The sequence below is a fragment of the Dendropsophus ebraccatus genome, chromosome 4 (assembly GCF_027789765.1).
Source record: "Dendropsophus ebraccatus isolate aDenEbr1 chromosome 4, aDenEbr1.pat, whole genome shotgun sequence".
Lineage (NCBI taxonomy): Eukaryota > Metazoa > Chordata > Amphibia > Anura > Hylidae > Dendropsophus > Dendropsophus ebraccatus.
Genome location: NC_091457.1, coordinates 167,201,415 through 167,273,503, shown reverse-complemented (window position 1 = coordinate 167,273,503; position 72,089 = coordinate 167,201,415). Strand labels below are relative to the sequence as shown.

At 48.0% G+C, this 72,089-nt stretch overlaps 1 protein-coding gene across 1 annotated transcript; it reads right to left on the bottom strand.

The window, feature by feature from the left end:
- Window positions 1-29,012: 29,012 nt before the first annotated feature.
- Window positions 29,013-66,446, bottom strand: ABCD3 (ATP binding cassette subfamily D member 3). The gene is made up of 23 exons (XM_069967714.1): window positions 66,303-66,446; window positions 48,748-48,784; window positions 47,531-47,629; window positions 47,362-47,450; window positions 45,636-45,705; window positions 43,482-43,579; window positions 43,213-43,336; window positions 42,488-42,544; window positions 42,265-42,407; window positions 41,981-42,050; window positions 40,773-40,842; window positions 39,289-39,386; window positions 39,117-39,208; window positions 38,090-38,181; window positions 34,945-35,017; window positions 33,271-33,334; window positions 32,066-32,143; window positions 31,531-31,596; window positions 31,352-31,441; window positions 31,156-31,275; window positions 30,827-30,931; window positions 29,641-29,697; window positions 29,013-29,191 (listed from the first exon to the last, which is right to left on the bottom strand). Exons 1-23 carry the CDS (start codon window positions 66,404-66,406, stop codon window positions 29,114-29,116), a joined length of 1,974 nt encoding a protein of 657 aa, XP_069823815.1. The 5' UTR covers window positions 66,407-66,446; the 3' UTR covers window positions 29,013-29,113.
- Window positions 66,447-72,089: the final 5,643 nt, after the last annotated feature.

Genomic DNA, 72,089 nt, shown 5'->3' with positions numbered 1-72,089 from the left:
TGTTGAAATAAAATCAGTTTCGTTGTTCAATAATTTAATTCTAACGAATCCATCATTGTGCAATTAAATATACTGTCAAAAAATAAATATATATATATAAATATACATTTATTTATATATATATTTATTTTAACAGTATATTTAATTGCAAAATGATGGATTCGTTAGAATTAAATTATTGACCAACGAAAGGGACTTTATTACAGCGAAAATATGTTTTATTAATTTAATATATTAACTATTAGAGGCATCGGCATTCGGCATCATTGCCGGATATTTTTGAAGTACTCCGTACGGACCGCCTGTCAATCCTCGGCCGCATTTCCAGCCGCAAACAATGGTCGTGTTCATTTTTTACTGGTCCGTTTACGATCGGGCCGTAGATTCATACATAGTGTGCACTGTGCAGCCGTATATCGTATACTTTCCAGCGTACGCATGAACCTGAAAAATCCGGCCGATGATTTACCGCCCGCAATACAGCCGCACAGATAGAGTGTGAACCTAGCCTTGTAATGTGTGTTATGTATGTGAATGGCCCCCTTCCCCATGTTTCCCCCACCCATGCTAGACCCGGAAGTGTTGGTGCATTATAAGTGTTAAGTGTTTGGGGGGAAAGACTCGGAAGGGGGCCATTCACATATATAACACACATTACAAAGTTGTATAACTTTGTAATGTGTGTTATTTTGTGAATAAATGTTTAGCGCAGCACTACCCCTTTAAAGGGGCAGCAGAAGCTTGTAGCATTGCTGACCTGCCTGCCCCAGGACTGAACTCCTGTAACCCTGTCCTACCCTGACTACCCCCAGCGATCAGCTGTAATCTGTGGGGAAACCTTCTGGCATTCTGTCCATGTTATACATCAGGAAAACGTGCAACCTATACACTGTCCAGACCTAGAAGGAAGTCCTGGGGAACCTTTAATGATAGTTACCTTACATGGACAGTTACCTTATATGGAGAGTTACCTTACATGCACATTTACCATATATGGACAGTTACCTTACGTGCACAATTATCATATATGGACAGTTACCTTACATGGACAATTACCATATATAGACAGTTACCTTACATGCACATTTACCATATATGGACAGTTATCTTACACGGACATTCACCATATATGGACAGTTACCGTACATGGACAATTACCATATATGGACAGTTACCTTCCCTGGTCAGTCAGTCTTCCTCTTCTCTTCTGGAGCTCCATTCAGGGTGGTGGTAGCGCTGACACAATACACACATTGCAATGCAAAACCACCGCTCTGTAGAGGAGCTTAGGAGGAGAAGAGGAAGGTCCCTACATCTCTGCTCCGGCACCGAGGGTGATAGGACATAATTGATGGATGTCACTAGTGTTTCATGTCTCATGTAAGGACCCTTCTCGGGTTCTTATTAACAATTGACCCACATAGGCCCATCTACGTATATGGGGAGATGATAGATGTAAGAGTAAGATGTAATGTCTACCAGTCTAAGGCCTCTTTTATATATATGTATATCCTGTCATGTGTCACAGAGTGCGCCCCCAGGTGATGGAGGGTGGATGAAGGTCCTACGCACATTCAGCTGGGAGGAGAAATGGCTGGAAGAAGCGGCTGGGAGGAGGAGAGGCTTCACCTTTGGACGCCACTAGCCAGGTGACACATTGTATCATTTCCTTCAGCAAATACTTTCTGATATCTTATCGGCACCTGATGTAACGACTAGAAGAGAACCCGACAAATGCCCAGAAGCCTTAACCCCTCGACGCCCGGCCGGATTCTCAGGCACAGCTTCCACTTTACCTTCCCACATTTCATAGGCCGTAACTATCAGATTTCTCCATCAGTCGTATGAGGCTCGTTTTTTGTCAGACAATTTGTTTGCAGGATATGATATCATACATAAGGTATAAAAGGGAAAACACGATTGTGCAATAGTTTAGAGAATTGTTTCAGGATTTTGTGTCTACCCTGCATCTGCCCATCACCTGACAGTGACCCACACACTTCTCTCCATGATCATAGAGATGGGTGCAGGGAGGGGATAGAGAGGGATGTTGTGAGAGTTGTTTTGCATATCCTGTGTTCCCAGAATTCCCGGTGGAGGCTGAATGACCTGTCTCCACTCATCTTTATGTAACCTCTTTGTTCCTGTGACCTCCTCTGTGACCTTGTTCCTGTGACCTCCCCCATGGTGTACAGGTATCCCCCTCCTGCCCCCTCCCCTCACAGCTGACTGATCTCTTCCCAGTGATGTGCGGTTGGAGCAGTATTAGCTTGTCCTGTCATGTATCCTGATCCCTGGGGGAAGCAATGTGGAGGAATGTCCCCATCTCCCGGGGGCCCCGACTCTCCACAAACAACGTTCCACCATATGGGGGGTTTATGAGCGGACATGGCGTTCTTGTATGTTTGTGGCGTCTCTCTTCTCTGCATTCTGATCATTTATGCATGTAAACAGTTTCCCATGAGATGTAGAATTGATAACTGGGAACATCTGCGTGGAGACCACCGGACCACCAAACCGCCAGACCGACAGACCACCAAACCACCAGACCACCGGACCACCAAACCACCAAACCACCAGACCACCAAACCAACAGACAGCCAGACCACCAGACCAACAGACCGCCAGCCATAAACCGGGAGATACAGGGAACTACAATAGGGCCGGCGATTCCATACAGTGCGGCTGCTCCGAGGTGTCAGAGATAGAGAATAAAACCTATAGAAATCTGTGCATTGTTTTCATTTATCATCATCGTTGTTATTATTATATTTATTATTGTTATTATTATTATTAGTATTATACTCAGTAGTATTATTATTATTGTTGTTATTATTATTGATGTTATTATTTTTAGTAGTATTGTTATTATCATTGTTATTATTACTGCTGTTATTGTTATTATTATTGTTGAAGGTATTAGTAGTAGTAGTATTGTTTTTGTTATTAGTATTATTCTTATTATTAGTAGTAGTATTCGTGTTGTTTTTATTATTGATGTTATTAGTAGTGTTGTTGTTATTATTAGTATTATTCTTATTACTATTAGTTATTTCTTTCCTGATTGCAGATGAGGAACTGATCCGGATAGAGCAAAGTTGCTAAACGCCTATGAACTTTATCTCGCATCCCGGGTGTAAGCAGGGAACCCTCAACATTCCGCTCATCACAGGTAACAAGGTCTGGGGCTTGTGTCACCCTCTAGGACAGGTCCCCCAACACTGGTGGGGCAATAGGTGGTGTCTGAATAAATCCTGTGTCATTTGGATCGTGGCTATCCGTGATGTGATGTTATCCAGGCATGCCTGCTCTTCTTGCGGAATGTCATAGTTGTGACAGATGACCAGTTCTGCTGTCTTGGCTTAATGGTCATGTGGGGGTTATAATAAGCACCCACAGTCACCGTGTGAGTGAGATCACTATTTTATTGTTTAACTGGATGAGTTTATTGTTTAACTTGGATGAGTTCTACCCACATTTATTCTCGAAGAATACTTGAGAAGAGAGAGAATACTTGTGCCTGTGTTTTGACTCTTTGGTCTTTGCAACACCTATTGCCCTACCACTGTTGGGGGACCCTTCCTAGAGGTTGACACAAGGCCCCGACCTAGTTACCTGGGGTGAGCGGAATGCTGAGGGTTCCCTGCTTACACTCGTGCTGCGAGATAGAGTTCATAGGATTCTAGCAACTTTGCTCTATCTGGATCCGTTCCTTATTTTCTTTATAGATAATGTCCTGCACTGTGTCTCTCCTTGTCGATGGGGTGGGTTGAGATCATCCCTCTTGTCCTCTCTAGTGAAGGTTTACCTCTGCATAGTGTTGAGTGGAGTTACTTGAGAAGAAACTGTAGGGAGCATCCTAACTCTACAGAGTCTAAAGGCAAAAGACCCTAAACTTCCTCTACCCATGTGACTTCCTTCCTAAAGCCCTTGTAAGGTGTGCTGTGAGTCGGTGAGGAGTGCCTATGTGAGAAGTAAAGAGAGAGATGAGAAGAACTCTCATTGGCGTACAGATCCATTTCACACACAAACAAACAATAACCCCTTATGTACTACAGCTGTGCAATCACTGAATATACACACTTGCAATAACGACACCATGTGGCGAAACTCTGGTACTACTACATTACTACTTAGGCTCAAAAAGTACAGGTTTTTACGAAGAGTGTAACCAATAGCAACATCCGTAGTGGGACACCACATATATACAGTATACACCAGGTGCAACTTATACACAGTATATATCAGGTGTGGGTTGTACACAGTATATACCAGGTGTGGCTTATATACAGTATATACCAGGTGCGGCTTATATACCGTATATACCAGGTGCAGCTTATATACCGTATATACCAGGTGCAGCTTATACAGTATACAGTATACACCAGGTACGGCTTATATACAGTATATACCAGGAGCAGGTTATATACAGTATATACTAGGTGCAGCCTATATACAGTATATACCAGGTGCAGCTTATATACAGTATATACCAGGTGCAGCCTATATACAGTATATACCAGGTGCAGCTTATATATACAGTATATACCAGGTGCAGCTTATATACAGTATACACCAGGTGCAGCTTATATACAGTATATACCAGGAGCAGCTTATATACAGTATATACCAGGAGCAGCTTATATACAGTATACACCAGGTGCAGCTTATATATACAATATATACCAGGTGCAGTTTCTCTCAGTTTGTTTTTCTCCCAGTTCCATAATAAGCAGATATATGGCGGAGTCACGGCGTGTTTTGCCTCCTCTCGTTTTTTATCTGCTCTTATTCACCGATTAGTATTTATTGCGCAGCATTTGACCGCTGACAGACATAGTACACGTGCCCCCCGAGGAAGGAACGTAGCCAAGAATACAGACATGGCCTCCACTTATACTGAGGACCTCATATTAGGCAGAAACAAATGTACTGGAGCAGATCGGGGTCCCTGGATGGATGCTTGGGGTCCTTGGATGTTATGTGTGGGGGGTCCCTGGATGGATGTGTGGCGGTCCCTGAATGTATGATCGGGGGTCCCTGGATGAATGTGTGGGGGTCCCTGGATGTATGATTGGGGTCCCTGGATGTATGGTTGGGGTCCCTGGATGGATGATCGGGGTCCCTGGATGGATGTGTGGGGGTCCCTGGATGGATGGTTGGGGTCCTTGGATGTTATGTGTGGGGGGTCCCTGGATAGATGATTGGGGTCCCTGGATGGATGTGTGGGGGTCCCTGGATGGATGGTTGGGGTCCTTGGATGTTATGTGTGGGGGGTCCCTGGATAGATGATTGGGGTCCCTGGATGGATGTGTGGGGGTCCCTGAATGAATGTGTGGGGGTCCCTGGATGTATGATCGGGGTCCCTGGATGGATGGTTGGGGTCCCTGGATGGATGGTTGGGGTCCCTGGATGGATGTGTGGGGGGGTCCCTGGATGGATGGTTGGGGTCCTTGGATGTTATGTGTGGGGGGTCCCTGGACAGATGATTGGGGTCCCTGGAAGTATGATCGGGGGTCCCTGGATGGATGTGTAGGGGGTCCCTGCATGGATGTGTGTGGGGTCCCTGGATAGATGATCGGGGGTCCCTGGATAGATGTGTGTGGGGTCCCTGGATAGATGTGTGTGGGGTCCCTGGATAGATGATCGGGGGTCCCTGGATAGATGTGTGTGGGGTCCCTGGATAGATGTGTGTGGGGTCCCTGGATAGATGTGTGTGGGGTCCCTGGATAGATGATCGGGGGTCCCTGGATAGATGTGTGTGGGGTCCCTGGATAGATGTGTGTGGGGTCCCTGGATAGATGATCGGGGGTCCCTGGATAGATGATCGGGGGTCTCTGGATAGATGATCGAGGGTCCCTGGATAGATGATCGGGGGTCCCTGGAAAGATGTGTGTGGGGTCCCTGGATAGATGATCGGGGGTCCCTGGATAGATGTGTGTGGGGTCCCTGGATAGATGATCGGGGGTCCCTGGATAGATGTGTGTGGGGTCCCTGGATAGATGTGTGTGGGGTCCCTGGATGGATGTGTGTGGGGTCCCTGGATAGATGGTCGGGGGTCCCTGGATAGATGATCGGGGGTCCCTGGATAGATATGTGTGTGTGGTCCCTGGATAGATGATCGGGGGTCCCTGGATAGATGTGTGTGGGGTCCCTGGATAGATGATCGGGGGTCCCTGGATAGATGTGTGTGGGGTCCATGGATAGATGATCGGGGGTCCCTGGATAGATGCGTGGGGGGTCCCTGGATGGATGTGTGGGGGGTCCCTGGATAGATGGTCGGGGGTCCCTGGATGTGCCACTGGGGTGAATCTCATGATATAGTATTATCATATACAGGGGCGGTCTTGGCATTTCTGGGGCCCCAAGCGAAGTTATGTCTAGCGCCCCCCCCCCTCGACACACGTTCCAAAACAATTGACCGCTGTGTGTTGCCCCCAGTAGTATATACCCCTTGTGCGCTACCGCCAGTAATATATACTCCTTGTGTCCTGCCCCCAGTAGTATATACCCCTTGTTTGCTTCCCCCAGTAGTATATAGACCCCTGTGTGTTCCCCCAGTTATATATAGCCCCCCGTGTGCTCCCCCAGATGTGTATAGACCTCCTGTGTGCTGCCCTAGTTGTATATAGACCCCCTGTGTGCTGCCCCCAGTTGTATATACCCCCTGTGTGCTCCCCCACCAGTATATAGGCCCCCTGTGTGCTCCCTCTGGGGTATTTAGCCCCCCTGTGTGCTCCTCCAGTAGTATATAAACCCCCTGTGTGGTTCCCCCAGTAGTATATAGACCCCCTGTGTGCCCCCACCAGTATTATATAGACCCCTTGTGTGCTGCCCCAGTATTATACAGACCCCTGTGTGCTCCCCCAGTTATCTATAGACCACCTGTGTGCCTCACAAGTAGTATATAGACCCCCTGTATGTTCCCCCAGTAGTATATAAACCCCCTGTGTGCCCCACCAGTAGTATATAGAACGCTGTGTGCTCCCCCAGTAGTATATAGCCCCCCTGTGTGCTCCCCCACTTGGATATAGACCTCCTGTGTGCTCTCCAAGTTGTATATAGACCCCATTCTGCTGCCCCAAGTAGTATATAGACCCCCTGTGTGCTGCCCCCTGTAGTATATAGACCCCTCTATGAAGCCCCAGTAGTCTATAGCCCCTTTGTGTGCTCCCCTTGTTATATAGCCCCCCTGTGTGCTCCCCCCATTTATATAGCCCCCCCCCCCCGATGTGCGCTCCCCCAGTTAAACAGACTCCTGTGTTCTCCCCCTCCCATATAGTATATAACACAATAAAACAAACACTTATACTCACCTGGGTCCGGGCGTCTCCTCTTCTCTTCACTCTTGTGGCCGCAGGAAGGGTTTTCCCTGCGATCACAAGAGGCCGCACTCCCCTTGTCCTGGCGCCAATGCTCCAGTGATGTCACTGCAGCGCCGGCACCACAAGGACAAAGCTGCCACTTGTGACCGCAGGGAAAACCCTTCCTGCAGCCACAAGAGTGACTGACAGGAGGGGAGCCAATGTCTCCCGCCCTGTCAGTGCTGCTGCATGTAACTATAAGCGCTCATTACGAGTGCTCATAGTTACAGTTCAGATGGCAGCAGCGAGTGGGGCAGCGGCCCTGTCCAGCGGTCTTGAGCAAAAGAGCGGGGCGTGGGGGCCCCCCTGGATGTTGGAGGCCCCAAGCGATTGCTTGGGGTGCTTATTGCCAAAGACCGCCACTGATCATATAACCTTCTGAATTCATAGTGAAGAATAATAGTAAATCCGGAAGGTTCCGTGTATCTGGAGGAGCCACATGTACGCTGATTGCTCTTACATCCCGCTTCACCTCTAGAGCCACAGATAATAAAGCTATACGTATGGCATAGGCCATTAGTGCCTCATCAGTGGAGGTCCGGGGTTATGTCCCCCTCAGCGTTCACAGTCCTTGTCTATTATTCCAGCTCCAGACCTGCAGCGATGACGTCCCACCCATCAGACTGCGGGGGTCCATCCGACTGATACTGCACAGCTGGTTGTAGTATATGGAGGTACAATCCTTATAATATACAGGAGATTATCACTGAGGGATTCCTTATAATATACCAGAGATTATCACCGAGGGATTCCTTAAAATATACAGGAGATTATCACTGAGGGATTCCTTATAATATACAGGAGATTATCACCGCGGGATTCCTTTATAATATACCAGAGATTATCACCGCGGGATTCCTTTATAATACACCAGAGATTATCACTGAGGGATTCCTTATAATATACCAGAGATTATCACCGAGGGATCCCTTATAATACACCAGAGATTATCACTGAGGGATTCCTTATAATATACCAGAGATTATCACTGAGGGATTCCTTATAATATACCAGAGATTATCATCGAGGGATCCCTTATAATACACCAGAGATTATCACTGAGGGATCCCTTATAATATACAGAAAATTATCACCGCAGGATTCCTTATAATATACAGGAGATTATCACTGAGGGATTCCTTATAATATATAGGAGATTATCACTGAGGGATTCCTTATAATATACAGGAGATTATCACTGAGGGATTCCTTATAATATACAGGAGATTATCACTGAGGGATCCCTTATAATATACAGGAAATTATCACCGCGGGATCCCTTATAATATACCAGAGATTATCACAGCAGGATTCCTTATAATATACAGGAGATTATCACCGAATGATTCCTTATAATATACAGGAGATTATCACTGAGGGATCCCTTATAATATACAGGAAATTATCACCGCGGGATCCCTTATAATATACCAGAGATTATCACAGCAGGATTCCTTATAATATACCACAGATTATCACCGAGGGATCCCTTATAATACACCAGAGATTATCACCAAATGATTCCTTATAATATACAGGAGATTATAACCGAGGGATTCCTTATAATACACCAGAGATTATCACTGAGGGATCCCTTATAATATACCAGAGATTATCACCACGGGATTCCTTATAATATACAGGAGATTATCACCGAGGGATTCCTTATAATATACAGGAGATTATCACTGAGGGATCCCTTATAATATACCAGAGATTATCACTGAGGGATCCCTTATAATATACCAGAGATTATCACTGAGGGATCCCTTATAATATACAGGAGATTATCACTGAGGGATCCCTTATAATATACCAGAGATTATCACCGCGGGATTCCTTATAATATACAGGAGATTATCACCGAGGCATTCCTTATAATATACCAGAGATTATCACCGCGGGATTCCTTATAATATTCAGGAAATTATCACTGAGGCATTCCTTATAATATACTGGAGAATATTGTGGTGTCCCACTATTAGTGCCTTTTACACCTGTTACAAAGTTATCACTCCAGGTTAAAGTGGTGATGAGGTATTTTACCGTTTCGCCACTAGGTGTCAGTATTTTATATGTCTATGTATTGCACAGCTGAAGTCAGCAATGGGTTAAGATTTTATGGAAACCATGTATTTCTTTTTTACCAATAAGAGGCGTTCTTTATATATAACCTCTCTTTTCTCCTTTTACTGCACACACTCATCCCCACCACTCACAGGCAGGCATACAGAGGCCCCTGTAGGAGGAGTTGCATGGTGGAGGAAGTGCAGTGCAGTCTCATCAAGATTCTCAGAGAGGGAAGATGCAAAAAAAGCTGTTCCTGCTGTAGTTAAGCCAGGGCCTGGCTGATACCAGGACACCAGAGTGTATAGATGCAGCAAGAGACAACCAGATCTGTCACAACTACTACTAAATCTACTATGCAGCGCTAAGCACTTTAAAGGGAGAGGTCATCAAGGAACACCCTAACCTACGCCAAGAACATGTCTACACAGAGCAGGGCAGTATCCTGAACACAAGAGGAACTAACCTGGATAGGACAAAGCAGCCAGTACTGAAGGCCTACGTATCCTATCACACAGAGCAGTTAACTGGGACACCCAGACAATTAGCTACACCCAGATAACCATGGCTGGGGCTTGTAGTACCCACACAGGACAGGTAGCTCAACACTGTAGGGCAAAAGGTGGTCAGACCAATGTCTAAACACAATTACAAGTAAACTATTCACTACAAAGTAAATCTTCAAGTACACAGCTACAATGAGTTGGGGCTCCTCTGACACACTCCTCTCCTCTATTCCTCTCTCTAAGCATCACTACAACTACCTCTCCTCTACTCTCAAGCATCTCCTTAAGCACAAGTTCAAGCACTAAAAGTCTGTGTGAAAGATTTATCTATTCTGTGAAAGTGTATTGTTATATTGAAGACCTTGACAGTAAGGCTGTTTTATTTTTACATCACTGGGACAGATTCTGTATGCACCAGCACCCATACACACAAACTGCACAGCTTGGGTTATTCTTCCCTGGACTGTGGGTGGCGGTCCCGATAGTCCAGGTGGGTCAGATGCCACTCAGGACTACCGTGTCACACATTACCTCCCGCTATACAATGGGGTCACACATTACCTCCCGCTATACAATGGGGTCACACATTACCTCCCGCAATACAATGGGGTCACACATTACCTCCCGCTATACAATGGGGTCACACATTACCTCCCGCAATACAATGGGGTCACACATTACCTCCCGCTATACAATGGGGTCACACATTACCTCCCCGCTATACAATGGGGTCACACATTACCTCCCCCGCTATACAATGGGGTCACACATTACCTCCCGCTATACAATGGGGTCACACATTACCCCCCGCCATACAATGGGGTCACACATTACCTCCCGCTATACAATGGGGTCACACATTACCTCCCGCTATACAATGGGGTCACACATTACCTCCCGCTATACAATGGGGTCACACATTACCTCCTGCTATACAATGGGGTCACACATTACTCCCCGCTATACAATGGGGTCACACATTACTCCCCGCTATACAATGGGGGTCACACATTACCTCCCGCTATACAATGGGGTCACACATTACCTCCCCCGCTATACAATGGGGTCACACATTACTCCCCGCTATACAATGGGGTCACACATTACTCCCCGCTATACTATGGGGTCACACATTACCTCCCCGCTATACAATGGGGTCACACATTACCTCCCTGCTATACAATGGGGTCACACATTACCCCCCGCCATACAATGGGGTCACACATTACCCCCCGCCATACAATGGGGTCACACATTACCCCCCGCCATACAATGGGGTCACACATTACCTCCTGCTATACAATGGGGTCACACATTACCCCCCGCCATACAATGGGGTCACACATTACCTCCTGCTATACAATGGGGTCACACATTACCTCCTGCTATACAATGGGGTCACACATTACCTCCTGCTATACAATGGGGTCACACATTACCTCCCCCACTATACAATGGGGTCACACATTACCTCCCCTGCTATACAATGGGGTCACACATTACCTCCCGCTATACAATGGGGTCACACATTACCTCCCGCTATACAATGGGGTCACACATTACCTCCCCGCTATACAATGGGGTCACACATTACCTCCCCCGCTATACAATGGGGTCACACATTACCTCCCCGCTATACTATGGGGTCACACATTACCTCCCCCGCTATACAATGGGGTCACACATTACCTGCCGCTATACAATGGGGTCACACATTACCTCCCCGCTATACAATGGGGTCACACATTACCTCCCCCGCTATACAATGGGGTCACACATTACCTCCCGCTATACAATGGGGTCACACATTACCTCCCGCTATACAATGGGGTCACACATTACCTCCCCGCTATACAATGGGGTCACACATTACTCCCCGCCATACAATGGGGTCACACATTACTCCCCCCGCTATACAATGGGGTCACACATTACTCCCCCCGCTATACAATGGGGTCACACATTACTCCCCCCGCTATACAATGGGGTCACACATTACCTCCCCGCTATACAATGGGGTCACACATTACCTCCCCGCTATACTATGGGGTCACACATTACCTCCCCGCTATACTATGGGGTCACACATTTCTCCTCGCTATACAATGGGGTCACACATTACCTCCCCGCTATACAATGGGGTCACACATTACCTCCCCGCTATACAATGGGGTCACACATTACCTCCCCGCTATACAATGGGGTCACACATTACCTCCCCGCTATACAATGGGGTCACACATTACCTGCCGCTATACAATGGGGTCACACATTACCTCCCGCTATACAATGGGGTCACACATTACCTCCCCGCTATACAATGGGGTCACACATTACTCCCCGCTATACTATGGGGTCACACATTACCTCCCCCACTATACAATGGGGTCACACATTACCTCCCCCGCTATACAATGGGGTCACACATTACCTCCCCCGCCATACAATGGGGTCACACATTACCTCCCCCACTATACAATGGGGTCACACATTACCTCCCCCACTATACAATGGGGTCACACATTACCTCCCCGCCATACAATGGGGTCACATATTCCCTGCCCCCGCTGCTGTACACATGGTAATGGGGGTTACTATTAGGGTTGTATTCACACTGGGGGGGGGGGGGGGGGTATTAGTGCTGATCCTCTGATCACATGCCGGGAATTTCTATAGTCCTGGAATTCCAGGAATCCCAAACAATCGGAGCCGTCATCATCTTTTGTTATCCAGAAGATTAGCGGGAACTTTCTGCCCATCATCCGGCATTTCTCTCAGCTGCTTCACATGACTAAAAGCCGAGATAACGTTAGAAATCCGCTGGGATCCCTATATATAGAAGGGCTATCATCTGCTGTATACTGCTATATACTGCTATATACTGCCATACACTGCTATATACTGCACAATACTGCCATACACTGCTATATACTGCACAATACTGCTATATACTGCCATACACTGCTGGGATCCCTATATATAGAAGGAGCAGAGCCATGCGGGCTATCATCTGCTGTATACTGCTATATACTGCACAATACTGCCATACACTGCTGGAATCCCTATATATAGAAGGAGCAGAGCCATGCGGGCTATCATCTGCTGTATTATCAGTGACCCGGGGGCTGGACGGCTCATCTGGGAATGCAGAGGCCTACATACTGCTATACACTGCTGTATACTGCACAATACTGCCATACACTGCTGTATACTGCACAATGCTGCTATACACTGCTGTATACTGCACAATGCTGCTATACACTGCTGTATACTGCACAATACTGCTATACACTGCTGTATACTGCACAATACTGCTATACACTGCTGTATACTGCACAATACTGCCATACACTGCTGTATACTGCACAATGCTGCTATACACTGCTGTATACTGCACAATACTGCTATACGCTGCTGTATACTGCACAATACTGCTATACACTGCTGTATACTGCACAATACTGCTATACACTGCTGTATACTGCACAATACTGCTATACACTGCTGTATACTGCACAATACTGCCATACACTGCACAATACTGATATACACTGCACAATACTGCCAGCCCTTCCCCCATAGTCTCTTATATAGTAGCCAGCCCTCCCCATAGTCTCTCATACAGTAGCCAACCCTTCCCCCATAGTCTCTCATACAGTAGCCAACCCTTCCCCCAGTCTCTTATATAGTAGCCACTTCTTCCCCATAGTCTCTTATATAGTAGTCAGCCCTCCCCCATAGTCTCTTATATAGTAGCCAACCCTTCCCCCATAGTCTCTTATATAGTAGCCAGCCCTCCCCCATAGTCTCTTATATAGTAGCCAGCCCTCCCCCATAGTCTCTAATATAGTAGCCAGCCCTACCCATAGTCTCTTATATAGTAGCCAGCCCTCCTCCATAGTCTCTTATATAGTAGCCAGCCCTCCCCCATAGTCTCTTATATAGTAGCCAGCCCTCCCCTAGTCTCTTATAAAGTAGCCAGCCCTCCCCAATAGTCTTATATAGTAGCCAGCCCTCCCCCATAGTCTCTTATATAGTAGCCAGCCCTCCCCCATAGTCTCTTATATAGTAGCCAGCCCTCCCCATAGTCTCTTATATAGTAGCCAACCCTCCCCCATAGTCTCTTATATAGTAGCCAACCCTCCCCCATAGTCTCATATATAGTAGCCAGCCCTCCCCAATAGTCTCATATAGTAGCCAGCCCTCCCCAATAGTCTCATATAGTAGCCAGCCCTCCCCATAGTCTTATATAGTAGCCAGCCCTCCCCATAGTCTTATATAGTAGCCAGCCCTCCCCATAGTCTCTTATATAGTAGCCAGCCCTCCCCCATAGTCTCTCATATAGTAGCCAGCCCTCCCCCATAGTCTTTTATATAGTAGCCAGCCCTCCTCATAGACTCTTATATAGTAGCCAGCCCTCCCCTAGTCTCTTATATAGTAGCCAGCCCTCCCCAATAGTCTCTTATATAGTAGCCAGCCCTCCCCCATAGTCTTTTATATAGTAGCCAGCCCTCCCCAATAGTCTCTTATATAGTAGCCAGCCCTCCCCCAGTCTTATATAGTAGCCAGCCCTCCCCCATAGTCTCTTATATAGTAGCCAGCCCTCCTCATAGACTCTTATATAGTAGCCAGCCCTCCCCTAGTCTCTTATATAGTAGCCAGCCCTCCCCAATAGTCTCTTATATAGTAGCCAGCCCTCCCCCATAGTCTTTTATATAGTAGCCAGCCCTCCCCAATAGTCTCTTATATAGTAGCCAGCCCTCCCCCAGTCTTATATAGTAGCCAGCCCTCCCCCATAGTCTCTTATATAGTAGCCAGCCCTCCCCCAGTCTTAAATAGTAGCCAGCCCTCCCCCATAGTCTCTTATATAGCAGCCAGCCCTCCCCATAGTCTCTTATCTAGTAGTCAGCCCTCCCATAGTCTCTTATATAGTAGCCAGCCCTCCCCCATAGTCTCTTATATAGCAGCCAGCCCTCCACCATAGTCTCTTATCTAGTAGTCAGCCCTCCCATAGTCTCTTATATAGTAGCCAGCCCTTCCCAATAGTCTCTAATATAGTAGACAGCCCTCCCCATAGTCTCTTATATAGTAGCCACCCCTTCCCCATAGTCTCTTATATAGTAGCCACTTCTTCCCCATAGTCTCTTATATAGTAGCCAGCCCTCCCCATAGTCTCTTATATAGTAGCCATCTCTCCCCTCAGTCTTATATAGCAGCCAGCCCTCCCCCATAGTCTCCTATTGTAGCCAGGCCCTCCCCCATAGTCTCTTATATAGTAGCCAGTCCTCCCCCATAGTCTTATATAGTAGCCAGCCCTCCCCCATAGTCTTTTATATAGTAGCCAGCCCTCCCCAATAGTCTCTTATATAGTAGCCAGCCCTCCCCCATAGTCTCTTATATAGTAGCCAGCCCTCCCCATAGTCTCCTATATAGTAGCCAGCCCTCCCCATAGTCTCTTATATAGTAGCCAGCCCTACCCAATAGTCTCATATAGTAGCCAGCCCTTCCCCATAGTCTCTTATATAGTAGTTATCTCTCCCCCATAGTCTCTAATATAGTAGCCAGCCCTCCCCATAGTCTCCTATATAGTAGCCAGCCCTCCCCCATAGTCTCTTATATAGTAGCCAGCCCTCCCCCATAGTCTCCTATATAGTAGCCAGCCCTCCCCCATAGTCTCTTATATAGTAGCCAGCCCTCCCCCATAGTCTTTTATATAGTAGACAGCCCTCCCCATAGTCTCATATAGTAACCAGCCCTCCCCCATAGTCTCAAATAGTAGCCAGCCCTCCCCCATAGTCTCTTATATAGTAGCCAGCCCTCCCCTATAGTCTCTTTTATAGTAGCCAGCCCTCCCCATAGTCTCTTATATAGTAGCCAGCCCTCTCCAATAGTCTCATATATAGTAGCCAGCCTTCCCCCATAGTCTCTTTTATAGTAGCCATGGTGGGCTAGATGTAATTCAAACTCTGAATTGCCTCGCGGGCCAATAATAATGGCACTATAGGGCACATTTGGCCTGCGGACCAGAGTTTGACATGACTGGTCTATAATACCCCCATGTGTTATATTATTGTCATGCGTTATAATAGCTCTGTATGTTATATCCCCATATGTTATAATATCGCCATGTTTTATATCATCTTATGTAAAAGGGCCAGTGTCCTATTACTGATATATTCCCCGACCACCCTTATATAATAGGACCAGTGTCCTATTACTGATATATCCCCCGACCACCCTTATGTAATAGGGCCAGTGTCCTATTACTGATATATTCCCCGACCACCCTTATGTAATAGGGCCAGTGTCCTATTACTGATATATCCCCCGACCACCCTTATGTAATAGGGCCAGTGTCCTATTACTGATATATCCCCCGACCACCCTTATGTAATAGGGCCAGTGTCCTATTACTGATATATCTCCCCGACCACCCTTATGTAATAGGGCCAGTGTCCTATTACTGATATATCCCCAGACCACCCTTATGTAATAGGGACAGTGTCCTATTAGAATGTTGCTCATAATATATATTGATGAGCAAAACTTATAAAATTCATGTCAAAACTCAATTCTAAATTGTTCTAAGATTTTTTTTAAAGCTGGAGTCTGTACATTTTTTTGACTCCAATACTCTGACTCCACACCATCAAGGAAGTGTGTGTGTAGCTAGACCTAGTATCATCTGCAGCTGTGCTGTGTGAGAGTGACATCTAGTGGTTGGAGTAAGGAACAGTGGCCGCCTGTCCTAACCTGTGACACTAGAGTGATGCACAGTGGGGTCACATAAGGGACTGTGACCTATTGTCTTTTATTGGAGGTGTCCCCCCGCGGCGTCCCCTACGCAGTCCGCAAAGAGAAGCAGAGAGGTAGTAAGGAATAAGATGGCTCAGGAGACACAACCTCAGCCACCTGCTGCAGTGTGGAGATGTTCACCTACAGTAGCCGCCTCTTCCAGTTCATGAGACCCATATATATATTTTTATATATATATATATATATATATATATATATATATATATATATATAATATCTCAGTGTCATGAACCTCTGTGAGAGCTACCATCAAGACAAGAAATATAGCTTTGGCTTTGTGCCATAGGTCTAGTGGCGCCCAATGCAGCTGGCTCTCCGCCTCTCCCTGCCTGTGTAACACGGAGTCTGGGAGGCAGCTATTTCCCAGGGACAGCAGGCATTTCTGTTTCCATGAGCAAAAACAAATAATGTTAGAACACGAGCGCTCACCTTGTGTATCTATCCCAGCCGAGAAGCTGCATATAGTATTGTGTGATCAGAACAGTAAAGCCAGGCGTGCTCCAGGACATTGGCCGGGATTACTGGATTAATATGAAGTTATTTCCCGCACAGATCTCTGATATTATATTGTGTTATGGATGCCCCAGTCAGAGAGATGATACCGGTGCTATTAACCAGCCGGGGGTCTCATGCATCCATAGACATACAGAGCAGGATAGCCATGATATATGCCGGTGCTCCTATTAACCAGGCGGAGGTCTCATGCATCCATAGACATACAGAGCAGGATAGCCATGATATATGCCGGTGCTATTAACCAGGCGGAGGTCTCATGCATTCATAGATATACAGAGCAGGATAGCCATGATATATGCCGGTGCTCCTATTAACCAGCCGGGGGTCTCATGCATCCATAGATATACAGAGCAGGATAGCCATGATATATGCCGGTGCTCCTATTAACCAGCCGGGGGTCTCAGGCATCCATAGACATACAGAGCAGGATAGCCATGATATATGCCGGTGCTATTAACCAGCCGGGGGTCTCATGCATCCATAGATATACAGAGCAGGATAGCCATGATATATGCCGGTGCTCCTATTAACCAGGCGGAGGTCTCATGCATCCATAGACATACAGAGCAGGATAGCCATGATATATGCCGGTGCTCCTATTAACCAGCTGGGGGTCTCATGCATCCATAGACATACAGAGCAGGATAGCCATGATATATGCCGGTGCTCCTATTAACCAGCTGGGGGTCTCATGCATCCATAGATATACAGAGCAGGATAGCCATGATATATGCCAGTGCTCCTATTAACCAGCCAGGGGTCTCATGCATCCATAGACATACAGAGCAGGATAGCCATGATATATGCCGGTGCTCCTATTAACCAGCCGGGGGTCTCATGCATCCATAGACATACAGAGCAGGATAGCCATGATATATGCCGGTGCTCCTATTAACCAGCCGGGGGTCTCAGGCATCCATAGACATACAGAGCAGGATAGCCATGATATATGCCGGTGCTCCTATTAACCAGCCGGGGGTCTCAGGCATCCATAGACATACAGAGCAGGATAGCCATGATATATGCCGGTGCTCCTATTAACCAGCCGGGGTCTCATGCATCCATAGATATACAGAGCAGGATAGCCATGATATATGCCGGTGCTCCTATTAACCAGCCGGGGGTCTCATGCATCCATAGATATACAGAGCAGGATAGCCATGATATATGCCGGTGCTCCTATTAACCAGCCGGGGGTCTCATGCATCCATAGATATACAGAGCAGGATAGCCATGATATATGCCGGTGCTCCTATTAACCAGCCGGGGGTCTCATGCATCCATAGACATACAGAGCAGGATAGCCATGATATATGCCGGTGCTCCTATTAACCAGCCGGGGGTCTCAGGCATCCATAGACATACAGAGCAGGATAGCCATGATATATGCCGGTGCTCCTATTAACCAGCCGGGGGTCTCATGCATCCATAGATATACAGAGCAGGATAGCCATGATATATGCCGGTGCTCCTATTAACCAGCCGGGGGTCTCATGCATCCATAGATATACAGAGCCGTGATATATGACAGACGATCAATATCAGATCAGGGGGATTCCGGCTCCTCCGCCAATCAGACTATTACATCACAGTGATGCTGCGGCACAGGAGCCAGGACCCGTCTGTTATTATACACCAAAGGCCGGAATCTCAGATAGTTGGGATCCTCACCATTTAACCCCCTCGGCTGCCCCAGGTTATTATAGGTAACAGATTGATGCACAAAGGAGAAATGAGGGCAGATTTGTATTTCTTTCTCCTATTCCTTAAATAGCGGCGCTCATGGTTAATCAATACATTTTATGGTGCGAATAAAAACGACAAATCTTCCTGCAAATTTTACAACCCCATTCAGCGGACAGATAAAAGTTATATGATGTTGGGGAGCACAGAGCACCACATGGGCTCCTGCCACAGTGAGCCAGAAGTGGGATCGGCTAGCCACCCCTGAGCTTGGCAGCACCGCGCACAGTGCAGAGTTGTAGTGTCTGTAGCTCAGTGTAGAGAAGAGAACCGTACACGGGTGCAGACATGCATGAGTTCAAAGGACGACTGGAACCCAGATAAAGTAAACCAAGAATAGCGTTAAAAGGCAGCTATATAACAGCTATACTTACTGTATCCAGGTCCAGTCTCCTGAAGGCTGCTATATAACAGCTATACTTACTGTATCCAGGTCCAGTCTCCTGAAGGCAGCTATATAACAGCTATACTTGCTGTATCCAGGTACAGTCTCCTGAAAGCAGCTATATAACAGCTATACTTACTGTATCATCCAGGTCCAGTCTCCTGAAGGCTGCTATATAACAGCTATACTTACTGTATCCAGGTCCAGTCTCCTGAAGGCTGCTATATAACAGCTATACTTACTGTATCCAGGTCCAGTCTCCTGCAGGCTGCTATATACCAGCTATATACTTACTGTATCCAGGTCCAGTCTCCTGAAGGCAGCTATATAACAGCTATACTTACTGTATCCAGGTCCAGTCTCCTGAAGGCAGCTATATAACAGCTGTACTTACTGTATCCAGGTCCAGTCTCTGGAAGGCAGCTATATAACAGCTATACTTACTGTATCCAGGTCCAGTCTCCTGAAGGCAGCTATATAACAGCTATACTTACTGTATCCAGGTCCAGTGTCCTGAAGGCAGCTATATAACAGCTATACTTACTGTATCCAGGTCCAGTATCCTGCCAGCTGCTATATAACAGCTATACTTACTGTATCCAGGTCCAGTCTCCTGAAGGCTGCTATATAACAGCTATAATTACTGTATCCAGGTCCAGTCTCCTGCTATATAACAGCTATACTTACTGTATCCAGGTACAGTCTCCTGCTATATAACAGCTATACTTACTGTATCATCCAGGTCCAGTCTCCTGAAAGCAGCTATACTTACTGTATCCAGGTCCAGTCTCCTGAAGGCAGCTATACTTACTGTATCCAGGTCCAGTCTCCAGAAGGCAGATTTTCTGACTTGTGCTGGTTGGAAAAAAAAAAAAAAAAAAAAAAGAGACTAAACACAGGAATTCTGATCGTCCGGGCAGCCCATAGAAGATATTGGCACTCTGCTGCCGCTGCTCCTATTCCTTGGAGCGCTGACAGATTATTGCTGCTATCCTCAACATTTTTTTTAAATTTTTTTTTAATGTGTTGAAAGACGACGATCAGCCAACATTGTGCATGTCGGCTAATAAAATAAAAATATATATTTTTTTTTAACACTTACTGGGATCTTAAGTTTGGTTAACTTGCATGGATTTAACCTGTAATATCTGCAGCTTTTCCATCCGTTTCCGCCAGTTCTCTCTTCTGAAGACAATAACAAGGCAGCCATTCCGTCATTAATAACCGTGTCCTAGCTACCGGACGAGAAAATAAACCCAGAACAGACCCCACGTCCTCCCGCCCGGCACAATCTGCTGCACTAAGGGGAAACCACATCAGAACAGTTTACTCCGCTTTTAATTAAACTTTGTGTATCTCTTGGAATTCGAAGCCTTTGACCCAGTGGCAGCAACGGCCGCATAGCTCAGAGCCCATCCATCTCCGAAATACTCCCAGATAGAGGGCGACAGGGAGGAGTGCAGCCATAAGTCACTGTCCAATGACTCCGGCAGCAAAGGATCTGGAAAGGATCCAATGTTACATAAAATGAGATATTAAAGGACAAGAATGATGGAAATGAATAAGTGACGAGAGATCAGTTAAGAGAAATAGCACAATAACAGAGCGTCCTCCAACCAGGATCACACTGATCAATCTTACAGAACACTAACCCTCTCCTAGCTGAGCCCACCCCATAGACAAAACATTACTTCTGATCTGTTGCTGCCCATGTTGAGACTAACAATTCCTTCCATACTTGTTATTATCTCTTCAGTCTCCTTCCCACAGTTCTGAGCTGCTACTTTCTGCTGAAGACACAAAAATCTGTGTGTGAGCTTTTCTCTCTGTCTCCTCCTCCTCCCTTGTGAGACAGATGGTGTAAATAAGTCCCTGGCAGGCTGTATCTGCAACATTGTAGCTTCTTTAAAATGCTGGGAGCGATAATCACAGTGAGTTTATCAGGAACTTGACTTTTAGAATAACCCTCCCAGCATTACAACTACAATGCAAGTTACAATGTTACAGATACAGCCAGCCAGGGACTTATTTACATCAGACATCTGAGAAGGGATGGGAGAGGAGGGGGAGACAGAGAGAAAAGTTTAAGCACAGATTTTTGTGTCTTCTGCAGAAAGCAGAAGCTGAGAAGTGGGGGCAGGAGACTGAATAGACGAAAACAAATATGGAAGGATTTGTTAGTTTCTCCATGGGCAGCAACAAAAGTTATGTTCGCATGATCACATGACTCTGATCCCAGCTAAACCAGTCCACATGTGTTGCTTGAAAAAGGTTTCATCGAGAAACTGAAACGTTGTATTGCACATGATGGGTGAATAAATTCACTGTCTTATTCACTATATTTTGGAGTGCCGCCTTATCTTCATTATTCTCTCTCTCTCTCTCTATATATAGATAGAGAGACACACACACACAACGGCATTACCATGTAATCTGATGCTGACCATTTAACCAGTCAGCCTGGCCCTCCAGCTGTTGCAAAACTACAACTCCCATCATGCCTGGATAGTTGAGGCTTTGGCTGTCTGGGCCACAAGGTTTGACACCACTGCCCTAGATGGATTTAAAAAAAATAAAATGTCTGCACATAAAAAACTTCTATTAAGAAGGTAACATCTCTGGTATAACACTGAAACTGCATTCTGAATGCTGCAAGAAAAAAAAATATCAGAATAACTACGGAGGCCGATAAGATGATATTGAAATGGCACCTCTGGTCGGACTCCTCCGCACCCAGCATCATGTACAGTCACATGACATGCACGGAGAGAGAGCGCCATCTGCTGTCTGTATGCAAAAAAGATCCTGAGGAGCTTCGTTTAAAGAGGACCTGTCACCCTCCGTGCCGGGGTGACAGGCTCCCGACCCCCTGTTAGACCCCCCTATACTTACGTGATCCCGCCGGCCCCCGCTTCCTGAGCCGGCCGGGTCCTGGAGATATCAGCTCCCGAAGCCCGGAGCGCGCGCTGAGAGAGGAGTCCGATGCCCATAGAGAATGACAGAGCATCGGACTCCCCATTCATTCTCTATGGGCGTCTGAGTCTGCTGTCAGCGCGCGCCGGGCTTCGGGAGCTGATATCTCCAGGACCCGGCCGGCTCAGGAAGCGGGGGCCGGCGGGATCACGTAAGTATAGGGGGGTCGGGATCCTGTCACCCCGGCACGGGGGGTGACAGGTGTCCTTTAAGAGTCTTAAAACACCAAACTACCCTGATTTTCCTCTGGAAAGGGCACAGCCGAGGTATCCCTGCAGCCAAGGGCCCTTCTACCCAGATATTCCTCCGGGAAGGGCCCAGCTGAGGTATCCCTCCAGCCAAGGGCCCTTCTACTACCCAGATATCCCTCTGGTAAGGGCCCAGCTGAGGTATCCTTTCAGCCAAGGGCCCTTCCTGGAGGGATATCTGGCTAGTAGAAGGGCCCTTGGCTGGAGGGATACCTTGGCTGGGCCCTTGGCTGGAGGGATACCTTGGCTGGGCCCTTCCCGGAGGGATACCTTGGCTGGGCCCTTCCCGGAGGGATATCCGGCTAGTAGAAGGGCCCTTGGCTGGAGGAATACCTTGGCTGGGCCCTTGGCTGGAGGGATACCTTGGCTGGGCCCTTCCCGGAGGGATATCTGGCTAGTAGAAGGGCCCTTGGCTGGAGGAATACCTTGGCTGGGCCCTTCCCGGAGGGATACCTTGGCTGGGCCCTTCCCGGAGGGATATCCGGCTAGTAGAAGGGCCCTTGGCTGGAGGGATACCATGGCTGGGCCCTTCCCGGAGGGATACCTTGGCTGGGCCCTTCCCGGAGGGATATCCGGCTAGTAGAAGGGCCCTTGGCTGGAGGGATACCATGGCTGGGCCCTTCCCGGAGGGATATCTGGCTAGTAGAAGGGCCCTTGGCTGGAGGGATACCTTGGCTGGGCCCTTCCCGGAGGGATATCTGGCTAGTAGAAGGGCCCTTGGCTGGAGGGATACCTTGGCTGGGCCCTTCCCGGAGGGATATCTGGCTAGTTTTGTGTTTTGAGACTCTTAAAATAGGCTCCACAGGCTCTATTTTTTTTTTTTGCATATTTATATTTCCCAGGGAGCAATGCACCTAGGCTGTCACTGCATCGAGTGCTTCAGCCGGTCTCCCTGAGATCAGTGATGTTTTCTGGATCCACTCTCTGTACACGTTCTTAGCAGATCAATCACTAGTTTTTTTTTCCCGCCTTCATAAATTCCCCCTTTTTCTTACTGTTTAGCATTTTGCTGGTGTCATATTACATCTCATCTTGTGTTTGCAATTAATATATCAGGTGAAGGGTTGTACGAGATCAGAGAAACGAGGCTACAGAGTTCCTGATCAGCAGTAAATCTTGTCGGGATGTTGCGTCCAATGATTCAGGATATACAGCTGTCACCCAGTGTAGACATATTGTCGGTGCACTGATGCCATAGGGGGGGCCATGTCCCTTCATGGTATCACTGTGTATGTGGACACAGACGCTCCATATGCAGCAGTGCACGAGCAGAAGTAGATGACCCTTCCTGTCAGGTGTGAACAGGTGCTGCTGGTGGAGGTGGTGTACTGATGAGGGGGAAGGTTTTCTTGGTGCACCCTGGCTCCTCTGATAGCTGTGGATGGATGTATCTAAGAATTATGGAGGCCGGGTTCATCTCTCTATGGCAGGAGGAGACAGTCAGCAGGACAATACACCATCCACAAGGGTTATGGATTGGCAACCAGAACATGGCAGGAAGGTTTCTCAGCTTTCTCTGCCTCCACAGTCCAGACGAGGCAGAACAAGATGAGAAGATCAGAACTTGTGCTGAGCAGATTGGTCAAACTGTTTGAATTCAGAAACGTCAAAGCTCAGCATTTGATTCCTACGGCTGGAGAAGTTGGATGCCGCCCTAGGGAGTCCTGGTAATCATGGATACAGCATACGGCCACAGGAATCAAATATCTGAGCAGCTGCTCCTACCTATTCCATACACAGGGACTCCCTGCAGCTGGGGCCGCCCTGGAGTGACCCCTGTGCCGGCTATTTAACCAGGTCGATGCTACTATTAAAACTGAAAGCAAAATTTACACGGCTTTACAGCAGGGAACTGGTAATACAGTGGTTAAGGTCAGCTGATCTGTTGTCATGACAACCCCATGGCGGCCTGACTGGCTATTGATACAGCTGGACGCCAGTGCCGCGGCTGACCTCCATGTGTCACCCAGTCCGCCCTCTGCACCACTATGTGTCACCCAGTCCGCCCTCTGCACCACTATGTGTCACCCAGTCCGCCCTCTGCACCACTATGTGTCACCCAGCCCGCCCTCTGCACCACTATGTGTCACCCAGTCCCCCCTCTGTACCTCCATGTGTCACCCAGTCCGCCCTCTTTACGTCCATGTGTCACCCAGTCCGCCCTCTGTACCACTATGTGTCACCCAGTCCGCCCTCTGTACCACTATGTGTCACCCTGTCCCCCCTCTGTACCACTATGTGTCACCCAGTCCGCCCTCTGTACCACTATGTGTCACCCAGTCCCCCCTCTGTACCTCCATGTGTCACCCAGTCCGCCCTCTGTACCACTATGCAGTGGCGGTCTTTGGCACCAAGCACCCCAAGCGATCGCTTGGGGCCCCCAACATCCAGGGGGCCCCCACGCCCCGCTCTTGTGCTAAAGACCGCTGGACAGGGCCGCTGCCCCGCTCACTGCTGCCATCTGAACTGTAACTATGAGCACTCGTAATGAGCGCCCATAGTTACATGCAGCAGCACTGACAGGGCGGGAGACATTGGCTCCCTTTCTGTCAGTCACTCTTGTGGCCGCAGGAAGGGTTTTCCCTGCAGTCACAAATGGCAGCTTTGTCCTTGTGATGCCGGCGCTCCAGTGACATCACTGGAGCATCGGCGTCAGGACAAGGGGAGCGCGGCCTCGTGACCACAGGAAAAACCCTTGTGGCTACAAGAGTAAAGAGAAGAGGAGACGCCCGGACCCAGGGAGTATAAGTGTTTGTTTTATTGTGTTATAAACTATATGGGAGGGGGAGCATACAGGGGTCTGTTTAACTGGGGGAGCGCACATCAGGGGTCTATATAAATGGGGGGAGCACACAGGGGGGCTATAGACTACTGGGGCTTCACAGAGGGGTCTATATACTACTGGGGGCAGCACACAGGGGGTCTATATACTACTTGTGGCAGCAGAATGGGGTCTATATACAACTTGGAGAGCACACAGGAGGTCTATATCCAAGTGGGGGAGCACACAGGGGGGCTATATCCAAGTGGGGGAGCACACAGGGGGGCTATATACTACTGGGGGAGCACACATGGGTCTGTATACTACTGGTGGGGCACACAGGGGGTCTTATATACTACTGGGGGAACATACAGAGGGTCTATATACTACTTGTGAGTCACACAGGTGGTCTATATATAACTGGGGGAGCACACAGGGGTCTGTATACTATTGGGGCAGCACACAAGGAGTCTATATAATACTGGTGGGGCACACAGGGGGTCTATATACTACTGGGGGAACCACACAGGGGGTTTATATACTACTGGAGGAGCACACAGGGGTCTATATCCAAGTGGGGGAGCACACAGGAGGTCTATATCCAAGTGGGGGAGCACACAGGAGGTCTATATCCAAGTGGGGGAGGACACAGGGGGGCTAAATACCCCTGAGGGAGCACACAGGGGGCCTATATACTAGTGGGGAGCACACAGGGGGTATATACAACTGGGGGCAGCACACAGGGGGTCTATATAAAACTGGGGCAGCACACAGGAGGTCTTTATACTTCTGGGGGAGCACACGGGGGGCTATATATAACTGGGGGAACACACAGGGGTCTATATACTACTGGGGGCAGGACACAAGGGGTATATACTATTGGGGGCAGCACACAAGGAGTATATATTACTGGCGATAGCGCACAAGGGGTATATACTACTGTGGGCAACACACAGCGGTCTATTGTTTTGGAACGCGTGTCGAGGGGGGGGGGCCCCAGACATAACTTCGCTTGGGGCCCCAGAAATGCCAAGACCGCCCCTGCCACTATGTGTCACCCAGTCCGCCCTCTGTACCTCCATGTGTCACCCAGTCCCCCCTCTGTACCACTATGTCGCCCAGTCCGCCCTCTGTACCACTATGTGTCACCCAGTCCGCCCTCTGTACCACTATGTGTCGCCCAGTCCGCCCTCTGTACCTCCATGTGTCACCCAGTCCCCCCTCTGTACCACTATGTGTCGCCCAGTCTGCCCTCTGTACCACTACGTGTCGCCCCGTCCCCCCTCTGTACCACTATGTGTCGCCCCGTCCCCCCCTCTGTACCACTATGTGTCGCCCAGTCCACCCTCTGTACCACTATGTGTTGCCCCGTCCCCCCTCTGTACCACTATGTGTCGCCCAGTCCGCCCTCTGTACCACTATGTGTCGCCTTGCCCCATTTCTGTACCTCTTTGTGTCACCCTGTCCCCCCTGTGCATCTGTATGTCCCGTCCCCCCTCTGTACCTCTATGGGTCGACCCGTCCACCCTCTGTGTGTCACCCAGTGACCCCCCTGTATGTCCCTGTCCACCCTCTGTGTGTCACCCAGTGACCCCCCTGTATGTCCCTGTCCACCCTCTGTGTGTCACCCAGTGACCCCCCTGTATGTCCCTGTCTCTGTACCTCTGGCTGTCGCCCCATTATGTTTCACTTTAGGTTTTCCACAATCAATGTGATAGAGGGGCTGGAATTCTGGACCGCACTAACACACCCAAGATGACTCCCATCATCCCTCTTACAGGGTACCGTCCCATTTCAAGAGATTTTGCAGACAGCAATAGTACAAGCAATGTAAGATATCTTTTTAGAGAAACCTTCTAAACTAATCACTCAGTCTGAAATTCTGCCACAATACTTCTCCAGATCGGTCAGATTTTCGTGAGGTGATAGAAAAGCGAGAATCAGCCCTGACAGCGGAGGAAAGAAAGAAATGGATCAGCTGAACTCCGCTGACCATGACCATTCTGATATTTATCAATTGAGTAACGGGAACCCATGACCTTGTAATAAGGAGAATATCCTGTATGGGGGATGGGGGGGTCACACTTTAGCTTCTCCAGGCATGATGGGAGTTGTAGTTTTGCAGCCGCTGGGGGGCGGCAGAGTTTGACACCTTTGTCCTATACAGAATGTAAATGTTACAGAAGCTTCAGAAGAGACAGTATGAGGATTTACACAGATCCCGTTTATTGCATTACTCAGTGCATGCCTCTGTGCATTATAACGTTACATGGGGTCCGGTTAATGTCCTTACCCTCCAGTATTAGGTCTATCCCCCCCAGGCACCTCCTCACTAATCCGCATGACATTCAGCCACTTATCTATAGTCTTAAGTTAATAGGTTACAGTAAATCACATGGAAAGTATCGGATATTACACTGAAATCTGCACGTGGGACGTGTAAACCTGTTACATATAAAATTAGAGACAGAAAGCAGCAGTCTAGACAATGGAATCCGCCGCCCGCCTGTCCTGGATACTGGCCGCGTCCTCTGGGATCGGCGTAGCCGACGTTACAACCTGGCAGAGCGGTGGCCGCTTAGTGTTGTGTCCCCCGGTGGTATCCTCCCCCCGTCCTGCTTTTGGCATCGTCATTACAAGAAACATAGGAAATCCTAGAGTTAAGTGCATCTTGTTCATTTTTTCTGCATTACCTCAAAATATAACCTGAGATTAATTTAAAACAATAAAAAAGGATGCTAAATGTTTTTTACTGCGGTCACAAGAGACCCCTATAGTCCCAGGCTACAGTGCAGTCAATGCTTAAAGGGGAACTCCGACAAAAAGCATTTTCTTTCAAATCAACTGGTTTCAGAAAGTTAAATAGTTTTGTAATTTACTTCTATTAAAAAGTACTTATCAGCTGCTGTATTCTCTCCAGTCTGACACAGCGCTCTCTGCTGCCACCTCTGTCCATGTCAGGAACTGTCCAGAGCAGGAGAGGTTTTCTATGGTTTTAAGGTTTGCTATTTGCTGCTGCTCTGGACAGTTCCTGACATGGACAGAGGTGGCAGCAGAGAGCACTGTGTCAGACTGGAGAGAATACACCACTTCCTGCAGGACATCCAGCAGCTGATAAGTACTGGAAGACTGGAGATTTTTACATAGAAGTAAATTACAAATCTATATAACTTTCTGAAACCAGTTGATTTGAAAGAAAAAGATTTTCCCCGGAGTACCCCTTAAAGGTGGCGCTACACCATAGACAGCGGTCAGCCAACTCCTTACCACTTTTTATATAAGTGCATGATCGGCTGAGCTAAGCGTGCATGTGTCCTCCGTAGTGATTGGACACAGACAATATGACCGATCCTTCAAACGTTGTCGGAGAAGAGATGGGACACCCCAATACACAAACGGTCGGCCGACCCCACAATCATCAGCGGGTCCAGCCAACAGTCATCTAATGTGTAGGGCCACCTATAAAGAGGAAGAAAAGGAACAGGCCAACGATACCTTCCCTTAGTCCCTAAGGATGGGAAGCTGGGCGACTTGTGAGTAATGGATTGGTGTGGAGTCATCGGAGCGGCTGATTTGACCTCATTGAGGACCTCATTGTACCTCAGTACAGTAGTGTTAATCATTACATTAACATTATTAGACTTCAATTGTTTAAAATTAGGCAAAAAATCTGCTAAGAAAAAGAAAACTAGCCAATAGTTGTTTCCCTTGAGTTGGTTCTGAATCACGAAGCTCTAAGATCCAAACTCAATCGTCTCGTCTGTGATTGGCTTGAACTCGTAGTTGCCTCGTCCGTCCATGTGGAGGTAGTACTGCAAGGAGGAGAGGGACAGCAGTCAGGGATAATAACCAAAGTACTGGAAGACTGGAGATCATATTTAAATAGAAGTAAATTATAAATCTATATCATTTTCTATAACAAGTTAATCTAAAAGAAACATCACCGCAGTTCCCCTTTAAGCAGGGACGGACATGTCAGACATGATGTCAAAGGTTTTGTACAGTCGGGGTCTAAATATTCAGGTCCAGACCAATTGCTAAACGCACAACTGTAATAATCAATGCTGGAGCGATAACCATATAACACTGCTGTCCTTATGCTGCCGCAGATCTATCACAGAGATGGCGAACCTCCAGCCCTCCGGCTAAAGCTGCCGCTCTCCAGGCATGATGGGAATTGTAGTTTTGTAACAGCTGTAGGGCCGCAGGTTTCCCATCCCTGACCTGTGAGAAATTCACATGACTATATACTGCTATATACCTCATGATGCTTCCACAGGGACTTTCTGTGGGACACAGTGAAGAGGGAGATTCCAACCTGGGGAGACAAGCCACAGTTATTACACACTATACGGTCATAGGACGCTTCACCTATATACTCAATGATATATACTAAATGATGAAACAAAGCCAATAAACTGCAGGTGATGTCACAACGATGACATCATCCCTCCGGAGCTCACCACATCCTCTATCTGAGGATACAATTGTGGCAATTACAAGAATACAAGAACAGTTCCATATAATAATGTATCTAATTCCAATCCTGATATTGTGCAAGATGGGAATGGACAGTGTGAGGTAACAGCTGGGAACCAGAGTCGGGCCTGACTAATAGTTATGCAAGTTAAATGCCGGCCACTGGGGTATGAACAACGGCCATTCACAGCAGGAGAGGGTTATCACACAGCCCATAGCTCTGACCAATGACTACACAGCTTGGCCTTGTCTGGGGAGCGGTGCGGTCGGGACACCAGTCTGTTATTAGTCGGGACACCAGTCTGTCATTAGTCGGGACACCAGCCTGTCATTGGTCAGGAGCTGCGTGATAACCTACCTGCAGTGAAACACTGGAGTTTGCCCCCTATTGGCCAGCCAGCAATTTGCATATTAAGGGGGGGGGGGGGGGGGGGGGGTTGCTAGAACCAGAATATGGATATGGATGGCGACCACAGGCAGCAGTGTGTAGGTGAGCCTCCTGGTTTCTGTACATTCATGTAATGACGGGTCTTTTTCAGTAGATAACATTGCTATTCTATCATGAGTGTCAGGAATTATACAGTTTAGACACATGGCGGCCTCCTTTACCATCTCACTGCCACCCACAATCCTCCTGGTCTACCTGGGAAGAATCTCAGACTACTGAGCCACACAGTGCAAAACGCAGCAAGAACATAGCGCCATTCTACTATACATTCTGCACAGATGGGGTTCAATGTAAAAAAAAGCAACAATATACACAGAATAACAGGAAGGACAAGTCAGTGGGCTCAGGTCTCTGGGACCCTCAACAAGCACAGGACTGGTGGCTCATGTACTAAGTCCATTGGTGGGGGAGCAAGGAAACATGTTGTACATCCTCTGATAGTCAGCCCACCCCCATGTAATGCGGATACACCCGGGGGACAGGGGATAGATGGATACCATCTCACTCTATGGTCACTCACCTTCCTACAGTGGCTGTAAATGTAACCTTCAACATCCACACTGACCGCGCTCGTGCACTCATCCAAGATGGCAAACTGAGGCTTGTGGTAAAATAACCGCGCCATCTAAAAAGACAACATGAACATCCTGGTTTCACATTACATCATCACATCTTTCGTTTAGGTCTGTACAAGTATTGCACATGGGATGTGGAGCGACACCTTCAGGTCAGGAAATATATATATATATTTATATATGTGTGTGTGTGTATATATATATATTATATATTTATTATATATACACACACACACTGTATATATATATATATATCCCATGCTGCCTTACATACCGCCATCCTCTGCTTCTCTCCTCCGCTGAGCACATCCATCCAGTCCTGGACACTATCCCAGCCGCCCTCGCGCTCCAGGATGGGCCCCAGCTGCACATTGTCCAGGTAATCCTTCAGCACCTGAGCACAGACACACAAAGCTATGAGATACAGTCTCATCGGGGCTCACAAACCGCAGCCTTCCCCCCATCCTTACCTTATCGGAGATACCTTTACGCTTCTGATCTTCTTGGGTGTCTGGGTAGATGACTTGGTCTCGTAATGTCCCGAGAGTCATGTACGGTCTCTGTAAGGAACAATAGTGACATCCCCTTCAGCCTCTCCATCATCATCATCATACAAAAACTATGAAGAATCAATGTGAATAAACTTTACCTGAGGAACATAAAATAGTTTTCCTCGTTCAGGTTTAGTCAGAGATCCACCGAACAGCGGCCATAACTATAAGGGGAAAGAGAAGAAACAGGTCTGAGTGGGAGATGAGAAGAAGAAAGACAAATCCAGCAAATCCGTCATCTGGTTTATGGCTCATCACACAGCTGATCGGCAGCAGTCAGAGCCCCTACAATGTAATATCAGTGGTCTATTGGCACTACACGACCTCCATGATGAGGGTGATGAGCAGCAGCACCGTCACGGACATGATCGTGGTCTTTCAACATGTGGAAACAGCGCGATTATCGCCCGATAATCAGACAATAAGGGCCTTTAGTCATACAACAAGTGTGAGGGTATATAAAGATAATCTGGTATTCTGAGATCACACCTGACCTCACAGAGCAGGGATAGGGAACCTGTCGCCCTCCATCTGAAGACTGGAGGGCCGCACATTCCCCCTTTCTGTGATTGACCAATAACATCTCTGAATATGTGAGGAATATAAATGAGACCTGTATAAAATGTAACTTACCTCTCCTAATACACGGAACAGAGAACTCTTCCCGCATCCATTCGGCCCGCAGACAAGAACATTGGTACCAGATCTCACCTGCACAGACACAGACCACTCCATTATAAACCATGTGACTGATATTACCCTCCTGACCCCATCACATAGCCTAATACTAATGTAACTGCGGCATCTGCTGAGGGGAGACGCTATAGGAACACATCAGCAGGTGAGACGCTATAGGACATATCAGCAGGTGTAATGCTATAGGGACATATCAGCAGGCGAGACGCTATAGGGACATATCAGCAGGCGAGACGCTATAGGACATATCAGCAGGTGAGACGCTATAGGGACATATCAGCAGGTGAGACGCTATAGGGACATATCAGCAGGTGAGACGCTATAGGGACATATCAGCAGGTGAGACGCTATAGGGACATATCAGCAGGTGAGACGCTATAGGGACATATCAGCAGGTGAGACGCTATAGGGACATATCAGCAGGTGAGACGCTATAGGACATATCAGCAGGTGAGACGCTATAGGGACATATCAGCAGGTGAGACGCTATAGGGACATATCAGCAGGTGAGACGCTATAGGAACACATCAGCAGGTGAGACGCTATAGGACATATCAGCAGGTGTAATGCTATAGGGACATATCAGCAGGCGAGACGCTATAGGGACATATCAGCAGGTGAGACGCTATAGGGACATATCAGCAGGTGAGACGCTATAGGGACATATCAGCAGGTGAGACGCTATAGGGACATATCAGCAGGTGAGACGCTATAGGGACATAACAGGCGAGACGCTATAGGGACATAACAGGCGAGACGCTATAGGGACATATCAGCAGGTGAAACGCTATAGGGACATATCAGCAGGTGAGACGCTATAGGGACATATCAGCAGGTGAGACGCTATAGGGACATATCAGCAGGCGAGACGCTATAGGGACATATAAGCAGGTGAGACGCTATAGGGACATATCAGCAGGTGAGACGCTATAGGGACATATCAGCAGGTGAGACGCTATAGGGACATACAACAGGTGAGACGCTATAGGGACATATCAGCAGGTGAGACGCTATAGGGACATATCAGCAGGTGAGACGCTATAGGGACATACAACAGGTGAGACGCTATAGGGACATACAACAGGTGAGACGCTATAGGGACATATCAGACTGTTGATTCATTGCAGTGCAGAATCCTTTACCTCAAAGTTAAGGTCTCGGATAAGAATATCTCCATTAGGTGTAGCAAGAGGAACATGTTCAAACCTTGGAAAAAAAAAAAGAAGAAGATGCAAATACATTAGCAGATGACACTGATGAAACATCATACCCTACAGTAGAAGTATACAGCAGGTATATAGAATAGAACAAAAGGGTGACTGCTGGTGTACGTCCGGGCTCACACGTATAGTTTTTCAACTACAGCTTCCTCTGTATCTGTACTCATAGTCACACATATATCCTCTGTATCTGTCCGTATAGTCACACATATATCCTCTGTATCTGTCCGTATAGTCACACATATATCCTCTGTATCTGTCCGTATAGTCACACATATATCCTCTGTATCTGTATGTATGGTTACACATATATCCTCTGTATCTGTATGTATAGTCACACATATATCCTCTGTATCTGTATGTATGGTCACACATATATCCTCTGTATCTGTCCGTATAGTCACACATATATCCTCTGTATCTGTCCATATAGTCACACATATATCCTCTGTATCTGTCCGTATAGTCACACATATATCCTCTGTATCTGTATGTATGGTTACACATATATCCTCTGTATCTGTATGTATAGTCACACATATATCCTCTGTATCTGTATGTATGGTCACACATATATCCTCTGTATCTGTCCATATAGTCACACATATATCCTCTGTATCTGTATGTATGGTCACACATATATCCTCTGTATCTGTCCATATAGTCACACATATATCCTCTGTATCTGTATGTATGGTCACAGATATATCCTCTGTATCTGTCCGTATAGTCACACATATATCCTCTGTATCTGTCCGTATAGTCACACATATATCCTCTGTATCTGTATGTATGGTCACACATATATCCTCTGTATCTGTCCATATAGTCACACATATGTCCTCTGTGTATGTATGGTCACACATATATCCTCTGTATCTGTCCGTATAGTCACACATATATCCTCTGTATCTGTATGTATGGTCACACATATATCCTCTGTATCTGTATGTATGGTCACACATATATCCTCTGTATCTGTATGTATGGTAACACACATATATCCTCTGTATCTGTATGTATGGTGTTACACATATATCCTCTGTATCTGTCCATATAGTCACACATATATCCTCTGTATCTGTATGTATGGTTACACATATATCCTCTGTATCTGTATGTATGGTTACACAATATCCCCTGTATCTGTCCATATAGTCACACATATATCCTCTGTATCTGTATGTATGGTGTTGCACATATATCCTCTGTATCTGTCCATATAGTCACACATATGTCCTCTGTGTTAAAAATAGGGCGCCTCCGTTGAAAGAACGGACATGTTTGCAATAGTTTATAGTTTTAGTTTAAACGTTTTGTCTAACAGGACCCTAAACCGTCTTTACTGAGAAGGGGACAAATATACTAAGATTGATCCCCCACCACTGTATACTGGTTCAGGCCTGGATCCATAGTCAGCTCAGTTATATCCTCCTATAAACGTGCCGAGTGATTCTGGTGACATAATCTGCCCTTTCCTGTACAGGGGATGAATTGTCGGCTTTCCCCTCCCTGGGATTACCATGTGGCCAGTCCTCAGGCCGCACCATGGCCACTATGAGGCTAAATTCACATATACAGACGCCTCACACACACCTGATGATGTTGTCAGCATTGATAACTCTTCCACTTCCAGGTATCAGGGGAATGCTGGGAAGACTCTCCGACTCTGTAATATCACAGGAATTACACATATTATACTGCAGCCTCCATACATTACACATATTATACTGCAGCCTCCATACATTACACATATTATACTGCAGCCTCCATACATTACACATATTATACTGCAGCCTCCATACATTACACACATACTGCAGCCTCCATACATTACATACATACTGCAGCCTCCATACATTACATACATACTGCAGCCTCCATACATTACATACATACTGCAGCCTCCATACATTACACACATACTGCAGCCTCCATACATTACACATATTATACTGCAGCCTCCATACATTACACATATTATACTGCAGCCTCCATACATTACACATATTATACTGCAGCCTCCATACATTACACACATACTGCAGCCTCCATACATTACATACATACTGCAGCCTCCATACATTACATACATACTGCAGCCTCCATACATTACACATATTATACTGCAGCCTCCATACATTACACATATTATACTGCAGCCTCCATACATTACATACATACTGCAGCCTCCATACATTACATACATACTGCAGCCTCCATACGTTACACATACTGCAGCCTCCATACATTACATACATACTGCAGCCTCCATACATTACACACATACTGCAGCCTCCGTACATTACACACATACTGCAGCCTCCATACATTACACATACACTGCAGCCTCCATACATTACACATATTATACTGCAGCCTCCATACATTACACATATTATACTGCAGCCTCCATACATTACACACATACTGCAGCCTCCATACATTACACACATACTGCAGCCTCCATACATTACACATACACTGCAGCCTCCATACATTACACATATTATACTGCAGCCTCCATACATTACACATATTATACTGCAGCCTCCATACATTACACATATTATACTGCAGCCTCCATACATTACACACATACTGCAGCCTCCATACATTACACACATACTGCAGCCTCCATACATTACACACATACTGCAGCCTCCATACATTACACATACACTGCAGCCTCCATACATTACACATATTATACTGCAGCCTCCATACATTACACATATTATACTGCAGCCTCCATACATTACACATATTATACTGCAGCCTCCATACATTACACACATACTGCAGCCTCCATACGTTACACACATACTGCAGCCTCCATACGTTACACACATACTGCAGCCTCCATACATTACACACATACTGCAGTCTCCATACGTTACACATATATGTCAGCCTCCATACATTACATATATACTGCAGCCTCCATACATTACACATATACTGCAGCCTCCATACATTACACTTATACCGCAGCCTCCGTACATTACACATACACTGCAGCCTCCGTACATTACACATACACTGCAGCCTCCGTACATTACACATATACTGCAGCCTCCGTACATTACACATATACTGCAGCCTCCATACATTACACATATATCGCAGCCTCCATACATTACACATATATGCGTAATGTATGGAGGCTGCAGTATATGTGTAATGTATGGAGGCTGCGATATATGTGTAATGTATGGAGGCTGCGATATATGTGTAATGTACGGAGGCTGCAGTGTATGTGTAATGTACAGAGGCTGCAGTATATGTGTAATGTACAGAGGCTGCAGTGTATGTGTAATGTACAGAGGCTGCAGTATATGTGTAATGTATGGAGGCTGCAGTGTATGTGTAATGTACGGAGGCTGCAGTATGTGTGTAACGTATGGAGACTGCAGTATATATGTAATGTACGGAGGCTGCGGTATAAGTGTAATGTATGGAGGCTGCAGTATATGTGTAATGTATGGAGGCTGCAGTATATATGTAATGTATGGAGGCTGACATATATGTGTAACGTATGGAGACTGCAGTATGTGTGTAATGTATGGAGGCTGCAGTATGTGTGTAATGTATGGAGGCTGCAGTATGTGTGTAATGTATGGAGGCTGCAGTATATGTGTAATGTATGGAGGCTGCAGTATATATGTAATGTATGGAGGCTGACATATGTGTAACGTATGGAGGCTGCAGTATGTGTGTAACGTATGGAGGCTGCAGTATGTGTGTAACGTATGGAGGCTGCAGTATGTGTGTAATGTATGGAGGCTGCAGTATGTGTGTAATGTATGGAGGCTGCGATATATGTGTAATGTATGGAGGCTGCAGTATATCGCAGCCTCCATACATTACACATATTATACTGCAGCCTCCATACATTACACATATTATACTGCAGCCTCCATACATTACACATACACTGCAGCCTTCATACATTACACACATACTGCAGCCTCCATACATTCCACACATACTGCAGCCTCCATACATTACACACATACTGCAGCCTCCATACGTTACACACATACTGCAGCCTCCATACATTACACATATATCGCAGCCTCCATACATTACACATACACTGCAGCCTCCATACATTACACATATTATACTGCAGCCTCCATACATTACACATATTATACTGCAGCCTCCATACATTACACATATTATACTGCAGCCTCCATACATTACACATACACTGCAGCCTTCATACATTACACACATACTGCAGCCTCCATACATTACACACATACTGCAGCCTCCATACATTACACACATACTGCAGCCTCCATACATTACACATATTATACTGCAGCCTCCATACATTACACACATACTGCAGCCTCCATACATTACACATATACTGCAGCCTCCATACATTACACATATACTGCAGCCTCCATACATTACACACATACTGCAGCCTCCATACATTACACACATACTGCAGCCTCCATACATTACACATATTATACTGCAGCCTCCATACATTCCACACATACTGCAGCCTCCATACATTACACATATACTGCAGCCTCCGTACATTACACATATACTGCAGCCTCCATACATTACACATATATCGCAGCCTCCGTACATTACACATACTGCAGCCTCCATACATTACACATACACTGCAGCCTCCGTACATTACACATATACTGCAGCCTCCGTACATTACACTTATACCGCAGCCTCCGTACAGGTCATGTGATGCAGTTACCTTTATCCTGCTGAGACACCATGGTTCTCTCATATTTCCCTTGGTTTAGATCCTTCAGCACCTGCATCAGTTCTGTGATCCTGGCCGTGAATCTACAGATGAGGAAACACAAGTCATTGGGTGCTGAACATTAGAGACGGCGGAGCTGGATACAAGTCACACGGCGATGCAGATACACAGCCATCGTACAGGGTGGTGTCAGGAAGACGAGCAGGTCTGATACATTACAGTAAATAAAGCATATTCCAATGTACAAGCATGTCTTACAATGTATAAGAGATACAGACTCACTAATCCCCATCTGCTGCTTAGTTTCATAACCTGTCCTGTTGCCCTTGGTTACGACCCGCCAGGCATCCACTAGCTTAGGTTGCACATGCTCAGTTCAATCCCAGTCACATGACCTGCCCCATCAGTACTGGCAGTTGGTTTTCACTTCACATGCAGCAATGGGGATTGTGGGAAAGTGTCTGCACTGTTGCCTGGCAACCGCAGGGTCACAGAGAGGAAACAGGAAGTGATTAGATCCATGGGGAGGAAAATGGCAGAGAGACCTAAGCTACTTCACTAAAAAACACATGTGCATGGTACACATGATTGTACCTGCTTTGTTTTGTGACACCTCCCCTTTAAGGGCCCTATTACACAGAGCGATCTACCTGATCAGGCCGATTCAGCAGATTGGGGAAAGATTAACCCCTCCAGTGCTGCAGGTCAATCTATTAGCGATAAATCAATGGGCTACAGAGTAAGTGATTCTCACTGGATGCACATTATACCATAGGTTCCATCCCTACAGCTTCAGATCACTGTAATACGAGGGCAAGTCCAGGGCTCCCCAGGGGTCTGCGGTCCCCCCCCCTTTGTCGTCACACACATTGCTGGAAGGAAAAGGTTTTACACCATGAACTCCACAGATCCCCTACAAGAAGATGATCCCCTACGGTTCTGTGAACTCTCCCTGTCCATTACTATAGCTGCATCCAGAACAGATAGTCCTTAACAGGATTTATCAATGAGACCTTACCCAGACAGCCGGGTCATCTCACGTCCTGCCAGAACAATCCTCCCTAGTGCCTGAGACATCCGTAGTAACATCCGTCCACTCTGGTAGTAATCCTATGAGAGAAAGACGAGAGATCAGACAGGGGATACATCCACATGTGACGGGATATCTATACAGGTGAAGGCGCTCTCACCTCCAGGAGCTCGGCGTGGGTGCTGGTCAGATGGCGGGGATGGTTTGGTGTAAGGAATGGACGGCTGACAACCAGATAACCAACCACTGTCGCAAGATCTGCAATAAAAAAGGCCATAAACAGCTAGAAGTATAGACACTGTACAGGGGAGGAAGCAGGTGCGACACATCAGGCGTTTTATCAGTCTGGGGCGGCTTTTGGTTCTGGGTGTGGACGTTCATACATTTATTATAGTGATGGGCTACAGCGCTCTATGCACACTGCCCTCTGTGACCATTTATAGTATATTTATTATCTGTAATCACAATATCGGGGCACGCATTATAGGGAGTGACTTACAATCAGCCCATTGCTGTGTATGTGTATATATTATTTTTTTGGACCCCATTTATACTTGTGTATACGTATATTTTTGTTGCACAGCTGGCCTAATACATTGTTATGTACTTCTATTGTTTGGCCAGTAGGTGGTGCTGGTGCACGATGGTTCACAGTATTGTACACTATGGGCCACATGTATCATCCGGCGAACGGATGATTTTCGGCGGAAAGTGCCGATTTGCGTATTTTTTTTATTCGCAAATGGCCGATTTGCGAATAAAATATTCGCAAATCGTCACTTTCCGCCGAGTACGCCAGGGGGGGGGCGGAAAGGGGGCGTGTAGTGGGCGCGGACTCAGAGTCCGCGCGATTTACCATCCGTTCCGCCCAAATGTACGCCGAAAACCTACTCCAGTCCTCAGCTAGCGTAGGTTTTCAGCGGTGCGCACCGGCGCGCATGGGATTTATGTAGAGGCAGTCCGCCTCTACATAAATCTCCGTAGCGCCGAAGCTGCGGGGGCATTTATAAGTCCGGCGTAAAAAACGCCGGACTTAATAAATGCCCCCCTATATGTGCAGGCCTTTTGTTCCCCTCTATGGCCTTACTCCTCCATTTTCCCACCTGTGTAGATACCCCAGGACTTATAATATGTATTTTTATAATGTTTTTCATTGTATACTAATAAAGGAATGTTGATTATTAAATGCACAGGGGGAGTCACAACCTTTCATTCCCATGAGCTGTTTATTAATTAAAAAAATAAATGCACACACTCCCAGCTTGCCCTCCCTCCCAGGCATCAGCTCCCGGCGTGCCCTCCCTCCCAGGCCACAGCTCCCAGCTTGCCCTCCCTCCCAGGCCACAGCTCCCAGCTTGCCCTCCCTCCCAGGCCACAGCTCCCAGCTTGCCCTCCCTCCCAGGCCACAGCTCCCGGCGTGCCCTCCCCCTCCCAGGCTACAACTTGAGTAATCTTGCTTGTTAGTAGTGTTACCTGCCATGTGGCTCTTTGGCTGTTATAAACACCCCCCTCCCCTCCATTAGTTATCGATGCATGCTGGGGGTTGTAGTTTTGCCATTGAATAATGCTGGTTTGTATATAAGTGTGGATTGAGGGTGTCTCCCGCCCAGTATATTGTATAATCAGGTAGAGATAAGGACTTACATTTGGCAATGATGCTGTCTACAAATCCCATGGAAAACCGGAATAAAATAAACTTATGCAAGTGCTCCACCTGTGTGATAGAAAGAAATGAGATTATAGCAGCGTACAACGTCCCCGGGCAAAGATCTGCACATAATACCGCACACCGCCCCTCCCTGGGCACACATCTGCACATCACACCGCTCCTCCCCGGGCACACATCTGCACATCACACCGCTCCTCCCCGGGCACACATCTGCGCATAATACCGCACACCGCCCCTCCCTGGGCACACATCTGCACATCACACCGCTCCTCCCCGGGCACACATCTGCGCATAATACCACACACCGCTCCTCCCTGTGCACACATCTGCACATCACACCGCTCCTCCCCGACACACATCTGCACATAATACCGCTCCTCCCCGGGCACACAACACATGAGGAGCCCGGAGGAAGAAGAGGGGAACCAAGGAGCCCGGAGGAGGGAGAAGAGAGGACCAGAGGAGCCCGGAGGAGGGAGAAGAGGGGACCAGAGGAGCCCGGAGGAGGGAGAAGAGGGGACCAGAGGAGCCCGGAGGAGGGAGAAGAGGGGACCAGAGGAGCCCGGAGGAGGGAGAAGAGGGGACCAGAGGAGCCCGGAGGAGGGAGAAGAGAGGACCAGAGGAGCCCGGAGGAGGGAGAAGAGAGGACCAGAGGAGCCCGGAGGAGGGAGAAGAGAGGACCAGAGGAGCCCGGAGGAGGGAGAAGAGGGGACCAGAGGAGCCCGGAGGAGGGAGAAGAGGGGACCAGAGGAGTCCGGAGGAAAAGGAGTCTGAATGTGTCTGGAGGAGAAGCAAGACAGAGAAGTCTGGTTGGGCATTACCCTTCCTGTCACCACATACATGTGTATGGGGGCGATCAGGTGAGACTGTTGTCAATGTTTGGCCACCATATCTATATTGTATGACCATAGTTATCGTTAAAAAAAAACACGGCACTGAAGTACAAGGTGAGTATGAGTGCCAGCAGCCACATCAAAACCCTCAAGGAGTTCCCTGTATAGTCCTCAAAAAAGCTTTAGCCTCCAAAACGCCAAACAAATGGCGAGCTTATGGAACAAAAAAAAAAAACAGCAACGTTTCAGTCCGCACTATGTAAACTTCAAATAACCATATCTATAGCGAGTGACCGCACCTACAGCGAGTGATCGCACCTATAGCGAGCGACCATCATCATTTCTCTTACCAGTTTGTTAAAGGCGGAGTGGATGGTGAGCTTTTCCCTTTTGTTTCCATTGTAGAAGGCGATTTCTTCACTAAAAAACAATGATGGAAAATGCTGGTAAATCATCAACTCTTATGACTGGTGACCGATATTACAATGATTGTCAGTGTAACATGTAGACAGGCTGGATCTGAGGGTTAGGAATAGTGAGTAAAAGCAGTTCTATATCTATACCATTGTAACAACCCGTCAGTACAGGGTTAACCACAAGGAGAGCATTTCCCGTCATAAAAGATCCCGCTTACCTGTTGGTAATGAGGCGCGAGTTGACGTATCTGTATTCGCCTTCGTATCTCTGTTCGGTAACTGTCATTTTACCAATAGGTCTCCTGAGGCGTGTAAGGAAAAGTCCTGAGACAAGCAAATAGGCCATCATGCTTGCTGGACCCTGAGCAAACAACAAACACTGATATTAGTGACAGGGGTGCACATGTGAGGGATCCTGGGGGGTGTACACACCGCTCTTACCTGAGCTCCAATGGCACTCGTCAGCTTGAAGATGTACAAGACGATATCCAGGAACGGCTGCGACACAAAACAATATACTTTAATATTAAAGCGTCAATGACCTCTAAGAGCAAGACTGGAATCTTACATCTACATACATAGAGAAATAACTATATCATACATGTAGTTTGTAATGGAGGCAATGGATTCATTGTGACACACATCTAAGGAGAATGCCCATTCTGTACCAGACGGCTCATACCAGTAGGGTCCAACCTGCAGCCCACCGCAAACCCAATCATGCCTGGACAACCATGACTTATACCATCATTATGTGCCAAAACTCTTCTTTCACCACAAGGCGGCAGCCCTGAGTACATCCAACCAAGACCAGACGCATAGAACTCAACATAAAAAGGAGGAGAAAATATAATTTCTGCCTTCCTCTGGATCAACCCTGTAGGGTCAGAGGCTCAGCTGGATGGATGGCTTTTTTTTTTTCGCTTTACACACTATGGGGGACATTTATGAAGGCATACTCATACACCAATCTTAAATTGGGCCCCGCCGGATCCACTAAGGGGCGCACTCCTCTTAGTGAATCCAACCTGACCTGCGTCTGTCATACGTAGAAATTTACAGATTCCCCCCAACCCCACCCCCCACACCTGTTCATTGGGCTAGGGGGATACGGCGGTGTCGCAGATTTCATAAATACCGCCTATGTTTCTATGTGATTAAGTCACCTTGCTTAGGTTGGAGTACAGGTCCACCACACTGTTGCAGAATCTCTCCACATCCTGGGTAAGAAGCTGGTCGGCATTTGCGATACGGTTATCCAAGTTGCCCATTTTATAATAAGTAAAAGATCTAAAATAAATAAATAATACTATGAGGTTTAGCGTAGAGCCGCACAGCGAGCAGTGTGAGAATCCCAGACATCTACATAACTGTATACATGACTGCATAATGATCGGGTATTCTGTATTGCCTTCTCTTATATCCAGGGACTTACTTCAGGTATTCATCATACAGGTGCTTGGTCAGACGCTCTCGGAAACACAACTTCAGCTCATTCAGACCAAATTTTAAGAAGTTATTTACTAGTGAAATCTGCAAATAAGAAGCAAATAGGTCAATACAGAGGGCAAAGCAACAAGAGGGGCATCCAGGAATACAGAGGCCAAAGCAACAAGAGGGGCATATAACACAGCAACACGAGGGGCATCCAGGAATACAGAGGGCAAAGCAACACAAGGGGCATACAGGAAAACAGAGGGCAAAGCAACAAGAGGGGTTTACAGGAATACAGAGGGCAAAGCAACAAGAGGGGCATACAGGAATACAGAGGGCAAAGCAACAAGAGGCGTATACAGGAATACAGAGGGCAAAGCAACAAGAGGCGTATACAGGAATACAGAGGGCAAAGCAACAAGAGGCGTATACAGGAATACAGAGGGCAAAGCAACAAGAGGCGTATACAGGAATACAGAGGGCAAAGCAACAAGAGGCGTATACAGGGATACAGAGGGCAAAGCAACAAGAGGCGTATACAGGGATACAGAGGGCAAAGCAACAAGAGGCGTATACAGGAATACAGAGGGCAAAGCAACAAGGAATACAGGAATACAGAGGGCAAAGCAACAAGAGGCGTATACAGGGATACAGAGGGCAAAGCAACAAGAGGGGTGTACAGGGATACAGAGGGCAAAGCAACAAGAGGCGTATACAGGGATACAGAGGGCAAAGCAACAAGAGGGGCATACAGGAATACAGAGGGCAAAGCAACAAGAGGGGTGTACAGGAATACAGAGGGCAAAGCAACAAGGAATCCAGGAATTACAGAGGGGCATATAACACACATACATTATCACACAGCAAAGCAGCATGTAGCGTGAACATCAAAATCCAGAAATCCCAGCTGAAGAAACATTTCAGGGTGAATTCACACACCGCAGATTAGTTCACGTGAATGGGGTCTGCAGAAATCTATGTTCTTGCCACCATAATAACCTCACCGATAGACACAACGTCAGATATATGGACTTCTCAGTGTGCCACACACTACGTCACTCTTACGTTTCACCTTTCACTATTATTCCCCTCAGTCCACATGAGCTCACCCCACAGACAGGCAGTATATTACCCCTCAGCTGTCAGGTTCCCCATTATTAGTATAAGTGATGGCCTGTACATTATTTTTAGGGGGACATCAGACACCACATACTGTATATAGAATCACGTTGGATCTTATTGGGTTGTATCGTGTTACATCCAGGAGATGAAAAACTATTGTTCTCCTGGTAATAGAAGTCAGTCATGTGATTCTGCTTAATCCAAGTTACACCAGGCACCGAATAGCGCCAAATGACTAATCTCCCCTGTTACAGAGGGCAGCAGAATAATCCGGACCCTCATATGACCCGGCACATTGACAGAAACTACAGTAACGCTTTCTCAGGACGTCACTGACACAATCATGGCGACAATGACATGGCTGCCTCTGTGTAACCATACCAGGCTGTTCAGTCTGTGATCCAGTGTTACTTTACAACCAGCTGCTGCAAAATTGAAGTTTTCTCTTTACCACAGTAATGTCCCCCAACTTGTAGGTTAGTAACAGCTAGAGAGCCACAACTCCCAGCATGCCATGACGGCCACAGGTAATCTTATTAAGGCCGAGGCTGTCAGGGTATACTAGGTTGTAGTTTTGTAACAGCTGGAGAGGCACAAGCTGAAGAACACGGCTTAAAGGAAACTGTATGCAAGCCGCATTTTGCAAGGCTACAACTCCCAACATGTCCTAACATAACCATGGGAACCTACATACTCACTCCAAAATTCACCACTGCCTCCTGCAATGACCTCCCTGTGCATCCAATCACTGGCCTCAGCGACCAAGTGCTCAATGTATGACATCATGGCAGCGCCTCCTGGAGGATTGATGAGGCTGCAGTGATTTTAGGGGCCCAGCCTGTATGGACAACCCCTTTATTTTCAGAATCAGTGAGGACGTGAGGGTTTTATCACCCCAACCCCTTCAATACCCGCTGTTACAGAGACCTATGAAAAGTAGGGATCATGAGCGGCTGAACATCCAGACCCCAACAGATCCAATGTTTAGACATTCATTTCTGTAACATGCAATGAAATAGATGCTCAGACTTACGGCAGGCATGGCGGCGATAAAGTTGAACAGGTATTTCTTAAAATCTTTTCTGCTGCGACCAATGATTGCGCTGCAAAGCATGACATGCACAGGGTTAGTGGCACATATGTATTATACACGGATATAATCTGTGCAATAAATATACATGAACTCTGCAAACAGCATCTCCGAGCAGAACCCAGATATATATATATATATATATATATATATATATATATACACACACATATATATGAAGACTGTAAGCATTGTACACAGAGCAGCCAATCACAACTCAGCTTACTTCTGCTGTTTAATATACCAGACAATAAGATCACTATAGTAAAGTTGCAACATGAGGCCAATGATATTATATCACTCGCAGGACACAAGAAATTGCAGGAACTTTAGTTACACAAAAGCGCTGAGCTCCAATCCGCAGCTTACAAGACTGTGGTTAGTGGTTTGCTACCAACATGTCAGAGCATGTTCCCATTATAGGGAATCTATCATTAGGTTTATTCCGCCTTAAATGAGAGCAGCATAAACTAGTGACAGAAATGCTGAACAGACTTACAGCACTCTGCTCAGCTGTTCTCCTAATATGCAGGAGAATAGGATTCTTGCCACACTCCTCCCCCCCCCCACCCTCCAGCTGCTGATTGACAGCTGACTGCCTATACACATCGTGGATAGATAACTGCCAATCAGCAGCTGGAGGGAGGAGCGTGCTAATGCTCATGAATATCCAGGACTACTGGTCTCATATACATAATGGAGAGGGCTACTTATTGTCCATGTTATTCAGGAGATCTCTGTATCAGCTGCACAGGACAATGTAAGTGATCCATCATTCTGCTCAGCTTCTCTGTCACTAGGTTATACTACCATTTGATCGGACAGCAGAAACCTACTGACAGAGTCTCTCTAAAAGACTGAACGGCCCAGGATCATGTGTGACATTACAAAAAAAGTGTCATTCTAATAGAAAAGCAGAATCTGCAACAATGAACTGCACCTCGCATTCTGCATGCTGCACAGTTTTGCAAAAGTTCACAAAGTGTGTGCCATGCTGGAGAAGCCGGGACATAGCCACAGAGGGTTACCAGGGGGATGGACGCCAAATACTGGAAGAAGTACTTCCTGAATACAGATTTATTTCTGCTAATGATTCCGCTGAAACAAAAAATATTTTACACATTCAGGAGGGAAAAAAAGAAAAAAGATCCATGGAGCCGTCTCCAAACATTTACATGTAATGGGGAAGATGTGCTGCCCGTAATATAGCTCACAGACTGATGGCACATCAATGGCAGCAGAGAGCACTGTGTCAGACTGGAGAGAATACACCACTTCCTGCAGGACATACAGCAGCTGATAAGTACTGGGAGACTGGAGATTTTTAAATAGCAGTAAATTACAAATCTATATAACTTTCAGTTGATTTAAAAAAAAAAAATGATGGAGGTGTACCCCTTTAAGTAAGGGGGAAACAAAAGGGAAAAAATACCAAACCTGGCAGAAAGAAGAGAGAAATATGTGGAGATGCAATAATATAATGGGGCAAAATGCACCAATTCCAAATCTTTAATTTTATCATCTCTTTACTTCACTGGGAGACAGCCCTGCTATCATGGGGGCGACAGCCTTGCTCTCAGGGGGGCCACAGCCTCTGGATTTCCTTGCAGTTATTAACCATGATGACCATAGAGAATGAGATTACCCAACAGCCATCTAAGTGTTATACCTTTCAATAAAAGTGCCGTTCTGAATCATCCAGATGTCACAGTAGGTGCGGGCGACCAGCGTGGTGGCGATCAGCAACAGGTACCAGCTCTGTAACATAGTAATACCCAGCGGTCAGTGACATCACAGCAACAAGGTATAAACCATGCAATAAAACATCCCATACAGACCTCTTTACAGAAAGTCCTGGGCACCAGTATTCTCAGGATGCGGCCAATCCTGGCAAAGAACAGTCGGTCCACCACCGCTTTTTCTTTTTTTCCATCTTTCTGTAAAAAAGGAAGGTAGGCAGGTAAAGAAATGGTAATGTGATGGTTGTACAGGCCCGGGCCCTCAGCACCGACATATAACTATAGCCAATAGCAACCAGGGTCAAACACTATAAATTATCTTATAAAGGATAAATCCGCCAGCTAGGTGTATAGTATATACCCAGCTATGTGTATACTATATACACAGCAGGATACGTCCACCAGCTATGTGTGTACTATATAACCAGCAGGATACTTCGCCAGCTATGTGTATACTATATAACCAGCTATGAGTATACTATATACCCAGTAGAACAGGCTTGCCGAGCAGGAAACAGGAGGTGGGCTCTGATGTAGACTAGAGGTGTGCCTGGATCAGAAGAGCAGGTGTGCATCGGGCGGGGGGGTTGGGGATGATAGCATTGAACTGCCCGCGCCGGCCTCCAGTGCTCAACTGGACCTCATTAGCATATTGGATTAGGCGAAAATAACGGCAACTGATCGAGTGACTGATCGAAGAAAGCTCCACAGCAGCACCGACAGGCTAGTGTGTGAATCTCAGTATTGGCTGTTAGATGGTACATTTGCTTTGAGGTAGCTTCACACGTACCGGATCCGCAGCGGATTTCATACAGATAAGCAGATATGTGACCCGTGCTGCAGTGCAATGACTGGCTGATGAGGAGTGAGGGGAGCCTCACACAGCCGCGGCGCCAGGCAGGTAATGTATGCTCCAGGTTGGGGGGTGCGAGCGGCCGGGTCACATATCAGCAGCACTATACCCGGATCTGCAGCAGATTTCGCTGCAAATCGCAGCGTGAAATCCGCTGTGGATCCGGTACGTGTGAAGCTACCCTTAAAGGGGAACCATCAGCAGGTTAGGCGAATCTAACCTGCTCATATGTCCCTATTGCACAGGAGACACCGAGGAGGAAGGTATGTCTCGAGGAGGAGGGTATGTCTCATAGTGTGTCTCCTACCTTCCTCCTTGGCGCCATTTCGGTGCAGTATGCTGTGTGCTCCACAGTCCTGTGAGTCTGTTAGGAGCGCTGGGGCACCGGTTAGGAGCACTGCCCGACCCTATGGACAGTGCTTAAATAAATGAAAAAAAAAAAATATCAGGAACCAGCCTTTACCTCATTGTTCTGTACCGCGGTCCTTCCACTTTTATTCCTGGAAAAAGAAAAAAAAAAATTAGTACAGAGGGATCGGGACCGAACATACAGTATCACATCACCTCAGCTACACACAGAGGGGCTGGGACTGTACCTATACCATCACCTCAGCTACACAGACCAGGACCGTCCATATCCCATCACCTCAGCTACACAGACCAGGACCGTCCATATCCCATCACCTCAGCTACACAGACCAGGACCGTCCATATCCCATCACCTCAGCTACACAGACCAGGACCATCCATATCCCATCACCTCAGCTACACAGACCAGGACCGTCCATATCCCATCACCTCAGCTACACAGACCAGGACCATCCATATCACATCACCTCAGCTACACAGACCAGGACCGTCCATATCCCATCACCTCAGCTACACAGACCAGGACTGTACCTATCCCATCACCTCAGCTACACAGACCAGGACCGTCCATATCCCATCACCTCAGCTACACAGACCAGGACCGTCCATATCCCATCACCTCAGCTACACAGACCAGGACCGTCCATATCCCATCACCTCAGCTACACAGACCAGGACCGTCCATATCCCATCACCTCAGCTACACAGACCAGGACCGTCCATATCCCATCACCTCAGCTACACAGACCAGGACTGTACATATCCCATCACATCACCTTAGCTACACAGACCAGGACCGTACATATCCCATCACATCACCTCAGCTACACAGCAGACCAGGACTGTACCTATCCCATCACCTCAGCTACACAGACCAGGACTGTACCTATCCCATCACCTCAGCTACACAGACCAGGACTGTACATATCCCATCACCTCAGCTACACAGACCAGGACCGTACATATCCCATCACATCACCTCAGCTACACAAACCAGGACCGTACATATCCCATCACCTCAGCTACACAGACCAGGACCGTACATATCCCATCACATCACCTCAGCTACACAAACCAGGACCGTACATATCCCATCACCTCAGCTACACAGACCAGGACCGTACATATCCCATCACCTCAGCTACACAGACCAGGACCGTACATATCCCATCACATCACCTTAGCTACACAGACCAGGACCGTACATATCCCATCACCTTAGCTACACAGACCAGGACCGTACATATCCCATCACATCACCTCAGCTACACAAACCAGGACCGTACATATCCCATCACCTCAGCTACACAGACCAGGACCGTACATATCCCATCACATCACCTCAGCTACACAAACCAGGACCGTACATATCCCATCACCTCAGCTACACAGACCAGGACCGTACATATCCCATCACCTCAGCTACACAGACCAGGACCGTACATATCCCATCACATCACCTCAGCTACACAGACCAGGACCGTACATATCCCATCACCTCAGCTACACAGACCAGGACCGTCCATATCCCATCACCTCAGCTACACAGACCAGGACCGTACATATCCCATCACCTCAGCTACACAGACCAGGACCGTACATATCATATCACCTCAGCTACACAGACCAGGACCGTACATATCCCATCACCTCAGCTACACAGACCAGGACCGTACATATCCCATCACCTCAGCTACACAGACCAGGACCGTCCATATCCCATCACCTCAGCTACACAGACCAGGACCGTACATATCCCATCACCTCAGCTACACAGACCAGGACCGTACATATCCCATCACCTCAGCTACACAGACCAGGACCGTACATATCCCATCACATCACCTCAGCTACACAGACCAGGACCGTACATATCCCATCACCTCAGCTACACAGACCAGGACCGTCCATATCCCATCACCTCAGCTACACAGACCAGGACCGTACATATCCCATCACATCACCTCAGCTACACAGACCAGGACCGTACATATCCCATCACCTCAGCTACACAGACCAGGACCGTACATATCATATCACCTCAGCTACACAGACCAGGACCGTACATATCCCATCACCTCAGCTACACAGACCAGGACCGTACATATCCCATCACCTCAGCTACACAGACCAGGACCGTCCATATCCCATCACCTCAGCTACACAGACCAGGACCGTACATATCCCATCACCTCAGCTACACAGACCAGGACCGTACATATCCCATCACCTCAGCTACACAGACCAGGACCGTACATATCATATCACCTCAGCTCAGCTTCGTTCCCCGCTCGCTGCTGCCGCTATTCAACGCGGCTGCAGCGAGCGGGTGAGTGCGGGAGGGGGCGGCGCGGAGCTGCGGGGGGGGGGGGGGGGGCTGCCCGGGTGATCGCTGATCATCCGGGCAGCACATAGGATACAGCAGCGTCTGCTGCCGATGCTCCTATTCAACGGAGCGAAGGCAGCGGATCGCTGCTATATGAGTCGCATGTTTTTCAACATGTTGAAAAACAAGCGACTGCAACGATCAGCCGACATGAACGATGTCGGCTGATTGTTGCACTCTTATTTCACAGGACAATTATCGTTCGTAGCGGCCGATATCGGCCGAATACGAGCGATATGCGTTCCGTGGAATAGGGCCTTAAACCTTGCCCACCGACACATAAGCGTGGTAACGTGGCAGACACACCGATGCCGCATCTGACAGCTCAGGCCAGGATTCGCTGATGTAATATGGATAAATGTCACCATGCAGACTGCCCGCAAACACTGGGTGTAAGTAAAGTGGCAGATGGCTGGGTATACAGCCTGCGGGTAGTCACACACTCAGAGGTGAAAAAGAATGGCAAAACTTATTACAGAGGTATTCCTGCAGAGATGGCGGGGCACAGCGCTCGGCCTCCATAGAGAAGTGATGGTGCAGGTCAGAGACCAGATATATCACACTAATTTCCTATGGCCAGGTTAGGGGACACCTTTAGTCAGATCCCCCCCTTTATCTGATACATTTCTCAGCCCAGATCCCTAAGAATAAGTTACTGCTTCAACCCACCCGCTCCCCACGTGTTACACAAGTCCCCACCTGCACAGCTTCTCCCCAAATGTTCTCGTCTGTAGTTAAACCTGAATTCTCAGGTTCTGGGTGGAGCGGTGATTCTAAGGTCTGATCCTGACGGGCAGCATTCACCTCTGTTCCTTCTACTAGAAAACCGACCACTAATAAGACTAATATACGTCTGTGGGCAAATATGCTCCAATACTCAAAGTAGAAGGCTTCGCATGCATGAGATCTGTCACAGTGTATCACGCTGATTATTCTGGTGTATCACAAGACCAGGTTAAGTCCAGGTCTAGACCAACTATAGGCCGGCTTGTTCTAAACCTGAACCAACACCTTGTTGCACTTCTTGCCAACTCTGCACCAGGAGGGGGCGCCATACACTAACAATTACTGCCCTGATGGGGGTCAGTAACAGGAGCACTGACCGCCACAATGATTCCACAGTAGGATATAATACTCACTATAGTACTGGACCTGTAGAGGTAACAGGGGGATCTGGATGAGCAGCAGAAAAATGAAACAAAAGGCCACAACAAAGACACAGGTGACGTGTGGCCGGCGTCCTAGGTAAGCCTAGTCATTCACCAGGACGGCCTGTTCTTTCACCCAGATTCACACCGGCCTGAGGCAGAACCTTTGCTCCACTACTCCACACCTGACAGAGCAAAGGTGGAAGATAACAGGAAGACTGGGGTGAGGAGCCGCTGCCGGGGGTGGTGAGGAGCCGCTGCCGGGAGTGGTGAGGAGCCGCTGCCGGGGGTGGTGAGGAGCCGCTGCCGGGGGGTGGTGAGGAGCCGCTGCCGGGGGTGGTGATGCAATGTAAGGAAATGGCGTAAATAACAGTTCATTGAATACGGTGTGTACTTTGTTTCTGTTTCCAAGCCTCAGAAACCATAATATGCAATAATACAGAGAAAGGCTCCATAATGCAGCGCCGAACAGAGGCATCATGGGTACTGGACAACCTCCAACAAGATCTATGGCTGGACTCCGCAACCTGTGGCCCTCCAGTAATCGCAAAACTACATTTCCATTATGCATCAGCTGAAGGGCTAGAGGTCCCCGTCCTTGGTCTACAGCAATGTTACCTGACCTGTGGCCAAACTACAACTCCCAGCATGCCCTAACAGTTATGGAACACTGCTGTGCAGAAACATACAGATACTATACAGCTACATAATAGGTAGCCATATGTCCCTGGGCACTTGCCTTCAGGCTCTCATGTGTACGTATATATAGTGACCCGACTCTGCTATGTGTACGTACAGTGGGGAAAAAAAAAGTATTTAGTCAGTCACCAATAGTGCAAGTTGTCTCACTTAAAAAGATGAGAGGCGTCTGTAATTGACACCATATTAGACCTCAACTATGGGAGACAAAATGAGAAAACAAATCCAGAAAATTACATTGTCTGATTTTGTAAGAATTTATTGGCAAATTATGGTGGAAAATAAGTATTTGGTCGGTAACAAAATGTCATCTCAATCCTTTGTTCTATCTCCTTTGTTGGCAATGAGAGAGGTCAGACGTTTTCTGTAAGTTCTCACAAGGTTGGCGCACACTGTTGGGATGTTGGCCCATTCCTCCATGCAGATCTCCTCTAGAGCAGTGATGTTTTGGGGCTGTCGCTTGGCAACACGGACTTTTAACTCCCTCCAAAGGTTTTCTATAGGGTTGAAATCTGGAGACTGGCTCGGCCACTCCAGGACCTTGAAATGCTTCTTACCAAGCCGCTCCTTGGTTGCCCTGGCGGTGTGCTTTGGATCATTGTCATGTTGAAAGACCCAGACACGTTTCATCTTCAATGCCCTTGCTGATGGAAGGAGGTTTGCACTCAGTATCTCCCGATACATGGCCCCATTCATTCTTTCATATATACGGATCAGTCGTCCTGGCCCCTTTGCAGAGCAACAGCCCCAAAGCCTGATGTTTCCACCCGCATGCTTTACAGTAGCTATGGTGTCTGATGGATGCAACTCAGTATTCTTTTTCCTCCAAAGACGACAAGTTGTGTTTCTACCAAACAGTTCCACTTTGGTTTCATCAGACCATAGGACATTCTCCCAATACTCTTCTGGATCATCCAAATACTCTCTAGCAAACTTCTGATGGGCCCGGACCTGTACTGGCTTAAGCAGTGGGACCCGTCTGGCACTGCAGGATCTGAGTCCCTGGCACTGGCGTAGTGTCTTACTGATGGTAGGCTTTGTTACATTGGTCCCAGCTCTCTGCAGTTCAGTCACTAGGTCCCCCCGCGGGGTTCTGGGATTTTTGCTCACCGTTCTTGTGATCATTTTGACCCCACGGGGTTAGATTTTGCATGGAGCCCCAGATGGAGGGAGATTATCAGTGGTCTTGTATGTCTTCCATTTTCTAATTATTGCTCCCACAGTTGATTTCTTCACTCCAAGTTGGTTGTCTATTGCAGATTCAGTCTTCCCAGCCTGGTGCAGGGCTACAATTTTGTTTCTGGTGTCCTTTGACAGCTCTTTGGTCTTCACCATAGTGGAGTTTGGAGTCTGACTGTTTGAGGGTGTGCACAGGTGTCCTTTTATACTGATAACAAGTTTAAACAGGTGCCATTACTACAGGTAATGAGTGGAGGAAAGAGGAGACTCTTAAAGAAGAAGTTACAGGTCTGTGAGAGCCAGAAATCTTGATTGTTTGTAGGTGACCAAATAATTATTTTCCGGCTCTACTATGTGTACGTATATATATTGTGTCCCGGCTCTGCTATGTGTACGTATATATATTGTGTCCCGGCTCTGCTATGTGTACGTATATATATTGTGTCCCGGCTCTGCTATGTGTACGTATATATATTGTGTCCCGGCTCTGCTATGTGTACGTATATATATTGTGTCCCGGCTCTGCTATGTGTAAGTATATATAGTGTCCCGGCTCTGCTATGTGTAAGTATATATTGTGTCCCGGCTCTGCTATGTGTAAGTATATATAGTGTCCCGGCTCTGCTATGTGTAAGTATATATAGTGTCCCGGCTCTGCTACGTGTATAGATGCTTACTGTCCCCTTAAATCTCTTATACCTTCCAGGGTGGATGTGGCCGCTGTGGGGTTACAGAGGCATCAGATTTTTCACCTGACAAACAGGAATAAACAGGGGAAGTTACATCTCTTACTAGGTGCGGCCCCGAAATACAGGTTTATCATAGAGATGAACAGATAACGTTTTAATGCTGCATAATGTACAAAAAAACGACTGTGTATACGGGATATCAGCTGCCTGCCTTCTCTGTGTATACGGGATATCAGCCGCCTGCCTTGTATATCTGCCTTCTCTGTGTATAGGGGATATCAGCCGCCTGCCTTGTATCTCTGCCTTCTCTGTGTATAGGGGATATCAGCCGCCTGCCTTCTCTGTGTACACGGGATATCAGCCGCTTGGCTTCTCTGTGTACACGGGATATCAGCCGCCTGGCTTCTCTGTGTACACGGGATATCAGCCGCCTGGCTTCTCTGTGTACACGGGATATCAGTCGCCTGGCTTCTCTTTGTGCACGGGATATCAGTCGCCTGGCTTCTCGGTGTATAGGGGATATCAGCCGTCTGGCGTCTGTGTACACGGGATATCAGTCGCCTGGCTTCTCTGTGTATAGGGGATATCAGCCGCCTGGCTTCTCTGTGTACACGGAATATCAGTCGCCTGGCTTCTCTGTGTACACGGGATATCAGTCGCCTGGCTTCTCTGTGTATAGGGGATATCAGCCGCCTGCCTTGTATCTCTGCCTTCTCTGTGTATAGGGGATATCAGCTGCCTGGCTTCTCTGTGTATACAGGATATCAGCCGCCTGGCTTCTCTGTGTATACGGGATATCACTGTCTGCCTTGTGTAACTGCCTTCTCTGTGTATACAGGATATCAGCCGCCCGCCTTCTCTGTGTATACAGGATTCTACCTGCCTGCCTTGTGTCACTGCCTTCTCTGTGTATACAGGATATCAGCCGCCTGCCTTCTCTGTGTATACAGGATTCTACCTGCCTGCTTTGTGTCACTGCCTTCTCTGTGTATACGGGATATCAGCCGCCTGCCTTCTCTGTGTATTCAGGATATTACCTGCCTGCCTTGTGTAATTGCCTTCTCGGTGATATCAGCCGCCTGCCTTGTATCTCTGCCTTCTCAGTGTATACGAGATATCAGCCGCTTGCCTTCTCTGTGTATAGGGGATATCAGCCGTCTGCTTTCTCTGTGTATACAGGATATCAGCCGCCTGCCTTGTGTCACTGCCTTCTGTGTACATGGTGATTCACACGATAATCGGAAAAAAAGTTGCAGGTTACAAGACGACAGAAACCCGAAAAAAACACCATGTACAAGCCAGGTGACAGCCTGACGGTAATAAGAGCGAGTATAGTGCCGCACCTACAGTCATTCACACACAGTCAGTTTATAATATCCAGGGATGGGACATCATGTACTTTATAAGTCTCATCCTGTAAGACGGTCCCTGCTCCTTCTGCTGTATACAGTGCTCAGAGACCTTTACACAGAGCCCGTCACATGTAAATCAGGTGCCGGACTACTGAGACTGTTAGATATATAAGGTATCATGTATATCCCGATTCCTCCTCCCATCCCAGATCCCGCTTCCAGCTGTTGATCAAGATGGAAAGGGGAGCGAGGAGACACGCCAGCCTGCAGCTTTATAGGAGTTTGGGAAAAACTCTTTGTACCAGAGAACTAAGGCATTTCCTGCATCCTGGAAGCACAGACAGATATATGATATAAGGTACAACGTGTCTCCTTGTCCTAACAGCATCTAACAGGGTCTACAGTGTGGAATTACAGCTGACAGATTCCCTCTAAGGGTCCATTCACACATACGTGATCTAAATATAATTTCATACAGTGCATGGTGACAGTGGCACCTCAGGCTGGGGCTTGCATCAGGGGACAGGACTGTGGAGGTAATCTCTTTATAGCTGTAACCCCTCTCTCCAAACAGGGAGTGCTGCATGTATTTGCCCACATCTGCCCGGATCATTCCCTTATGATCCCTGCAGTCTCTGTCAGCCCTTGTGTTTCCCATCAGCTTCATTCCTGCTATAATGTGCCTGCACTTAATACACACTCAGCTATACACACTGCTGATTTATTGTGCCTGCACTCACACTCAGCTATACACACTGCTGCTAAAAAGTGCCTGCACTTACACTACGCCAGTGATGGTAAACCTTGACACTCCAGCTGTTGCAAAACTACAATTACCATCATGCCTGGGCAGCCACAGATATGGCTTTGGCTGCCCAGGTATGATGGGAATTGTAGTTTTGCAACAGCTGGAGTGTCAACGTTAGCCATCATAGCACTCAGCTATACACTGCTGCTATAATGTACCTGCACTTACACTCAGCTATACACAGCGCTTGTGTATATCACATATCCAGCTGCTGTGTTATCAGGGTTATACAGTTACAATACATTATACACCACATGCTGCTATACTGTACAGTAACTTATATATCACATATCCAGCTGCTATGTTATCAGGGTTATACAGTTACTATACATTATACACCACATGCTGCTATACTGTACAGTAACTTATATATCACATATCCAGCTGCTGTGTTATCAGGGTTATACAGTTACTATACATTATACACCACATGCTGCTATACTGTACAGTAACTTATATATCACATATCCAGCTGCTGTGTTATCAGGGTTATACAGTTACTATACATTATATACCACATGCTGATTGCTATACTGTACAGTAACTTATATATCACATATCCAGCTGCTGTGTTATCAGGGTTATACAGTTACTATACATTATATACCACATGCTGCTATACATTATATACCACATGCTGCGGATTACAAGCGCTGTCCTGGAACGGATTATACTCCTAATCCAAGGCACCACTGTGTATGTATATATATAGATGTTTATGTGTAAATATATATATATATATATATATATGTAATATGTGTTGTTATGGCCGTAACCTTTGCCTCAGTAACCTTACATCCTCTCCAGCACTATACACAGGTTAATGATAGAAGGAAACATCAGCACAAGCATCGCTGGTTACCATACAGATAAGATTCTGTCCCTGGTTGTGACAGGCCGACTTCATACTCAGCATTTATCTCTACCACGTCACATCTTTTATGGTGCCTTAAAGGGAGTCAATCAGCAGGTTGGGGCACCCTGACCATAGAAGCACATGGTACCATTATTTTGGTGTACTGGTTTTATGAAATAAAAAAAATTAAAGGGGTTGTTCAACAAAAAAATAAAATTCTTTCAAATCAACTGGTGCTATGAATTGCCAAAGATTTCTCATTTACTTCTATTTAAAAAAAAAACTCCAGTCTCCCAGTACTTATCAGCTGCTGTATGTCCTGCAGGAAGTGGTGTATTCTCTCCAGGCTGACACAGTGCTCTCTGCTGCCACCTCTGTCCATGTCAGGAACTGTCCAGAGCAGCAGCAAATCCCCATAGAAAACCTCTCCTGCTCTCCACAGTTCCCGACATGGACAGAGGTGGCAGCAGAGAGCACTGTGTCAGACTGGAGAGAATACACCACTTCCTGCAGGATATACAGCAGCTGTTAAGTACTGCAAGACTGGACTGTCACTTTCTGGCACCAGTTGATTTAAAGGCAAAAAATGTTGGTGAACTACCCCTTTAAGTATGGTACTATGCTGTCCTAGTTCTCAGAGACCTCACAGTATTACACAGTACTGAACTGTCCCAGGCAACTGGGGCCCTTTAAATGTAACACTAACTTTACCAGAACAATCTGACGGCCAATTCATTAGACTCTGAACAGCAGTCAGCGCTCCAGGTATGGTGTGTGCTCTGACTACTCTATAGGGTAAATGCAAAACGAACAGCTACTCCACAGCAGATTACAGCGAGTAGATCAGTGACATCCTATCGGGGTCATATAATGGTACAATACACAACAAAATTAGCCTCAAAGTGGAGAAGGTGCTCTAGAAAGTCTCTGCATGAGCGGGGCAAATATTCAGATGTAGAAATGTAGCTAATCCCAATAACAAGGAAAGAAGAGAAACCTCCAAATACACTCACCAAATGCGGGTAATATGAACACCAACCGCTAACAGCGTGGACCATGTTACGGCTATGCAAGAAGAATGAATAGGGAGAGACTGTCTGCAATTTGGTGAGTGCCTTTGGATGTTTCTCTTCTTTGGATATAATGGTACACTTTGAACACTGCTTTTTCTTTTGCTCCCATAGACACCAATAGGTTTTTGCGCACCACAGATCAATTTCCACATTGATTTTCTTTGTATTTTTTTTTCCCAGTGGGTGGAGGAGATTCATAATCTCATCACGTTAAGGGCCCTATTCCACGGGACGATTATCGTTTGGATAATCGTTAACGATTACCGATCTCAAACGACCGCTATTACGAAAGACCTGAAAACGTTCACTCATTTCCATGGAACGATGATCGTTACTTATGATCGTAATTGCGATCGTTTCTCTTCGCTATTTATTCGCTATTGCGTTCGTATCTATTGAGAACGACCGAACGATGTCTTATTCAATGCGAACGATTTGCGAACGAGCAACGATAAAAATAGGTCCAGGTCTTATTAAACGATCAATGATTTCTCGTTCGGTCGTTAATCGTTAACTGCATTTCAACCGAACGATTATCGTTCAGATTCGCACGATTTAACGATAATCTGAACGATAATCGTCCCGTGGAATAGGGCCCTTACAGTCACTGCAAACTCTGCAGATTTTTGGTACATAGAGAGGTACTGGGTGTTGATTTATTTTAGGGTCTATTCACACACAGCACATAAGTTCGGGGGGGGGGGGGGGGGGGGGGGGGGAGGGGGGGGGGGGGGGGGCTCCTGCAGGTGTCTGGATCTCAGCAAGATCCACTTTTATGGTGCGTTCACACCTACAGGATCTGCAGCTGATTTTCTGCAGCAGATTTCATTTAAATAACTGAACACAGCATCAAATCTGCTGCAGATCCTGTAGGTGTGAACGCACCCTATAAAGCCCCTATTACACTGGGGAGATGATGAGGAGCAGCCCTTGGTTGTTAGATCGCTCAGGCAGCCCATAGAAGATAGCGGCTGTCTGATGCCCAGGGCTGTGGAGTCGGTAAGCCGCAGCTCCAACTCCGACTCAGACTCATGAATTTTATCAGGACAGACTCAGACTCCCGACTCAGACTCCTGCTCCTTCATAAATGGCCGGTCATATACCAGGGGAGTTATTTATCACACTGGCTCAGCAGATTCTCCCTAATGTCCTACATGATCCTGGGGTGACTTCTGAGGGAATAAAGGAATACTGTATATAAAGCAGCTTCTCCTGTGTGTGCAGCCAGTCTCCAGCCCCCATGTCCTGAACTACTCACAACTAGACTAGATGGAGCAGGTGGTCTTTTCCTGCTGACAATCTTCTATGTTTCTAATTAAATATTCACCATCCACACAGAAACACTGCTAACACTGCCAGATCCCTGTAATATAGAGGTCAGCCATAGTGATATACAGGGGGTCACATAGTGATATAGAAGGTCACTGTGGGGGCACGCAATAGCAGGCGCGCACGCACACACAGCCTGCTGCAGCCATAGCATACACACACACAGCCTGCTGCAACCATAGCGCGCGCGCACACACACACACACACACGGCTTGCTGCAGCCATAGCGCACACAGAAAAACACACAATCTTCTCCCAGAGAGAAAACGCCACACTGAGGACAGGGGTTATTGCTACACTACTTATGTCTTCTCCTCCTCCTCCTCTATATTACACAGGATATCTCCATATTACACTGCTGCTCATATACAGTCATCCAGCATCCAGGAAGAGACCAGCACAGATCTCCCCCCACACAATGGACTCTTCCAGATAAGGAAAAAATCTGCCAAATAGTGACCGACAACTTTTCCCATGACCCCCCTTATGTAATAGGGCCAGTGTCCTATTACTGATATATTCCCCGACCACCCTTATGTAATAGGACCAGTGTCCTATTACTGATATATTCCCCAACCACCCTAATGTAATAGGACCAGTGTCCTATTACTGATATATTCCCCGACCACCCTTATCTAATAGGGCCAGTGTCCTATTACTGATATATTCCCCGACCACCCTTATGTAATAGGACCAGTGTCCTATTACTGATATATTCCCCGACCACTCTAATGTAATAGGACCAGTGTCCTATTACTGATATATTCCCCGACCACCCTTATGTAATAGGGCCAGTGTCCTATTACTGATATATTCCCCGACCACCCTTATGTAATAGGGCCAGTGTCCTATTACTGATATATCCCCCGACCACCCTTATGTAATAGGACCAGTGTCCTATTACTGATATATTCCCCGACCACCCTTATGTAATAGGACCAGTGTCCTATTACTGATATATTCCCCGACCACCCTAATGTAATAGGACCAGTGTCCTATTACTGAGATATTCCACGACCACCCTAATGTAATAGGGCCAGTGTCCTATTACTGATATATTCCCCGACCACCTTTATCTAATAGGGCCAGTGTCCTATTACTGATACATTCCCCGACCACCTTTATGTAATAGGGCCAGTGTCCTATTACTGATATATTCCCCGACCACCCTTATGTAATAGGACCAGTGTCCTATTACTGATATATTCCCCGACCACCTTTATCTAATAGGGCCAGTGTCCTTTTACTGGTATATTCCCCGACCATACCTATCTAATAGGGCCAGTGTCCTATTACTGATATATTCCCCGACCACCCTTATGTAATAGGACCAGTGTCCTATTACTGATATATTCCCCGACCACACACACCCCATAGCAGATGGAGGAGAATATGCTCATGGCCACCCCCACCCCCCTCCCAATAGCAGATGGAGGAGGATATGCTCATCGCCACCCCCCCCCCCCAGAAGATGGGGGAGGATATGACCATGTACCCCTGAGACGCTCATGATCCCACCCTCCTCCCAACACAATACACATAATGATCCTTCAGCCATGCTCTCTTAGACTGCGGTTATATACTGCACACTGCGGCATTGCATAATTTCAGTGAAGACGCTGCAGTACAGCAATGAAACTACAATGTGTGTGAACACAGCTTTATCGCCCAATGACGGCCTGTGGCGCTGTGTACACCGGCATGTGTAGGAGGTCACCTAATCTGTGACTACAAGAAATGTCTGTACCGAGATGAAAGCCATACAGTGCGGGGGGGGTCTGACTCAGGGCCGGCGTCAGCACCCGGCTAACTAGGGCAAGTGCCGGGGCCCACTGCTCCTCTAGGGGCCCACTCCCGTCTGTTACTACATTTTATTTTCTGTTAGTTAAAAAAAAAGTGTAGAAACAGAGGGGACTGGGCCCCTAGAGGCCGCATGTGACAGTTAGGGGCCCGCCAATACATACTGGGGTCCCGGGGCACACGTCTCCCTGCACAAGTCTTCCCTCCCACCGAGTAGGTGAGAAAAGGACCTTTGAGTAAGAAGGACCTGTGATGATGTGATAGGTCATGTGATCGGACACCTGACCTGATAGAGGGCAGAACGGGAGGCTCTGTAAACTAATAGTCTACTGTATGTGCTGGGGTTTCTTGATGTTTTGTTTTGTGTATAGAGGTCCTGCTGTAATATATATATATATATATATATATTACAGCAGGACCTCCTATCTATCTCATGCAGCACGAATATATATATATATATATATATATATATATATATATATATATATATATATATATATATATATATATATATACATACATACATACACAGAGCAGTAGCTGTATACAGAACTAGCAGCACCAGCAAGATAGATAGATAGATAGATAGATAGATGTTACATGCTGGTGCTGCTAGTTCTGTATACAGCTACTGCTCTGTATATAAATGATTCTCGCTGTCTGTTGGCTCCGTGGAGAGGGTGGATACAGCGGGAGGACTGCCTGAAAACTGGGATACAGCCTATGGCTATATGTGTATCCCAGTTTTCCAGGTGGTCCTCCCGCTGTATCCACCCTCTCCACGGAGGTAGAAGACAGTGGGAATCGATGCCAAGAGTTCGGGCAGGTTCGGCAGGTTCGGCCCATCCCTAATATATATATATCATGCTGGGGTTGCTAGTTCTGTATACAGCTCCGGCTCTGTGTGTGTGTGTATATATTATAATATATATATATATATATATATATATATATATATATATATATATATATATATATATATATAATCCTGTCATTGGGTCTGACTCCTCCAGAGTCCTGACTACCGCAGAGATCAGGAGATACAGGAGGAGAAAGATACTCAGCAGCCGCATGTTTCTTCTGCTGCAAATCTTTCCTCGCCTGTCTCTCTATGATTTGCTCCTCAAAGGGGCCCACCGAGGCTCTGTCACCCAAGGGCCCACAAAAAGCTGGAGCACTGAGCACTGGGGACATAGTGACCCACCCACCGGCACCACCTGTAAGGCTGCAGGACGCCTGGCTTCCATCTACCTATAAGAGGCCTGGCTTCATGTGTGGGAGACATCATAGACTCCTCTCCAGGGGATCAGCACTACTGATCACACTCTGCCTGACCACTGGATGAGGCAGGTACCGAGGCCACACACCTGCTATGGGAGGACACTGAGGGATCAGGTTACAGAACACTGATCTGCTGCTGCATCGTGTGAATATCGCTCAGTCACTCCACAATGACCTATAATAAACTTTCTGTATAATATCCTCCCTTCTTCAGGTTCTTCACAGTCAGAGGATCAACTTAGGTCATACAAAGTATCCGCCGCCACCTCCGCAGTCTCTATGATAGACGGAAACTACAGCATAAGCCTAGGGCTATGTTCACATGTCGGCTTGCGACCTGACTTGTATCACCAGCTGGGATTCAGACACTTCTACATGCTGCAGATTGAATGGGGATAAACGTCGGCTCTCATACAGAATAACCAGCATAACATTCACCTGGGTATATACCAGCAGGCACATGTATAGGGTGCAGATGTATATAGGACAAATGTGAACAGGGCCTAGACCTGCTGAGAATGGGTCACCTTGTACCCACTGATCTGCAGTCTATAGAGATACACTGTAGGGATCAGTCCCTGTGTATCCAGCCGAGGCAATCCTCCTCCGATCTACACTGTAGGGATCAGTCCCTGTGTATGCAGCCGAGGCAATCCTCCTCCGATCTACACTGTAGGGATCAATCCCTGTGTATGCAGCCGAGGCAATCCTCCTCCGATCTACACTGTAGGGATCAGTCCCTGTGTATGCAGCCGAGGCAATCCTCCTCCGATCTACACTGTAGGGATCAGTCCTTGTGCTGCTCAACTGTGTACAGCTGATCATTACACACAGGCCAGTGTGGATACAAGTGTCCATTCACTGACAGCAAGCTGAAACACAAAGTATATTAGAAAATCACATGACCCGGCACTATAGTAGTCACATGACCCGGCATTATACAATAATGAAACTTTATTCACATAGAACTATAAAGTTCTTCAAGGTGCAAAGGTAAAAGACACCTCCTCATCCACTGTATACAGGGCGGAGGTAGACAAAGGTGACAGCGGCTGCTAGTGACTCATCACCAGCGGAGGAGGGGCCCCAAGATACCCCCGGCCCTCACTATATACACAGCAATGACTATATACACAGCAATGACTATATACACCCTATATCCCTCACTATATACACAGCAATGACTATATACACCCTATATCCCTCACTATATACACAGCAATGACTATATACACCCTATATCCCTCACTATATACACAGCAATGACTATATACACCCTATATCCCTCACTATATACACGCCCTATAACCATCACTATATACGCGCTGACAGCTGAGCAGTATATATATCACAGTTATCCGCCTCCATCTACCCCAGTTCTGTTGTCTCTGTTCCTATGAGAAGCCGCGTGACAACTAATAAGCATCTCAGCTGTTATATTGGCTATTACTCCGGTTGTCACCAGTCCATCCCGGGATTCTCAGTAACAGAGGATTTATTTCCCCCAGTATAGTCAGGTCTGCCGTGCTGGAGTCTCAGAAAGCTGGGTAACAACTATTATCACTATATCTGCCATTACACCCGCAGTCAGTAACCTGTCTGGGGTAGCGGAAAGCGGAGTGACCACTAATCTGTTCTTACTCCGGTTGTCACCGCTCTATCCCAGATCTGGAAGAATTTTCATTACACTACAGCCGTTATAGACAGGTGCGGCTGGTCAGGAGTCCAGGAAAGGTGGGTAATGACTATCCAGCATTACACCTGCCTATCCCTGGGCGGTCACATATACGGGGCTCCCGGAGGTCTCTGTCATATAGGGCTCTGGCCCTTCTGGGGGTCTATGTCCCCGCCAGGGGCAGCCGTATACATGCACGTATAGCCAGGGGCAGCCGTATACATGCACGTATAGCCAGGGGCAGCCGTATACATGCACGTATAGCCAGGGGCAGCCGTATACATGCACGTATAGCCAGGGGCAGCCGTATACATGCACGTATAGCCAGGGGCAGCCGTATACATGCACGTATAGCCAGGGGCAGCCGTATACATGCACGTATAGCCAGGGGCAGCCGTATACATGCACGTATAGCCAGGGGCAGCCGTATACATGCACGTATAGCCAGGGGCAGCCGTATACATGCACGTATAGCCAGGGGCAGCCGTATACATGCACGTATAGCCAGGGGCAGCCGTATACATGCACGTATAGCCAGGGGCAGCCGTATACATGCACGTATAGCCAGGTGCAGCCGTATACATGCACGTATAGCCAGGTGCAGCCGTATACATGCACGTATAGCCAGGTGCAGCCGTATACATGCACGTATAGCCAGGTGCAGCCGTATACATGCACGTATAGCCAGGTGCAGCCGTATACATGCACGTATAGCCAGGTGCAGCCGTATAACATGCACGTATAGCCAGGGGCAGCCGTATACATGCACGTATAGCCAGGTGCAGCCGTATACATGCACATATAGCCAGGTGCAGCCGTATAACATGCACGTATAGCCAGGTGCGGTGCCGGCCTGTATATACATATAGCCAGGTGCGGTGCAGCCATATATAGACATACAGCCAGGTGCAGCTGATCAGGAGCCGTGTAAATCTGGGGAGGACTAAAATACCGCTCCCCCCATTACTCCTGTCATGGCTGCCTGTGAGGAGAGCACAAGGAGCTGTCAGGGACACACACAGGAGGACTACACGTCCCAGCAGAGCCGTCTGTGAGGAGACCTGTCAGGGACACAGGAGGACTACACGTCCCAGCAGAGCCGCCTGTGAGGAGACCTGTCAGGGACACAGGAGGACTACACGTCCCAGCAGAGCCGCCTGTGAGGAGACCTGTCAGGGACACAGGAGGACTACACGTCCCAGCAGAGCCGCCTGTGAGGAGACCTGTCAGGGACACATACAGGAGGACTACACGTCCCAGCAGAGCCGCCTCCCTCACACACGGCTCTCAATGACACGGCCGGTCCCAGCTCCCTCCTCGGCCTGAGCCGCTCCGGCCCCGGGCTCTCCACCTCTCGCTTCCCCCGGGTCTCACCCGCTCGCTCCTCTCCGCCTGTGGAGCAGGTACAGCAGCACGAGCGCCGCCCCGGCCGCCGAGGAGCTCCGGACCGTCAGGTACTTGCTGTACACCGGCGCCATGGTCACTGTCAGGAGAGGAGGCGTGGCCTGACCGCTGCAGCATGCCGGGAACTCTGCTAGACCCCGCCCCCGCCCTGCCTCTCTTGTCATCTCCATGGTAACGGCGTGCCGGCTCCACAGTGCGGGCGGGCGCAGCGACCTACATGACGGGTCACGTGTTCTGGAGGGTTTTACCTCTGTGCGCATGCGCCGGCCTGACAACAAATCACTGCGAAGGATTGCTGGGAGTTGTAGTATGACAGCAGTTAAAGGGTTTGTGTAGGATTAGAAAAACATGGCGAACTTCTAAAAACGGCGCCACTCTTGTCCTCAGGTTCTATGTAGTGTTTTAACTGGGCTCAATAAGAATAAGATCAGAATGGGGGTCATTATGCTGTATATTATGCCATATATATAGAGAGAGAGTATATATATATATATACAGTATATATCTGATGCTGTATAACGTCTATGCAGCTGTAACACTCTGGATTTCCCATGTTGGGACTATTACAGGATTATCTTCTTATATCTTATTACGGTCTCGTGTTTGTAACCATGGCGACCCCAACATCTGCCGTCACTATGGGATTCATCGCTGATCTCTGGCTGCGGCCCTGACAGGAACTCTATATAGAGAACCAATCAATCTAAAAACAGCGCTAAGTAAATGTGCCGGGACGTCACTGAGCACAAATCCTAAACATATCCCTCCGCCCCCGCCCGCTGTGATCGGTCCTCCGCCCCCGCCCGCCGTGATCGGTCCTCCGCCCCCGCCCGCTGTGATCGCTCCTCCGCCCCCGCCCGCCGTGATCGGTCCTCCGCCCCCGCCCGCTGTGATCGGTCCTCCGCCCCCGCCCGCTGTGATCGCTCCTCCGCCCCCGCCCGCTGTGATCGGTCCTCCGCCCCCGCCCGCTGTGATCGGTCCTCCGCCCCCGCCCGCTGTGATCGGTCCTGCGCCCCCGCCCGCTCTGATCGGTCCTGCGTCCCCGCCCGCTGTGATCGCTCCTCCGCCCCCGCCCGCTCTGATCGGTCCTGCGCCCCCGCCCGCTGTGATCGCTCCTCCGCCCCCGCCCGCTGTGATCGCTCCTCCGCCCCCGCCCGCTGTGATCGGTCCTCCGCCCCCGCCTGCTGTGATCGCTCCTCCGCCCCCGCCCGCTGTGATCGGTCCTCCGCCCCCGCCCGCTGTGATCGCTCCTCCGCCCCCGCCCGCTCTGATCGGTCCTCCGCCCCCGCCCGCTGTGATCGGTCCTGCGCCCCCGCCCGCTGTGATCGGTCCTCCGCCCCCGCCCGCTGTGATCGGTCCTCCGCCCCTGCCCGCTGTGATCGGTCCTGCGCCCCTGCCCGCTGTGATCGGTCCTCCGCCCCCGCCCTCTGTGATCGGTCCTCCGCCCCCGCCCGCCGTGATCGCTCCTCCGCCCCCGCCCGCCGTGATCGCTCCTCCGCCCCCGCCCGCCGTGATCGCTCCTCCGCCCCCGCCCGCCGTGATCGCTCCTCCGCCCCCGCCCGCCGTGATCGGTCCTCCGCCCCCGCCCGCCGTGATCGGTCCTGCGCCCCCGCCCGCTGTGATCGGTCCTCCGCCCCCGCCCGCTGTAATCGGTCCTCCGCCCCCGCCCGCTGTGATCGGTCCTCCGCCCCCCCGCTGTGATCAGTCCTCCGCCCCCGCCCGCTATGATCAGTCCATCGCCCCTGCCCGCTGTGATCGGTCCTGCGCCCCTGCCCGCTGTGATCATTCCTCCGCCCCCGCCCGCTGTGATCGGTCCTGCGCCCCTGCCCGCTGTGATCAGTCCTCCGCCCCCTGCCCGCCGTGATCGGTCCTGCGCCATGCAACCCATACCATGCACCCCCTCCTCTCTGTCCCTATCTCTCTGTATTTCTCTCCCTGCTCTCCACTATACACACAGCTGACTTGCCGCCTCCAGGAAGCAAATAACCTTATACAGAGGGGAGGTGAAGGTGCTGACATCACGGAGGGGCCTGCAGGTGATATGGACAAGGTCTTCTTCCTGCCAAGTGACAGTACTGTAAGCTCACCTGTGCAGCCGCTATGGTCAGCGAATTTTGGAACAAATCAATTTGTGCCTCGAAAAAATCAAATTGACAGCGTGATTGGCAGTAAATCTGGATTTGCAGGATTGGCTTGGCTCCTCTCTAGTGCTGATCTTATGATTATTACAGTCACACATGGCGCTGATCCTCTATCACTAAGCTAACAGGATCTTACCTGCAGCTGATCCATTATATTATATATCCGGTTACAGGGAAACACTTCTTATCTAATAATCAATCAATGGGTAATTATAATCGGTCGTTGCCATGGAAGCCGGAATAATTACTGCAGATTCATTGTCTTTTATTGGACTCTTCCTGTTTTTGTCTCTTCCTGTAATGAACCGTTACCCAGCATCATGGGAGCGGACAGCGTCCATTACCTGCTATGGTTTCTCAAATCCCCTGGCAACAGTTATGGCCCTCATTGCCCCCATACCTGTTCTCATCTCTCAGGGGCTGCTACCAGACTCCTTTGTCCCCCCCCCCCCCCCTCTAGACTCCTCTGTCCCCTCTAGACTTCTCTGTCCCCTCTAGACTTCTCTGTCCCCACTTTAGACTCCCCTCTCCCCCTCAAGACTAATTTATTCCCCTCCAGACTCCTTTCTCCCCCCCCCCCCTCTAGACTCCTCTGTCCCCTCCAGACTTCTCTGTCCCCACTTTAGACTCCCCTCTCCCCCTCAAGACTAATTTATTCCCCTCCAGACTCCTCTCCCCCCTCTAGACTCCTTCAGTCCCCTCCAGACTCCTCTCTGCCCTGGCCTGGGGTCGCTAGATGGTAACAGTGGTGGGCTAGCTGGTGTTTTGGATGGGCAGGAGTGGTGACACTGTGGTGACTGCCCCGCCGGTGAGCAGGGACAGATGGACGGTCACAGGTTAGCTGGAACAACGTGACGCCACTTCTGTGGTGGTTGGCCGGCTATACCTTGTTTCCCCTGTGGACAGTGACCTGATGGGCTGTTTCGGGGTCCCTTGGGCAGTTATCACGGTTAAAATAAATATAATCTGGTTTACTGTAAAGATACTTGATACAGTACACTTTCTTCTTGATAAGTTACTTGATAAGTTACACTTGATAAACCAGATCTGCACTGAACGTTGAAAGAGTGATACAGCTGAGCTGACTGAGTTGCGTGCTGAGAGGTAGAAAAGATTTAGAAGAGTATAGAGGATGTCGAGAGAGTCCCAACCCAAGTGGTACTGTGCTCTGCCGGAACTTGAAAGGTAGAATAAGTAGAATACTTGAAAGTAGAGAGAATACTTGTGCCCGTGTTATGACTCTTTGCACCACCTATTGCCCACAAGTGTCGGGTGACCCGTCCTAGAGGGTGACACAAGCCCCAGACCTTGTTACCTGGGATGAGCAGAGTGGTCAGATTTCTCTGATTACACCAGTGCTGCGAGATGCGAGAGTGCATAGGCTTCTATGCAACTTTGCTCTATCCGGATCAGTTCCTTTACTTCTTGTGGATACTGTCCTGCACTGTATTCCTCTAGTCCACGGCGTGAGTTGGGATGATCCGTTACTTGTCCTTTCCTTGATCCCTTACTTTTGCGAAGGGTGTAACCAACAGCAACACCCGTGGTGGGACACCACATGACCCACCCCTGGACACACTGGCACTGGGCTTTGTCAGGATAGCACAATGTGTGGGTGTAGTAGGGGCGATGGAGAGTAATGAGAACTAATGAGCGCAAAATATAATCACAAAACTAGAATATAACTGTGTCCTCTCTCTTGGACAACACGGACGTCGTAGCTTGGGTGCTGAGCTGTAGGTAATAAGTGGTGAAGAATAGCTGAGCTAAAGGAGAAGTCCGGCCACCACAAACTTCTGTCAGCCGGCAGGGGAGAAAATGATCATGACTGATTGCTTACCTCTCCTCATGCCTGCGATGCACCGCCTGACCGACTCTGGGACCGCCGCCGGAAGGCATTTGTGACGTCATCACAACTCAGGGGGAAATGCCTGACCCGGGTGATGGACTGTCAATCAGCTGGGTCGTGATGTCAGCTAAGAAGAAGATCCCGGAGGCAGGCCGGGCACCCAGAGCAGCAATCTGGTGCTGGACAGGCATGGGAACAGGTGAGTAGTGTTGTTTATTATGTTCTCCCCTTCCCCTGCTTCTTCCAAAAATTATAGCAGCTCAGGACTTCTCCTTTAAGTAAGTTAAGGAAGTGTAGTTGAGATGAATAGGTTGCAGGCTGTCTTGGGGACCTTGCCTTAGTAGTGCAGTACTCTGCCAGGATGGTTTGTAGTGACTTTGTATAGAAGAAGACTCTCGGACTCACACTCAGAATAAGCAGATAAGAGAGAGACCGCCTTTTGTCAAACAAGTCCAGCAAGTGTCAGGTTGGCTAGTACGAGTCCCAGGCTTGAACTACTGGGTAAAGCCAATCGCTCAAGATTACCCAAGTAGGACAAGCAAGATCCAACGGCATACTTCAGCGTTGTGCGTTTTGCTCCACTGCAGACTAAAGGCCCTATTTCACGGAACGATTGTCGTCCGTATTCGGCCGATATCGGCCGCTACGGACGATAATCGTCCCGTGGAATAGAGTGCAACGATCAGCCGACATCGTTCATGTCGGCTGATCGTTGCAGTCGCTTGTTTTTCAACATGTTGAAAAACAAGCGACTGATATAGCAGCGATCTGCTGCCGTCGCTCCGTTGAATAGGAGCGTCGGCAGCAGACGCTGCTATATCCTATGTGCTTCCCGGACGATCAGCGATCACCCGGGAAGTCCCCCCGCAGCTCCCCGCCCGCTCCCCGCTCTGAGAGCGCTCATTTGCTCCTCTAAACGACCCGTGGAATTGCCCCTTAATCCTAGTGGGGGATAGTCCTGACTGTAGAAGAATCCCTGGTGAAGGCAAGATGGAAGCCAGGTGATAGTTAGCCCACCTTTAGGTTTAGCACCACAGAATAGTTTTCTCACAGACTCCGTCTCTAACTACAACTGAGTAGAACCGTCCCAGGGCCCCGGCTGTAGTCTGCAGCGGCAACTCTCTGTGTGTCTCCTTCACTGCTGACAACTGGACAAAAGACTCTCACCAGCAACCACCTCTCATAAATAGGGGTGACCGGACTAACCTCTTATTGGTGGGGAAAGTGCTAGAGGGTGAAGAGTGTGATAGGTGAAGACGGTGTGAGGCACCTGAGCCAGTGATTGGGGAACACATAACAGTACAATACACAAGGTAACCCCCCTCTAGTCTCGTTAATTCTCCTTCAGACTCCTCTTTCCCCCTCTAGACTCCTTCATTCCCTTCCAGACTCCTCTGTCCCTCTCTAGACTCCTTCATTCCCTTCCAGACTCCTCTGTCCCTCTCTAGACTCCTTCATTCCCTTCCAGACTCCTCTGTCCCTCTCTAGACTCCTTCATTCCCTTCCAGACTCCTCTGTCCCTCTCTAGACTCCTTCATTCCGCTCCAGACTCCTCTGTCCCTCTCTAGACTCCTTCATTCCCTTCCAGACTCCTCTGTCCCTCTCTAGACTCCTTCATTCCCCTCCAGACTCCTCTTTCCCCCTCTAGACCCCTTAATTCTCCTTCAGACTCCTCTGTCCCTCTAGACTCCTTCATTCCCTTCCAGACTCCTCTGTCCCTCTCTAGACTCCTTCATTCCCTTCCAGACTCCTCTGTCCCTCTCTAGA

What these genes read in the sequence shown, in the direction of transcription:
- ABCD3 (XM_069967714.1), bottom strand. Translation starts at nt 66,406, where the DNA reads ATGGCGCCGGTGTACAGCAAGTACCTGACGGTCCGGAGCTCCTCGGCG. An exon ending in CCGCGGTACAGAACAATGAG is followed by an intron (nt 47,630 to 48,747) that starts GTAAAGGCTGGT and finishes CCTTTTTTACAG; the next exon opens with AAAGATGGAAAAAAAGAAAA. An exon ending in CGAGTGCCATTGGAGCTCAG is followed by an intron (nt 42,408 to 42,487) that starts GTAAGAGCGGTG and finishes TTGTTTGCTCAG; the next exon opens with GGTCCAGCAAGCATGATGGC.